This window comes from Cheilinus undulatus, linkage group 6 (assembly GCF_018320785.1).
Source record: "Cheilinus undulatus linkage group 6, ASM1832078v1, whole genome shotgun sequence".
NCBI lineage: Eukaryota > Metazoa > Chordata > Actinopteri > Labriformes > Labridae > Cheilinus > Cheilinus undulatus.
In genome coordinates, this window is record NC_054870.1 from 39918510 (window position 1) to 39978013 (window position 59504).

Genomic DNA, 59504 nt, shown 5'->3' on the forward strand with positions numbered 1-59504 from the left:
AAAAACATGGACAGGGGAAATCCAGTGGGACTAACCAGGGGCAAAACAACTTACTTGACAACACATTAATGACGAATAGGTGAAAGAGCACAAATAATATATAGCTGAAGTTACCCTTTGGGTTAAATTAGGGTTTATTTTAAGATACGGCATTTATGAGATGTTGTCTGGGATTGATCATATTCAAACAGCTGTCATATAATCATACAAACCTATTTATATAAACAACTTTTGGCAACTGTTATCATTTAACTGCCTTATTATTTATCAGCAACAGAAAAATCAAACAGATAGGTCTAGTGAAAATTCAGATGAACTCTGGGCCATATTTTGCAGCCATAAACAACATATTTGACAACCCTCTGGGACTAATTACACAAACTGACACAAAAGCTCAGTATTTCTCAATAGTGTGGCGAGGCACACTGATGTGCCTTAGAGAAAATCAGATGGGAGGTTGTATAACCATGAAATAAGATCAAGACAACTGTACAACAACTAACAGTATCTTTAATAGTCTTTTGCAATGTAGATGAAGGAGGCTTTTAGCATTGATACAAGTATGGTGTGCCTTGAGATTTTGGCTTGATCCTAGGTGTGCCTTGGGAAAATAAAGTTTGAAATCTGCTGCTCTATACTCCAAATGTATTGTAACAGTGAGGCCAATTCCTTTATTTTTGCTGTAGACCAAGAACATTCCAGTTTGACATCAAAAGCTGAATATGAGACAAGAGATCAACATTTCAGCTTTTACTTCCACGTATGTAGATCTGGATCTGCTACAAAAGTTAGAAGATTGCATTATTTGAAACAGAACAACACATTTTTAGGCGAGCAGAAGTATAGGAACAGATAGACATAAAGTAGATTAAAGTGAAGTCTTAATATTTGATCGCGAATTTTTAGCTTTGAAGAACTGCATCAAGCCTTTGACCCACTGACATCACAAAACTTTTGCATTCTTCCTTTGTGATGCTTTTCAAGGCTTACCCCTTGACTGTGTCTCACAGATGAACTTGTATGTTTAGGATCTTTCTCCAAACTTTAGCCTTTCCATCACTTTGGTAATAAATTTTTCTCTCAACAGTCCATAAAACTTCGTCCCAGAATTTTTAAGGCTTGTCTATGTACTGTTTGGAAAATTCTAGCCTGGCCTTCCTATTCTTCTTGCAAAAGAGTGGTCTGCATATTCTGGTGTAGCCTCTGTACTTGTGTTCATGAAGTCTTCTGTGCACAGTAGATTGTAATACCTTCACACCTGCCCTCTGGAGGTTGTTGCTGATGTCACTAACAGTTGTTTTAAGGTCTTTCTTTACAGCTTTCACAATGTTTTTGTTGTCAACTGCTGCTGTTTTCCTTGGTCTGCCTGTTAGACGTTTGTTACTTGCTAAATGGTTATACTCCATCTCCTCTCAGCTTCACAATCGCTTGTCTTTCACCCATAGGCAGCTCACTGGTTTTCATGTTGGTCACACCTCTAACTAGAAATGCAGTCTGCACAGGCAGAACCCAGATCTGAAACTGAATGTAGATGTTCAGCACTATTTATTTATTGAATAATCAATGTAATAGGAAACATGCCTGTCACTCACATGTTCCAATACTTGCTCCCATGAAAAAAATGTGTGGGTTTAAACTAAATGTGTTATCTTCCAAGTTGTGTATCAGATGCAGGTGTATATACCCAGAAACAAAAGGTGAAATGTTGATCTCCTGTCTCATATTCATCTTTTGATGTCAAACCCAATTGTTTCCAGTCTACAGCTAAAATGAAGGAATTTACCTCACTGTGCCAATACTTCTGAGGGGAGTGTGGCTAATAGATAGCATTACATACTTGAAATGACGTGATTTAACAATAATATTTAAATTTTAGATTAATTAAACCCTGCTTCTGTAAGACACCATCAGTTTAGTTTCCTTATGGCTAATATAATCTTTGGGAAGTGTTACACATTAGAATCTCACTGTCTCAGTTCATCGACAGCTGCGCCGTTTGTCAACGGCTTATATTAGCATTCGCTGTTAAAATATACAATACCATATGTAAAGTTTCGACTCTTAAAAGAAAACAAAAGTGTATTAATTACATAAAACCTGCCTTATATTGCCTTTAAAAATTATTAAATAAAAGGAAACGTAAAGAAACTCAAATACCAATGCAGTCTTTTACCCTCCACCCTACAACCGTTACATGTAAAGGAGCTAGCATTAGCATTTAGCTATATCTATGTAACCTTACCTTTGGAGATCCTTAAACAATGGAGGAGAAATTAACTGAAAATCCAGGACGCACTAAAGTTCAGCAAAGAATAAACACCGTTGCTATTGTGTCATGTAGTTTAACAACTTTCCTCCTGTCGTTGCTAAAAATGTAGAAGCCGAGAAATTATAATGTTTTGTCCCAGGCTATCATTTGTTCATTTTTCAGTCTGACTAGACACCATTGAGATTGGAGTCTGCGCTGAGAGAGCATACAGTTGGTTTGTTCTCAGATATATTTTTAGATACAGTTAATAAAAGAAACTTGCAATAACCGGTGATTTAAAGGTCCGCTAGGGATTTACCCTATTCCGGTACTGCAGTGTAAGTTTCACTTCCCCTTTAACCCAATAGTTTCAGGTAGAACTGAAATAGGGACTCTGAGCTTGGCTCATATCCTCAATCCTGCTCTTCTTTCATCAGTTATCTGTTACAGTGGCCACCTATTACAAACACAGCCATTGTCACAGCCTGTGTATTAGTTTTTTCTTGCCAGCCATCATATCTGCCATCTTTACCAGCTCTGGCCTGCCAAGAAGAGATGAATAACTTGCTGGAAGCACTGGCAGATAGAAGGTCACTCTGTAGATTGCATACTCGATTCCTTACAAATATACACCACTACATTTAGGCATGTCAAAATGATCTGCTGAAGTCCAAACTGAGCATCAAAACGAGGAAAAAGCGGTGGTTTAAGTGACTTTGGGCATGCCATTGTTCCATATAAAACAAGTGCTCCTCATTCTCAAACTTTACTGCTTTAATTAAAAAATCTGTACAACTGTGCTGTGCATGGCTAATTCTTCCCATTCTCTTGCCAAAAAAACTTGTCTTCATATTTGTGAACAGCTTCCTTTGCTGAGTTGTTGGTTTTTCAAAAGCTTTAACTCACAAAATGAAGTAATTGTTTCCCCATGGTGACTACAGAAAAGTGATTTGTTCCTTCAGTTTGGAGTCACTGGAATGCTTTTCTAGAGGATTTTGTGTGGAAAGTGCAAACATTCATGAAATTTTAAAACAATAAGACAGTCTTCAGTGAAAATTCATCTTTATTGATACCATACATGAATTATCAGACAGAAACCTGGCAAAAAATATAGATATAAAATCACCCCTATGGTGAGGTGCTACAGGAGCCAGCGATGGGTGCATTGCCATTTCAGCTCTGTCTCACATATCACAAACCCTCATTCCCTGTATACCTTCTACTTAGGAAACAAAAGTGTTGAAAACCGCCCCTAGATTCAATTCTGTCGACCTGCTGAGTTGGTACACCACAAAAAGGATACTAGAGGTTCTAGAGACAATTAAGGGTTTTAACACAACAGCCTGCAGCTCAGTGTGGATTTACAGACATCATTTCTGCCAGAAATAATGATTGAGGAATTTTTAACACTCTCTCCCACTCGGTATGGTTGCTCTGAGAGACCCCTGCTGGGGGACTGTGTTAATCACCATCCAAGAACTGTGAGGCTGTTGAAAAATGGCTCACAGATAAAGCAAAATCCCCCAAAATATCAATAAAAACAGCAAGTCTTGACTAATTTCTCAAGGGTAAGGTGTTGTTTATGATCAGCATATCCTCATTCTGGATGTATATACTTTTACTTTTCAGTAACAGCTCTGAGGTGTATTAGAAAATCCTCAATCAAATCTATTAAAAAAAATTTTTTTTTTAAGGTTTCAGTGAATTTGAACAAATTTCAACAAATGTTGTGCGCCACTGTGGCACATTTCCAGTATCTGGGGCTCTTCATCACAGGATGACTCACCCCAAGCAACTTCACAAAAAAGATGACTAATACTTTGTCTGAAAGTGGACATCTTTCGGTCGATCTATTTTTTTAGTAAGAGCAGAAGCCTACAAAGGCAGAGAATGGCATAAATGTCAAATACTGAACCACTCTAAAAACAAGGCCAGATATCTCATAGCTGCATGTGAAATAAAAACAAGTAATGGAATGACCTCTATTAGCATTTTGCCACTCTGCAGTCCCACAAACTCCTCCATATATTATCATGAGTATTGTACAGGTGGGTTGGACCTAACAGAATGTCAGTACATAGAAAAATAAATACAGTTTGCTAACATGAGGGCAAAATTCTTTTATCAGTGATTGTACCATTAAAAATCACGTTTAAAAAAACTTTTAAGAGGCTTTTCATCTCTTTACATTAGATTGAGTTTCTCATAGTTCTAGGGAGGAATACATAGAATAACTTTTACAGAAATTACTACCTAAAAATATACAAGCACAGACACAAACATGAGGAGTAAAGCCAACAAAATGATTCTTCATAAAACATAAAACACCACAGTGTAATCAATATCTAAAGAGTCTTTACATGTAGCTCCTTGGTCTGCAGCTTTCTTAATTGTGATTAAAAACATTTCTGGGAAACTTAAGTTAATACAAAAGTCTTTTTTACTTATTTTACAATCCTGTCAAAACTTGTTTTTAAAATATTTTTTGAGTAGCAAATTTGAGAAGTTTTCTTTTATTGTGTTCTCTGTAGAGGACCCCAGATAGAGATTTCAAGACAAAGCAAACAGTTCTGCGATGACAAGTCAACAGATCCAAACAGGTGCTTGATGGAAATTCAGTGAGGACAGAGGTTTTCAGTGTGCTGCTTTAAAGATGTACAACAGTATTAAAACAATAATCTGGCTCTCCAGAACTTGTTTTGTATCACTGAAGCCAATGCACCTGGTGACAGTGTGGTGTCTGACACAGATGGATGACGTTATATCAAGCACAGACTTACATGAAAGTTATTACCATCACAAGAAGAATGATCTAACAGCAAGAAATACTTATACATTAATATACTGTTGGTTTCTGGTGTTTTACAGTTCTTACATTAGCAATAATAGAAAAGAAAAAAATACACCGTTAATTCATAAGAAAAATAGATTGGAGTTAAGAGTGGAAAACAGTGCAAAGAATATTCTGGGGTGTTTTTGTTTGCTTGGTTGCTTGTCTGTTTTATTTTTTAGAAATTGTTTACAAAAATAAAAAAAATTCAAAACAAGTCTAAAACATAGAAAATGAAAACACACTTCTGTAGAGTCTGGTGCTCTGGTCCAGACACGCTGCGTACCACCTGTCTCCAGTACCTCAATGTTTAATGCTGTGGGTGTGGCTGGGAGTGTTGGTGTGTGCACTCTTCTGGGTGGTTGTCATTGTGTGTATGGGTGTATGTATGGTGTGTGTATAGGATTTAGCGTAGTGGTTCTCAACTCCGGTCCTCAAGCTCCGGCACTGTACAGGTTTTTGTTCCAACCAGGTCCTACAAAAACAAATGATTGAGTTTTTAAAAACCGAAAGTTGAATTTTAGATACTAAGAGTGCACACAGATTTCTGCAGCCTGCAAAAAATAATAAGTTAAATAAAAGCTAAGCATTTCTTCCCTTTGACATGAGCACAACAGAAACAACGAGGTGTGTTGTAAAGGGACAACACACGCCTGCGAGACCCGAGGTTGGAACAAGAACCCACTGACATGGTCGCCATTGCGAGCACTTGGACAACAGGTCATGCCGACTTTGGCTCAATCTCTGTGGTGAGTGATGATGGGGGGGTCAAAACACATGCATACACCCCGCCAGACCCACCACTCCTCTAGGAGGACTAACTGGAGCTGAGCAGCTAGGGGCCAGACTGAGCACCACTGAGCATGTGCAACAATGTGAGGGAACTAGTGGGAATTTGCTGACTCCGTTCTTTAGGTGACAGCTCTATCAGTCCACGAGCTTTTGTCTCTTTCCCTGACCATTCTCTTTCTGTCTTTAAAAAAACTGAACGGAACAAAAGAAATAAACGGAACACAAGAGCTCAAGGCCATCCTCCTGACTCCTCTTGCTAATGTGTCGGCTCAGTTGGATCCAAGTATTTTTAAGCTTTAAAAAAGGGACTGTCTATCCCTCTGTGCTCTACTGAGACGACTGGGAGTTGTCATTCTTGCTCTCCTGACTGGAGGGAGCCTTGTTGTTCCAGGGCGAGTGAGCCCCCAGTGCAGGCGAGCTGTTGAAACTGTCCTCATCGTCCAGGCCATTCGCCCCATCGAACTGCGTGTTCTCCAGCCGTGTGATCAGACGCTCGTCCTCGTCACCAAACTCCCCTCCCATCAGAGTGGGCTCTCCCACCATCATCACGTCCTAAAGGGGACAGCAAGGGCCGGTACATATTATCCCCATAATAAAGGGGGTTGCGCGGAATGATTGGCTGCACGGACGAGTTGTAACTGTAGCAATTTTGCTCATGGTCTAGGTGTGATCTAACTTTGCCCAATTCCATCTTACAAATGAATATGAGCAAATGGAAACTGAAACGTCATGCTAGATGTTAGGGACCAAAGTATTCCAATTTTTAAGCCTGAGGTTTTTGTGTCCCTTCATTCTTAATCTTATCACATCAGGACAATGTTTCAGGGCAGCTACAATTCAGAAGTCCATGTGGCCCTGACTTCCTGCCCCTGTTCCAAGGACCAGGGTCTAGGCGCCCTCCCTACTGGCCAGCAGTGGGCATCCCTGATCCTTGAGTGCTGCATCAGGGGGTTTCATTCCACCTCGGGTCTCGTTCACTCAATCAACCAACCATGTAAGCAAAGACAGCAGTGCTGTATGAACCATGTGCTCTGATAAACTTATCAGTAACCCTTTAACCAAGTTTAGTTTGAGAGAGAAGCAGACTGTCCCGCTGGAGATCAGAGCAACCCTAACCCATGGCCCCAAAATTTATAAGCAATAGAGAAGGAGTTCACCTGAACCTCCTCTATAAAAACCCTTAAACCTGTGGCCCCGGGGGACCAGGGACTGCCCATCACTGGTTCACATCAGGGGGTACACTTACTAAATCTAAATAATATAAGTGATATTCAAGAAATATACCCCTGATCTCCCACCACATCTGAATCAAAACCCCATTTGAAGAAGACTCATCTCTCCCGGTCCAAAACCTAGTGCTAAAGCTACTCCTAAACACATCAACAATCCCAGTTAGAATCCCCTACACCCATTAATAACTATCTCCCATCCTCTGTCTAACCCCACAAGCCCGCCCTGCTGACCGAGGAGGTTCAGAGAGAGGTCAAGTAGATGTAATGCTTACAGGTACCTGGCTGGAGAGTGAAAAGCTGTTTGCTGGACTCTTCTTTTTGCTGTTGTTGTTGTTATTGCTGCCTCCACCGGAGCTCACGGTGCTTCCACCTGACACCTTCCTTTTCCGTCGCTTGTTTGGAGCTTGTCTGGCTGGCTCGGCTACAAAAAGACAAAAAATACACAAAGATACATTTTCAGAATCTTGTTTTCATATCGGTTATCCACTAGCCTGTTGCAGATAAGGGACTTGCATGAAATTGCAACTGGATCTGCTTCTGTAAGCAACACTCAAATAAGAGCGACAGTTTTGAAAGTGTTTCTGTGTGTGTTACCTGGCGGTGCTACCATTCTTTGCCACTTCTGGAAGAGGCAGGTCTTCAGGCAGTCTCTGGGGCTCAAACTGTAGGTCTTATGTCTGGACATCAACTCCTGCATGGGCTCCAATATCACACATAGCTTTGAGAAAGACAAATAAAAAGGGAGATGCTAGAGGACTGGTCTTGTATGGTATGTTTGTAAAATAAAGAAATGTTCCAAACAACAATAAAGCAATCATGATAGAAACTGCTTACACGGAGGTAGTTGAGCGTGGAGTTTGACAGCCCACATCTGGTGATATTTTTAGCCAGCTGATCGAGCATCTGGGGATCCTGAGTAAACAGATTTAATAGGTAAGATGTCCAAAGAGAGATTGAATGTGTCTGTGTGTGCTTTTTAGGTCTAAAACTCACATGCATAGCCAAAATGCTCCTGGGTAGGACCTCTCTGTGTTGTCTGATGCTAAAATGCCACGTCTTGATCCTCATCATGTCATCAAACATGAACTCTAGGTACAGGCGACCCTCCACACATACCTTACCCATACAAGATATCAGAATAAAAAGTTGTTAACAGCAGAAAATAACTGAGTCTGAACTTTTAAATCAGGTATGGCATTAACTGTACCTGTGTGAACATGGGTTTGCCATTCTGGGTCACCATGGTGCACTGGTCACAGTCCAGAGACACAAAGTTACTGTGGAAGGACTCCTTTGGATGCTTCAAAACATAGAACAGCTCTGTGGCACCCCCCTCAAAAATACTCCGAAAGTATCTTGGTATTAACGTCCTGCCGATAGCTGCAGAAGAATAAAAAATTTTGTGAATTTAATCAGCACAAACAATATTTCTACAGTGACACCTGATCCATGCAAGAGAAGTGTATACATAACCATTCCATACTTGGATGCCAATAAAAATCTTATATCAACATCCCTCTAAAAAATATTCTTACTATATCGTTTGGGTCCATCTTCCAGACAAAAAGTGATTGTGAGCATGGCGTCATCCTCAAAAAACTCTGTGGTGAACGCATCCCACCAGAGATTGTCACAGTCCTGAAAACAAGGAAAGAACAACAGTTTTCACACCATAATACCATAAAGCATGACTTAAAGTAGGCATGAGGCAGTTTAATCTATGAAATAAAACATATGATTGATTTTGAATTAGTAATGAAAAACTGTGAATTAATATTGTGCTTATTTTGACTCATACTGCAAATGCTACGTGAATTTGTGAGTTGATGGGGGTATTAGTTTTATATCACTTATTTTTAATAAAAATATACAAAAATTAAGTCAGATTTCTGCAAACTATTCAAGACCAAAAACTGACACTTGAACGTTTGCATGATGTGTAGAGACTATCTCTGCCAAAAAATGTATTAAACTGGTATTCTGACACGTTATGTTAAAGAAAAAATGCAGTTTGAAAATTGCATTAAGCCATACTGAAGTGTATTCTAAATTTTAATGAATTGCTCAGCTGTTTTCTAATCCAACAGAGTTCATTTGTTTAGCATGGAATACCTGATCCAAAAATAACAGCTGCTCATTTGCCTTGAAATGGCAGAGTTACAAAATTCTGAAAAAACAAACAAATTAAACATACTGAAACCATTTAAAGCAAAGAAGCAGAAATTCTGGTTCTCCAGTGTGCTAACTCATATGCTGTACTTTCTAAAACCTGGTCAATAGAAGTCTCAGTACCAACCACAAGACATCTCCAAGTCTTGAGTGCTTCATGAAAGTCGAACACAAAACACATTCCAAATATCAGTGTATGAGCAGAATTGCATTTCTGTTGGTTCACATTGGAAGTTAAAACATAACTGAATTAAAGGGGAGGGTAACACTGCAACTAAGACATCATGTTTACCGCAACTCTTACAATTAAAAGCTTGTAGTCTGCACACTACTGTGCACTGTGTACATGCTAACACATGCAGACAATCACATAAAAGCTAGCTTAATATATGTATTAAGTCTCAAGCTTTTGTCAATAAACAGTTGGCACTTATATCAGGTTGATCAGATAATCCCATTAGAGCCTGAATGCAAATTCAGTCAGTGAATTCTCTGGATTAATTTCCATCAAAATCCTTAGCATGGCTAGCTACAAATAAACAGCAGCTGGGAGGGAAAAATCAAACAACACTACAATAGAAAACACTTGAGGTTGTAGCACCATAGACTGCAATTAAGACCATCTAATTCAGTGTTTCTGTAAAGCAGCTGTTTTTTTTTTTTTTGCGATGCTCTTGTTTTTTTTTATGTGAGTGATAAAAAGATTCTCACCTCTGTCCAATTCTGTAGCCTTTTGTTCAGCTCATATATCCTGTAATCTGTCTGGTTCCCGTACGGTGTGGGTCTCCTGAAACAGAAACAAAGTAACTTGTTGTCAACCCAGCTTTCTACACCCATAGTGCAAACAAATGGTTGCACAGACTAACCCTTTTGGTTCTGATGCAACACTTTTAACATGTATGCAGCACAACACCAAGAATGAAAGCTTTGAAAATAACATGTAAGCTGACACTCATTTTACTTACCCCATTCCAGGCTCCATGTATGATGGTGGGTACATGGGTGTAGGCCTACAAGAAAAAATAATTGTAAACATTAGCAACATCATCAGAAACATGGTGCGCTTGACACATCATATAGAAACTGTAACAAACCAGAGAAGCATTGCCTTTTAGGATGAAAATCCACAGCACAACTCAGCAGGGAGGCCAGGATAAGGTTTAGAAGTAGTCAGCAGCACTTGCAAAAAGAATTACTGCTAACATTTACAATAGCATTGCTGCATGCTTTCTGTGACATTTTACTTTTACACTTACTTCAATAAAGCTGAAAATTATTGCTTTGCTATTTTGCAATTTCAAGCCATAGTCAAAATAACTTTGCTTCTGTGTGATCAGCTTTAATTTTAATTTTTTCACTAAAACTATGACAGACGGGTTGATTAAAGAGTTACACATGTAAAATGTGCTTTGTCTCAAAAATAAAAAGCGTTTATAAGTCAAGGCAAATCTTTCTTTAAACAAAAAAAATATTGCAAATAAAAATAAATACATCCCTTCCAAGAAAAATAAATGCAAGGAGAGACATAAGAGGAGACTATTTGAACTGATTTAATGACTGAATAACTGCAAAAAAGTCTCTCTTTTAACATTATAGCTTCACACCTACCCCACATCTCTGTCCAGCATAGCGCCTGGGTGGAAGGGGGGAAAGCTGCCGCCGTTTGGGGGCTCCTTAGGAGAGTACAGCTTGAATGACTTTGACGAACAGCCTGCGCACAAGCACGCAGCAGAGGAGGAGAGGAAAAACAGAGCAGAGATTTAGAGGAGATTTAGATTACTTTAGATTTAGCTCATTCAAATCACAGCATCATCTAAGCAATCTAATGTTGGATGATTTTGTTGAGATTTACTCCAATAAAAGTACGTTGCCAAAACAATTTCCTGCTGCTTTCATTATCTAATGCATCTTCAATCTGGTAAATGGACAAGGAAACAAATCATCACTACAGGGAAAAAAAAACCCAGGAATATTTATTAGCCTGCAGCAATAACAGAACATAATCAGTGAAATGGGGGGGATACTAGCAGAGATGTTCTAGCATGCTCTGTCAACCATACCCATCATTACAGGGAACCCTCTTCTCTGCATATAGCCCCATGTAATCCTAACCATACTCTGCACCGTGTATCCCCCTCTAGTTTGCCTCTACTACCCATCCCCCCACTCGCTACTCCGGCTGTTGTTAACCCTTGTCTGTCTGGATAAAGCATTCATGCTCAAACAATTCCGGCCCCTAAGAAAAAACATCTATTCTACATCTCTACTAAAGGAGACCTCACACAGACAGCGGCTGCATGCAATTAGGTCTGACCAAAAATATTTTGTACCCTGGCAAGCAGGCAAGGGCAGGCTAGGATGCTTGAAGAAAAGCAACTTCTGGGATTCTGACCCAGAATTGACCATCACAACAAGTGTAGCTAGTATGTTACCCTACTTCATAGTGACAAGTCAAGTCAACTGGAGGAATTTAATATATGTAGTTAATTCTTCATTGTAAAAACCAGATACTAATACTGAGATAAAAGCACTACACTTTTTTGTATTTTAACAATGATGCTTATGTGCAATCTGCTTAATCTGTTATTTTCGAGAGGCACCAGAAGGCAGCATTTAGAATTAGTCAAAAATTTATGAAAAACAGACAATCCCCGTTAGCTTGTTGAGCGCTGGACAGGCAAAAATGTGGTGATACAATATGCAACATTTTACATGATTTAAGACACAACATGCTGCAAGTAACTGTGATCCTTAAAGCAATACAGTTATATTTCTACATGCAATATGACTGAAATTTTTACTACTTTAATGCAATCAGTTCTGTCACACTAAACATCATGTCATAGCTTTTTGTGCCACTTTTGCAGCATCAACAGCAGTATGCTGCTTTACTCAATTTCTACTGATTCTTAAGTATAGACAAATTCACAAATTGTGTTGGTTAGAGTCAAGAAAAAGACTTTGAGTTAAGTTTGCCTGCATGAACTCCGATCTGTCTGTCCTCCTTCACAGCTCAGTCTCTGCTCCCTGAACAACTACGGCTCCTCCTTCATTTACTCTGACCCTTTTCTTTCTCACTTCAGTATATGCAAGGGAGTCATGGCAGGTCATATTCTCCTCCCCATTACTATGGGGGTGAACCTGCTACAGGGCACTTAACAATGGTTCTCTAAGCATTTACCTCTGACCTACAGCCCAACCTCTCTAGCAGCACCAGCCATTAGCTCCAGACAGCATTCAGCCCCATGTGTAGCCCTTGATAACACAATACAACATAAACCTCCTTACCACATATTGGAGTAAATGAGTCATTTTCTGTAATATGGAAAAGCACCAGCTTCTGCAGATATAACCCCAGATTATTGCTGACAGAAATAATCCATACTTTAGATAAACACCACCATGCATCCTCTTAAAAAAAGGTAGCAACTAGCATTTAACCTTTTTACACATCTACAGATAAAATGATCCACTCCCATTGATGCATACAATGAACACTTTACAGGCCAGACACAAGTAAAATACATCAATAGGGAAGCACCCTCATCACCCATTAGTCTTCAGGCGCACAACTAGGGGCTGATAAGAACTCAAGGTGTACATCATCACAATAAACATCAATTTAAACGATTTAACACAGTGGGACTTGGGTGATGTTTATCCGCCCAAAATATTCACAGCAAACAATGGACTTGCATCCAGAGGTTGGCCCTAATCCAATAAAACATCAAAAGCAATGTGAAGTGACACATATGTACAGTGCATACTTGTTTCAAGCCTTTTTTCCCCTTTTGGGATGCACCGTGGACATTTTAAAATAAGACCGTCTTCCCTTTAAAGCACAGCATCAGGCGTAAACTGAACGGCAGGGCCGCATTCATTAACCGTTTGCAGAGGACGGTTGCCATTGCTAAAATATGCACCTAGCTAGCTGTTATAGTAGCGTCCGCCTTAACATCGACTTAAACACACCAGTGCTTAATTATGGCCGGTTGAAGTAATTTGTTGTGAAGCTGTGTCGTTGCTAAAGTTTGGTGTTTCTAAGTTAGAGTTACCTGCAGAGAAAGGTCCACCGAAACGCGGTGTTGCTCAACACCTCCGCTCGGTGTTTTAGCCTCCTAGCCTCGCAGCTAGCCTCAACGGCTGGATGGGGAAAGCTCCAGCTTTGACCGTTGATAATGCAGTCCGGCGATATCAAACAAGGCGACAAAGGGCGGAAAGTAGGAAACTCCAGCTAGGTTTTTACGGTCCTGTCAATTTGCAACCCGCTATTATATGTTTTAAATGTCACTTGAAGCAGGGGAAAGCGCTACCTACCCACTACTACTACCGGACCCTTTGTTCCTGCCAGCCGAGACACGAACAAACAAAGGCCCGCCTCCTTCAGGCTCCTCCGCCCATCCCAGCTCACAGACCGGGACAAACACAGGCCGGCCTCCCTGTCAGGGGCCCCCAATTTGTCCTGTCCTGGACCTGTTCCTGCACCAGTGGCCCCAAGGGTGGTACACAGTGGATCCCCACTGAGAGGAGCACTTATTAGCCTCTTTCGACTCTTCACACTGGGCAAATGAATGGACAAAACGATCTTATTCATCAGTCTGAAAACATAATTTAACTTCTGTTACAACTAGTTCAAACTCCCTGTAGCTCGGACTTTTCAGCTAGCCCACATTATGCCAAGAAGCAAAACAAATATTGGCTTTATGTTTTATAATTTCATTATTTTATCAAGTGGCATGCGTATGTTTTTATTTTATAACAACAGCTACTTTACCCAGTAACCCACCAGTTAAAGCTGCAGTGTTGAGTTTTTGGTTGGTTATGAAATAGACTAAATTTAAGTGTTGCTTTTGTGAGCTACAAACGCAATCAAGGCCATCTACATAAATATTCACTATTTCTGTTGTTATTTCTAATGTCTAAAATTGTTTGCAAGAGGGGTAGGAGTCAGACAAATTGAGTTACAGTATTCTGCAGAAAGAAGATTTGTAATGTTTACATTTTCCATACCCAAACTTCTAGATAAGTGATATTAAAAGGAAGCAGTTTGGGAGTTTTTGTTAAAACACTCTTCAGATGTAGACTGACATGATAAAATCATTTAAGACATTCCACTTTATCCACAGGGTTTGCCTAAAAACGACAAACAGAACATTCTGCTCATGAGCGTTAAGAAGTAAAGCTACTTTCAGAATACTGTGAAATGATAACACTGATGCTTTTCTGTACCAAAGATTAATGACCCAACTGCTGAAGTTGTGCCTAAATTTTGCCGCACAGTACAGTTGCTGGATGCTGGGGTATTTCTTGTTTTATTCGATAATGCTACCTTAAAAATATTATTTTGTCCAATACTGTGTTTAGTGTTGTTCCTATTAATCTGCTGAGTACCTGTAATGTAAGGAATTAAATGTAGCGGGACTGAAAAGGTACAATATTTACCATTGCACAGCACTGGAGTACAAAAACTAAAAGTCAATACAAAGTATGCTAGTACCTAAGATTATACTTTGCTATACTGAAAGAGTTCATATGATCAGTAACTTTCTATCACTGTAGATAAAATGCCATTCAATACAACCAATTACTCTGCCCTCACAATGATAGCTTGTGATTTAAATGTCATTGTAATTAATAAAAGTCAGAAGCCACCCATGTCTGCTAGAGGATTAAGACTGTTATAAATTAAAACAAGATACATATTTAAGGATTTTACCATTTAATCCAAAATTAATGAACTAATGTCCTAGCAGCACAGTAGGACATCAAAGTCTAAAAACATCACTGACAATTAAATAAATGAAGGACATTTTAGATCTGCACACAAAGACATTTGAGGTATTATGTAACACTGACTTTTTTTCTGCACTTGTTTCTCTTGCTTTGACTTTGTCTTTAGCATATGTGTGATGTAGATGTAGTTTATTTGCTTTTCCAATCTGCAGTGGTCAAGGCTTTGTTGAATTGTAGCTCATTTCTTTGGATAATCTCAAGGTAGCATGGTGTTCGACTTTTGGGATCACTTTCCATTGTTATGCGGATGATTTACACTGTTATATGCCAGTAGTCCTTCAAAGCAGGTCCAGTACAAATAAACTCGAGGCTTGTGTGGCTGCTGGTAGGAGCTGGTCAGCATATTTCCTCCTACTCACCTCAGCTAAGACAGAAATGATGGTTATTGCGCCGTTGTACTTGTCTGATTTGGTGAACCTGTATATACCTACACCTCCTTTGTGTTTCCAAGGGGACTTGGCTTTTGAGTGTCCCAAAGATCAGAAAAAGACAGATGGCCTTCTCTTTTCATGCACTAACATTGTGGAACAGTCTACTTGTTGACATCAGGCAGGCTTGTTGTTTTTTTAATTATTATTTAATTAGATGTAACTCACTGATGTGGATTTATCGATGTCTTTAACTGGTTAAAATGATGAGATACTATCCCAAGGACTCTTATGTTCCTGTCAGTTAAACTTATTGTGTTGTGGAGCTTTAAAACTTTATTAAATCATAAACATTATGCATAATAAAGCGCTGTTAGTCTTTCACGGTTCAAAGTTAGGAAATAAAGTATAAAGTTACTACCCAATATTTTTCAGACATGGACTATGCATACTAACACAAGGCATCCGATGCTGTCCTGACCTTAAGAATCCCGAGCTAAGTAAGAAAAAAGCTCTGATTTGCATTCCCTTCATTAAATTCATGGATTAGAATCAGATATGCTGTTCCAACCAATAACCAGTTACTTAAATAGGCCGCTGAATTCAAGCAAAATTTGTAAAGGCTTATAAAAAAGGATCGCCTTGGCCGATGACTCAAATCCTTCAAGCTGGAGTCCTGAGCCTGCCATTGACTCAGATTATGTAAGGGTATAATCTGCTGCCTCACTTTTAATCAATAACCACTCTAATGTTTACATGCAATGTATTAGAAGACCGGAAAACCCTTTGTGGTCTCAGAGTGCATTTAAAACTCAATTTGTTGAGGCTTTTACTTGAGCTGCCAGTCAGTTTGTAGAATTATACGAGCCAGGAGAGCAGATGAGACACAGCGCATTTCATTTAGAGAGTAAACACATCTGACCCACAACAGTCATTCTTACTGCATAAGACTGGAAACTGGAGCAGGATGGCACAAAGACATGTATACAGAGCTAAATCTTTGATACTTAGCAAAACTTAGCACTCCTGCTTTGAAAGGGATTCTTACGCCATAACAAAAACTGGAGTATATTTCTTTCAATTATTTCCACTCCCACAGCAGAAGCCTATCTTGTCACCAGGATGTTGCTAGGCTAATTTGGATATCCTACAAAGCATACCTCAGTTATATCTAGGTCAAAGATGCAACACTAAATCTTTTTATTGTTACTATGTTTCAGTCTAAACTGTAGTTTCCTAGAAAGTTTAAATCAAGAAATAAAGAAAGTTAGAGCTTCATAATTTTTTAAGAGCAGGCACATAATGAGGTCTATGCTTCTTCTGTCTGCTGTCGGTACAGTGTTGATGGGCTGACACAAGGAGAGTTGTGACAGAGCATCATCTCCCTCTGCTGGCAATTGCTGCAAACATACTACTGATAGTGTCTGAGAGAAGATAGAGAACACAATCCAGGAGCTTTCAGAAATCATAATGCATACACAAAGCTTGATCTTACATCACAAATCCAAGTTTTACCATAGACCAGGTGTGTCATGGTAAACATTAGCGCCTTGTGTGTATTTCATGATGGGCTGCATAGTGGTGAAGTGGGTTGTGCTGTCATTCCACAGCAAGGAGATTCCTGGCTTGAGTCACAAGCAGACAGGGTTTTTCTGTGTGGAGTTTGCATGTTATTCCTATTCATATGTGGGTTATCTACAGCTCCACAGTTCAAACATGCTTAATGGGCTAACTGGTAAATTGTCTGTAGGTGTGAATCTGTCTCAGCCCCGGGACTGACTGGCTACTAGTCCAGGTTAAACCCCGCCTCTCATCCAATGACAGCAGAAATCTGCTGCAGCCCCAAGAAACCCAAAACTGGGCAAACAGTATTGATAATGAACAAGGATGCCTCAGTGTAACAACAGTATCAGCCAATAGTGGCCCTGTTAGCAAACTTAGGTCAACTAATGTGGCATGAAAAGATATCAGCAGCCAATGCTTATCTGTTGGGTCAAATCAGTTTAATCTGGGGATCAAGTAGTCCTTATTAATAAATCAAAAAGAGATTTTTGCCGGGCATTAATAGTCATCCATTGGACCATTTTTTTAAATTCAATTTTGATGTTCATGTACAATTCAAGACCTAAAATTACCATTCTGTAAAGTCTTCTTCAATCTAATCAGGTCATTTTACTCTCTACAGGCTTGGGTGTTCATGGTAGTCAGTCTGCTGTTGTCAAAGACTAAAACTAAGGAGATTTTTCTCTAATTTAATTCTATGTCAGTTAGTATATTCAGTTTTAGTGATTTTCTTTTGTAAAGCTCAGTTTTTTATTTAGTGTTGGATAACTAAAACAATTTTAACATTTTAGTTATTCAGTTAGTTTTAGTTAACTTTAACCTTGCATTAGGCACTCTTTTTTTCCTTTATTTTGATAGGACAGCTAAAGAGAGACAAGAAATATGGGGAGAGAGAGTGGGGGGCATGCAGAAAATAGCAACCAATGCATCGCGGACTGCAGCCTTTGTCTATGGGTACCAACTGAGCTAAATCTGCATCCTGCTGAACAAACTTTGATCTGTTTTCATCGTCAAACACGAGAGCAAATTTTTGAAACTACAAGGCTTAAACTAAATGAAGTAATGAAAAAAACATCTGTACAGGAAATCTGCTAAACTGCTATTTCAGGACTGTGAAATGATGACCAATCTGCAAACCATACGTTTTTTTTTTGTTTTGGTTTGGTTTTTTTGCACTCTTTCATGATCCTTTTGTCTTACATGATGCGCTTTGTATTGCCTTGTTGCTGAAATGTGCACAGGAAAGTAAACATACAAATCTTGCCTTATCATTTCGAACAAATGCCAGGACAGGTTAAATGAAGGCCCACCCACAGAAATGGCTGGGTCCTTGAAAGACTAAGTCCCCTCCCAGATGTGATTAAATAGTGCAAACCCATACATCACACGCTTGGCTCTGACCAACTTTTGCAGTTTCTTAACAGGTTATCACTGACTGGGGTTTTAAGTCCTAACAAGCTTTCTCTTTTTGCTCCCCTATTTTCTGCCCTTCTAACTTTTGTGAAGGTCCTGGAAAGGAATTTAACACATTTAAGGCCTCGCAGTTAAGCTCAACTGGCCTCCACACAAAAATGACCAATGATTTTGGCTCGTACCATTTTAAGAAAATGGGGGTTAACAATTACAAACAGGCTTCACGTTACTGAAGCAAGCATAAATAAACATGTATTTTGTTATTTAATTAGTATATAAGAGGTATTTAGGCTAACAGTAAACTATTATTGCTCATCAGTTTTCTTAACTGCCATTGGCCCCTACATGGGACAGAGCTCCAGAAAGCTTTCCCCTTTCTCCCTTGTGGGCATCTTCGGTTAAGTGGCACAAAATGTATATGAAATATCACATGTGTCTTTGTGGAAGAGAGGGAGCCTATTTCATCTGTATTCAGTAACAGGTACTCAGTATAAACACACTCTGAGTACCTGGCAAGTAGAGCTGTCAGACGGTGTTAACACCAAGTGTGGTACAAGAATATGGCAGTGTTACACATGAGATCTTAGCACTATTTTAGTCACTGGAAAACTGGTCTTGTTCTACAGTAGATCTAATGCTGCCTCTAGTATTTTTAGACCTCAAACTCCTACAAAGAGACCACTTAACATGCTCTGTTTTTAGGTAGAAACAGTGCATGGTTTTCACACTGAAATGTCCATGCATGGTAATGGGATCAAATTCTGTGGTCTGCAATACAGTGAAAGTGTAATAGATCAGATTTGATTATTTGATTTGCTAGTCCTTCTATTTTTCCTCCAATGGATTATGTTCTCATCTAAGCTTTTGACCCCTTTGTTCAACGGCACCCACTCCTAAATTTAATTTCCTTAATTCCATCACTCTTAATCATTTCCCTCCTTCACTTTCATTTGTTTGCACCTGCCCTACTATCAGGTATAATGCTTTTAAAACAGAGAAAGCTAACAACATGTACTATTACCATTTTTGGGTTATTTTTGCTTCTTTAAACAACAAAAAATAAGGAAAAAAATCTGATAAAGCTCTTGAAATCATAATGAATTAAACATTTTTTTCTGGCTGCTTCTTCTCTCCTCTTTCATCATTCTGTAAAATCAGAAGCTTTTGTATGAATGTGATCTGCCTTTTGAGAACCGAATTTGTCATTTGGTATGCAAACAGGTTAAACCAAAACAAGTTTAATGTTTCTGGAAAGTATTCAGATGTGATGTTTCTGAAGCTATGACAGTCGGTAAAGCAGTTGAAATCTAAGGAGAGCGCCGTCTAACAACCAGTTCCACTTCCTGTTGCAGCTTTTCTAGACGCCACAGTGGAAACAGAAACTGTGAGGGAAACTGTTGTGACACCTGCCTGGCTGTGATAGCAACAAGACTGAACCCAGAGGATGCTACTGTGGCCTGACAGCAGGAAGTTTAAGTGCGTGTGTTCAAGATAAATGGACGGATGATGAGGGGAAGCTGGTGAACGTTGCTGTCATGGACGATGACTGGGGCCACTGATCTGCATCAGGGCAGAACAAGCAAATCACTGGACGTTTTTGAATGACTATTTTAATGAAAATATGCTTGAAATATTGGGAGTATGTAAAGATAAAATACAGAAAGAGGCCAGGGGCTACAATCAAACCTATGGACATAAGCCTGAGTACATGGGATGTGCACTCTAACAACTGAACCCAAAAAGGGGCCACAGATTTAGATCGCTTTACAACATCAAGTGAAATAAGTGACTTTGTCCTGACCTAACTCTCTTTGTTTTATAGCCCAGTGCAACTCAGTTGTAAACTGAACAACAAAGACACTGTCTGCAGTCATAATAGTATTTAAAGACTATTCTTGGAGCCACTCCACAGATGGTGAATAATGAAACAACTATGACAAAGCACTTGATTTTACAGGAGAATGAATGCTATCAAAGTTCTAAGTTTAAATAACACAAATTAATATGCCATAGGCAACAGTGTAGGCCTGATGAATCATAATCTAATAATTAATAAATGAACCAAATCCACCAACCAACTCCACCTCAACCTGCTGCTGGCCTCATCGATTTAAATCCTAATGCTCTAATTTTGCGCTGATTAGGGAGATGACTTTATTTTCCAAATTAAAACATGAATCTTGTTTAACAATAGCAATTTGTTTTAAAAAGTTGCTTTAACTTTCTTATACTTTATCAGATAGCCCTTTAGTTGGTTTACAAAAGCCATCCTGGACCCCAAACAGAAGCTCCAACAGGCTCTTATGACAATCAAATTTATTCTGGCTTTTTTAAAAATCTGGTTGACAATTTTTTAAGCAATACTCACTTAAAAACTGTATTTGTTTAGTTGCAGGTTCTTAGCCATTTAAAGTAACATCAACTAAATTCTACTCGTACATTTATGCTGGGTTAACTTAACTTGTTTGAAGGTAAACTACACCATAGAAACTTTCCTACACCTACAAAGTTAAATCCAACTCCAAACAAGTTTAAGTTGTTTTCATTAAGCTGCATGTTCTTCATCTGTTACACTTTGTGGTCAGCCCCCACAGGCAGGACTTCTCCAACTGAGTCAGCAACTTCACTCATGGTGCATAAGTGTCTAATGCCCAAAGGCATTCTGGGAAAACTGTTCAGATTACCTTATGACTGAAATACTTTGAGTGCAATTAGGGATGCATGATATTATCGGTCTGATAGCGGTATCGGCAGATATTAGCTTAAAAAGGCAAATATTGGTATCGGCAGATATCAAAATTTCTGCTGATATTTACATCCGATATTTTGTCTGTGTATTTCAGTATAGATTGACTGTAAATTCTGTCCATATATACTAATAAATTAGTGGAATTTTAGGCTGAACTAACAGACCTGTCAGTATAGGTCTATTTCTTTATTTATCCTCATTCTTCAAATTTTCAAGTGTTTTTAACCCTTTTACTCCTAGCACGTCATCGACAACGCGCTGTTGAAGTACATTTCACATGACCATAATTGCATGACCGTTTGTGCTATCGGAAAAATTCAAACAGTTTCTGAAAGCTAAGGAACTGTGCTTTACAGCCAGCATGCTGTTATTTCTGTAATTTCCCCTTTTCCCACTAAGATTCAAGCATTAAGTTCCCCTGTTTTCGTGTTTCTTCATTTTAAACTGTTAAAACACTTAACATGCAGTAATATGTAAATAACTGCCATATATTAAAAGTTCTAAATATTGTGGAAAAATGGGCAAAAGCACATACTCACAAGACAATTTCTGGGCCTTTTACGGTTATAATAAGAAAAGAGCCCAGAAACTCAGTTTTAATTTAAACAGTAAAAAAAAAAAACACTTTTTAAACATGCAGTACATTGAACACAACTGCCAGATATTAAAGTACTATAAAATAATGGGCAAAAGCACTTACAAGACACTTTCTGTGCCATTTATAGTTAAAATAAGAGGCTCAGGAATTAAAGGGTTAAGGACTAAAGTTTGTTTTCTTGGTCATCCTCAAACCTTAAAGTGTGTCCAAAGGACTGAAATTTCTTTCCGAAGGGCATATCTAAATATCGGTATTGATATTCGTATCAGCTAAAATGAATCTGTAAATATCGGCATATCGGATATCGGCAAAAATCCAATATCGTGCATCCCTAAGTGCAATGGCAAAAAAACTAAGTGAATCATTATTTTTTTACTCAAAAAAAAAAAAGAAAATTTGTTATTTCACCTTAAAGGAATAAAGCTGAAAAAGCTGTTTTGGATTTATGAGTTAACATCTTTAAATCATTCAGTCTTACAGCAAAGGGCTGGAAGGTGCACTTTTACCTAGAAAGTGCTCTTCCACTGGATTGAGTTAATGGGACTTGTCTAGCTGAGTCAGTAACTTCCCTCATGGTGCAAAAGTGTCTAATGCCAAAAGACATTTAGGAAAACTACAGATTAACGGAGGACTGTCAAATAGTTTGAGCAAAATTACAAAAAATAGTAAAAATGATTGAGTTCGGCTTACTTAAAACAAAAAATGTGTTCCATTAACTTAGAAAAATAGACCTGAAAATACTGTTTTGGATTTTTATGTTAACACAACTCATTTTTTTAAAAGCCTTCATCCGGTAAGTCTTACAGTGTTTTTTGAATAGAGTCAAAAAGACCCAAAAAACTCACTAGTACCTTGTTCCAGATGGTCATTTCCTTTTGAAAGTCTTAAAAATGCATTACTATTGCCATTTTGTTTCACAACCAACTTCCAGTCCTCCTCACAGTTTTTTTTAAAGTCTGATCAATTTTAGTTTCAAGTTTCTGCTGTCTTGAGGCTCTTTGGTCTTGGATTTTAATAGGGCTCTATAAATACGTTATTATCATTTACACAGCAAACCTGAGCCAGAAATATCGTTATTCTCACACTGTTGCACATACACAGGTGGTAATGGGATACAGCAGCGTGCTTTTTAACAACTCTGCGTCTCTCCTCACACCTTTTGTTTCCAGCACAGCTCCCTGTTATCACCGTCTATCTAAGCATCACCTCGCTTTCATGTTTAAAAGACTCCTCTGCTTCTACATCTCTCACATAGAAAGGTGCGCTTTGATAGAAAATCATTTTTTCCATCCCACACATTTAGTTCCCTCCCTCCTCTTCTCCTCTGGGCTGTGTGGCACATGGCAGCTTTTCCTCTGCCATCGTGTCGGCCTGCAGCAGATGTGACATCACTACACCCCCCCCTCCACCCCACCTTCATCTCTCTGACTCCCTAGCATCTCTGTCTCCCACGCATTCCTTCTCTCTCTCTGCTTCTGCACACACACAGCCATTTTGATCTTGCAAACAAGATCTGAGAGACTCACTCGGGTGGAGAGAGAGAGAGAGAGGAGGGGACGAGGAGATGGGAAGGAGTGAAGGAAAGAGGAAGAAAGGAAGAGAGACGCAGGCTTTCAGCGCAGCGAGATAAAGCTGAGGCAGTCGTGTTGTTGTGTAATGGTAATCAAAAAAAATGCTGGCTGTTTGGCTGCCATCTTGGCTCTGCTTTAAGTCACTTCTCTCCAATCAGGAGCCATGTGACTTTCTGCATGAGGTAACAGCAGTGTGACTGCAAAAAAGGCGAGTGAGGGATGAAGGAGTGACAGGGAGGCTGAAAAAAGGAGAAGGATATGAGGAAGGCAGGGGAGGGAGGGATGAGAAGAGAGGAAAGCATGCTTGAGTGGGTGCATGGGAGAATGAGGGGAGGGGGGGTATCTTCAGCTCACAGGCAATCTATTTTTACCATTTAGTTAGAACAAAGGATGTGATTGGCTCTGATGTGTGAGGACGGATCTCCTTCATGCGGGGAACAAAAGCCCTAAAAAGGCTGATTCACAGCAAAGGCACAACAACAGCAGGATGACACAGTGTTGTCAACCAAACCAGACAGACAGGAGAAGTCTGTTCTTCATTATGGCCCACATTCTGCCACATGCAAATACGCTGCTCACTCTCAAATTCCTTCATTTCTCAAACGCTCTGACCCAAAAACAACACAAAGACTGGGAGCAGATGAAAAGAGAAAGTGATGTTAGAAGAAGAGAGGATTTGTTTTTCTGATGCAGCTTCACACACAAAGGGGATTGGGAGGATCTTCCATCCACCATCATGCAGGAATGTAAACAAACCGGCCTTCAAATATAATGATTTACAGCACACGCAGAGAGGGAGAGAGCTCGACTGTAACCTGGTGTTGATCAATGTCGTTATCTGAGAGATCCACCAGCCATAACTTGTCCTAACAGGGCTCCTTGTGAAGGTGTAACTGCAAGTGTAAACCTGCGAGTGTTTGTGCCCTTTTTTTTTCGATCGCTTTCCTTGCTGCATCCTTCAAAAACATGTGGCTGCCATTAAAAGTTTCTGCTCTAACAGAGGGAGCAAAAGGAAGCAGAGATACTGGAAAACTACAGGAGGCAGCGAGGAAGTAAGAGAAAAGATCTGAGAGAAAGAACATCAAGCAAAAGCACATCTCTCTAATTTTATTCCATCTGATAGCCGACTACCGATGAATCAGAAGAGCGCCATTAAAATGAAACTGACACTCTAATTCAATCTGAGATCCCCCTGAGCCGATGCTACAATTCAATTTCTGTCTGTTACTCGCTCCCTCGTGCTGCACGGAGCCCATCCCCTGGCACTGTGAGGGTTTCTCTGTACACAAGGCAGCCCGTCTCTATAGCCTGTCTGCTCTCGCTAGGGCACTATTAGAGAGAAATTGTTTCTAAGTCAAACAGGAGAGCAAAGATTACAAGATTTTCTTGATAAAAATTGCCAAAACATGCTGCCCTCCAGATACGGATGTGCAGACAGACTCAGACCCTGGATTGTATTGCTCCTCCTCTGATATAGCAGTACTGGAGAAATGTGTGGATATTCAGCACCAATAAAAACAATGTTACAACAGCAGTAAACAGTTTTTTATGTGACCTTTATTAAATACTCAAAAGAGGGGCATCTACTTGGCCAAGCAAGAAACAATTATGGCTGAATGCTTATGACAACAGCCTTTGTTTGGTTTCTTCTTTGCTGCATCCACTCTCTTTTATACCTAACATACTGAGTCTTTTCAGCTGTTGTATCTTCAACAAAGCAAATATTGAGAATAGATAGTCCTCTTCCCACCTGTTCTGTCTTATAAAAACATAAATTGGCAAAAAAGAGAGTAAAACTCAGAGACTGAGTGTTTGGCCATGCATACTTAGTCAGAAAGATGTCCAGACAGCAGTTTAACAACAACACAGCCAGAACTCAAATCTCAGCAAGTTTTTGTTTACTTTGGAGTCAACAAAAAACCTCATTTCACTCAGAGTTAACCACTTAACAAGTCTCAAATAAACATCTTTTTTTTAGGATATTACAACTAAAAATAACAACTGTATTCCTTGTAATGATTTTAAATATATTCATACCAGTGCTTTAAAATGTACTAGTGTTACTTTAATGAGACATTTAAGTAACTTCAAGCAGCTAAAGTCAATTTTGCTCACATTTTAACATTTGTGATGAATTTGGCGTATTTTACGTGTAATGAGATATTTCTGATGAAAATTAGACAAATCAGGTTTGAGATTTTGCAGTAAAGACAATTAAAATAGTAGTTTATCTTATCATCGGTAACCAAACATATTTTATATTCAACCTTATTAAATGCTCAGCGCTCACTGGTGAAATGCTCAAGGGGAAAGTGACCAGTTCTCCTGGTAGACTGTTACAGCCTTGTCCTTACTCAGTCCCAGGTTTGATTTACTACCCTGGACTATTTGCTGCATCAACTATCTTTTCTGTCTATGTTTACATGTCCTTTCTTTAATAATGCAAAATTTAGGAAAATTATTCATTTTCTCCACCTATCCAAGCTTTAAAAAACACATGACAAAAAAGCCTTGAAAAACTCACAAGGTAAGGTACTGATCAAAGTGCTTTACACAGACAGCAACACTAAATAAGAAATAAAAACATCAAATAGGCAGGGGGTCGACCACAAGCAAAGGGAAGATTAAGAAATACAAATTTAAGACATGAAATTATAAAACAAATTCTTTAAATGAATTCAATTGAACCCTATCGCATCGTATTGTACTGCATCCCATCCCATCATATCCAGTCCTCCCCCATCGCATCACACTGTGAAGTATTATAACAGATCATGTTATATTACATCCTATCATATCGCATTATATTGTATCATATCAAATCATATCATATTAATGGTTGATACTGCATTGTATCAAATAAACGGTAACAAATAATCTCATATTGTATTGTACTATGTACCTTATCATATCATAGTGTTGAGTATCATATCGTAATAATCATTTCATTTTCTATCATAGTGTGCAACCAATCAAACCCTATTGTATGATGTCATCCTGTATCATATCAGACCATACCGCATCATATACATTCCTATGCTGTCCTATCATATCATACTGTGTTGTATTGTAACGTATTGTATCACATCATAAAAAATCGATCACTGATTGCATCATATATTATGTACTTTGTACTATACTGTACCATATCCCATCTTATCATACTGTGTGGTCACATATCATTTGTATCATATTGATCTTATCATATTGTATTTTATTGTGAACCATGTGGTACCAGACTATACTCTAATATATCGGTATTTTTATGTATTGTTTCATTTAATACTGTTATCATATCATATTAGTGTTTAGTATTATATAGTGATGTATTGATTATGTCATATTGTACCATTGTGTGTAACCTACCAAACCCGATTGCATGGGTTCCAAACCTGGGGTCCGGGACCCCCTAGGGGGACACCAGAGATCTCAGGGGGTGCGTGAGGCTTTGTCTGCACTAAGGTTTTAGAGATTAAATTGGCATATATTAACTAAGATCATGGCAAACCTTTACTTAAATAGATTATACAAAGGTCTTTTGGTATAATAATCATATATTAACCTGTTTTCTTTGGGTTTTGTCTATGAAACAATTAAAATTGATGTTTATTTTTGGAAGTTATCGATCACTTTTAAATTTGTGTGGGTCTTGTGGGGTAGGCTTTCCTTAGATCAGTGGTTCTAAAGTGGCAGGTCTGGACCCAAAGTTGGGTCACGGAGCATTTTTCAGTGGGTCGCGACAAGGTGTCTGAAAAAATGGTGGCAAAAGTCCAGAAGTCCTTATTGGACATGCATCGATACCTTTTATTTTTTTCCTGTTTTACTGTGATATTGGGTAAGTTTAAATGTTTGATCAAAATTTCAACTTATTTATCTCCTCTTCTTGCAATAAATGGCTACTTTTCCCATAGTAATGAAGTGATTTCACACATTCTATGAAAAACTGGCAAAAATTGACACAGTAATGGGAAAGAGGGTATGAAATTTCTCAGTTTTGTCCCTTTTTTTGTTCATATCAGCTGTTTTGATCCAGTCATGCTCCAATACTATATCATACTGTACCATGCCGTATCATATCATAGTATTTAGTATTGTACTCACTTAGTGTGAAACCTACCATACCATATCTTATCATATCATATTGTATCATATCCTATCATATTACACTATCATGATAACCTTTTTGATACTCAGAGAGCTGCAAAAAAACATCACTGAAAAAGTGTATTTGCCCTGTTTCTAGTTGAAAGTTTCTTGTAGCACTAACAATAAGTCACATTCACCAGGCAAGTCTAAATAAAAATCAAAGTACTGCAAACAAAAACTTAATCCTGAATTGCTTTTAATATTGTCAAGTTTCTGAAAATGAGATCTTTACCTCAGTTTAAGAAATCTACAGATTTTCCTTGCTGCACTGGCAGTTATTTTCACTTATTAGAAGCAATTTGGGGCTTAATTCTTCTTGTTATATCTTTAAATGTTTATCAGGACTTGCTGAGTGAAAGTGGCTTATATTAATAGCAATTAGATATTGCTGAGACAAATACACTTTGTAAGAGTTAAGCTTTTGCTGTGAGGATAATTAAACTCTTAGGCTGTCTTGTTAAGTACCCTTGTTTAAGCCTATTATGAGAGACAAGCTTCAAAGCTTTAGCAGTGAGTAAATTAAAGTACTTTTGCCACATTCTGCACTGCAATAAATGTGAAAATCAAGTCATCTGACAGTAAAATGTGAATTCAAGCAATTCGTGTAGTCATTAAAGAGCAGAAACAATCAAAGAGAAAACCTACATGGGCCAGATTAAGTGAAGTGAAAGAGTGAAAGAGTCTGCAAGTGAAGTACTTATTGATACCTCAGTGTCTGTGTGTGTGGTGAGACTGAAAGAGCCATTGATCTGCTGCACAGCAAGCTAGCGTGACTGAGAGGCTCTGCTGAACAACTCAATCCCAGAGTGTGGTAGCCTCAGTCCATAACCTTGTTTTAGGACATGTGTGGCGATTGCTTCACCAACACAGTCATGCATCCACTCACACATACACAAAACCCACACTCACACAGCTTGACACTGGCCCTGGGCAGCTTTGCAGCACTTTTTTTTACATAAGTCATCTTTCTGACAGCGCCACTGAGCACTGAGACAGAGGAGGAAAGAGGAAGAAGAAGACACAAGAGAAAGAGTAGACACTCACCGGGACAAGCACAACCTCCAACAGACATCTTCTCACATGTTGGGCTCTGCTCGGAACGAAACAGCTGCACTCAGTCCACACGCTGCTGCTGCTCGCATGGGCTAACTCTGAGGGAAAACAAGACAAGCAGAGGGGTGGAGAGATTAGAGGGAGTGGTACAAAGCAGGGCATGTACAGCACAACTACACTCCTCGCTCTCTGTCAGAGGCAGGAAGTTGGCAGTGGTTTCTCTAGCTGCATCATTAATAGGCATATTGCAACACAAGTGGGAGGGAAAATGAGCGAGGAAGAAAGAAGTCAGTACAGTATGTGAGACTGGAGTAAGTAATAAGGAGCCGAGTGAGGATTTGTGTGCGTGTGAAAGGCGGGGAATGCAGGAGGGAGGCAATTAGAGCAAAGGAAAAAATGTACAAGGTGTGTGTTTGTGTGTGGCAGTGATGCATCGTCCATTTTTGCCCGCTGCTGCTGTGGGAGATAAACATACTCAGTAGGAGCCCAGAGGCAGAGGGTCATTACTGCCAAACAAACACATACACCAAGAACACGTACACAGCCTCATGTGTGACAGATTTCCATCTCTCTTTCTGTCTCTCTTTCTCTCTGGCTCTTTTCTGCTGCTGAGAGAAGACTGGTGTTAATCACTACAGACAGTATCGATTAAAAATGCAAAGCCCACCTGGAGCGCAGGGACACAGAAGACCCATGGGAGGCAGGAAGAGCGTGCATGTTCAACCGTGCACACGCTCTAACCCAACAGGAGCGGCGCGTAAACAATTTGACTCGGCTGCAGACTGTTCTACCCGACAGCCTCTGCCTCTTTTTCCTCCCTTTTTAATCTCACTTCACTCTGTCAATTTAATCTCCTCGTCCTGTTGATATTACCTTGACCTTTCTGCAGCTCATTGTTGCCTGATGTGATTTTGTTTCATTTCCTCTCCCTCCTCCCCCGGCTTTGGTTTCCCTTTTCCCCGTTCATCCCATAACTTCTCTTGGCTCGAGCCAGCCTGTTCTCCCGGCCAATAATCTCATAATCTCACACTTCACTACACAAACACACGAGCACAGAACTGACACCCATGAGCTGGATGTCTTTGTTGCTCATGTGCCTGATCCTGTCAAATGGATAACTGCCTGAGCCTAAGCACTGAGCAAGTGAGACTCACTGCAAGACAAAGTGACATAAAAAGAAATACAACTTACAGAAGGGAGTACAAGCAGTGGGATTTCCCAAAAATAGGTACATGTACCTCAAGGGAAACACCTGAAGTCGTACTTGGAAGAACTGTAGAGTAGCATAACTTGTGTACAAAATAAAATAACTGCAATTTAAGAGTGTGTAAGGACAAGTTAAGGACCAGACCAAGGAGTCTAATGAGCAAATAATTCAAATTCTGGACTAAAATAGTTTACGATAACAGTTAAAATAAACACAGCTTAACGGGAGGAACATGTGGAAAAAGCTGGTTGGGGATCTGCAGTCTGTTTTCACCTTCCAGTAAAGAATGAACGTCCATCTCTTTCAAGAACAACTCACACCTTATGATATTGACACTATTGATGATATTGGTATTGAGGATGTTGTGAATGACGATTAGAATCTATATAATGATGATGTTATCAGACAGCAGCTGTTGATGATAAGAGAATATAAACTCTGATACAGCCTGTATGCTGCATCCGTGCACTGCCTGTCAGCACTTGTGTCTGATCAGCCTTGAAACTGTGATCTTTGGACAAAAGCTTTTCTATGTGAAATTTTAACAGTAAAGGGAAACTGATCTTTATGACTGATTTAAAAGCCTTAATTTTCCATGAATAATTTTTTGCATAAAGCCATTTGTCAGTCCTCTAAATCAGCAGTTTTTAAAGTGGGGGTCAGGGCCCCTGGTGGGGTCATGAGACACTAAGGAGGGGTTCCAGGACGCTTTTCATAAAAAAGAGAAATTAAAATGTTTTAAAGTCATATTTCTTATTTGTAATTGTAAAAAAAAACAGTTTATTTTGAAATAAAGCCATAGAAAATAAACTAGATTTGTGCTTAAATGTGTACAAAAATATGGAAAAATGCTTTAACTATCTCCAGGATGGTGGGGGTCCCAGGTCCCTGGCACTGTTATTTTAGGGCTCACAGGCTAAAAAGTTTGGAAACCCCTGCCCTAAATCAGGGGTGTCCAAACTATAACATGTGAGGTACCTTTAGCCTGTGAACATTCATAATTGTCCCACAGCAAATTCGAGAAATAAAATGCTATATGGCCCAAGGTGGAAAAAGTACACAACCATTGGACTCAAGTAAAAGTACAGTTACTCTAGTTAAAAATTACTTAAGTAAAAATAAAAAGTATCTAACTTATAGTTAAATTACTGAGTATTGAGTAGATACTGAGGAGTTGGGCAGTAAATCTGATCCATAACCAGAGAGCAGATCTCCAGCCAGGTTGTTTAGGTAAAGTCACACCCCTATAATTAGTAAAAGTGAAATAATATGTAAAATACACGGCAAAATTGATAGTGATAAATTTAATGTTTTATAATGACTATGTTGGCCCACACTACATATGGTTAAACTACTCTTTTAAAGTGTTAAATTTTTTACAGTATGACAGAGTTGCAGTTACTCTCGATAATCTTATTGGCAAGGCGAGTCTTCTCTGGCATAAACAAAGCACAGAGTCAACATAATACTAACTCAGTGGATAACTTCACTCAGACTCTAGTTTTTGCTGTGTAGTACAGCTGTTTTAGGATGTGATGCGGAATCATTCTCTTACTATGTGCTTCTGTGTAGCCCACAGAGGTGGAAAAAGTACAAGAGTATTGTACTCAAGCAAAAGTGTAGTTACTCTGGTTAAAACTTACTTAAGAAGAAGTAAAAGTTCTAATTTTAAAATGTACTCAAAGAAAAATGCAAGTATACAAAAAACTACTTAATTACTTTTACTTGAGTAAATGTAGTTACTTTCTACCTTTGAATATGGCCCATATTAGAACATGAATCTTGTACATCTCTCTTGTAGCAGCGATTTGCCTTTTGTCAGTAAAAAAAAAAAAACATTCTAAATGAAGAAGGGGTCTCTTGCACTTCAACCCTTCGACAGGTGGAGGTTGTGGTCAGAAAGGACCAGTATAGTACAAAGATTGTTTCAAGCAAATTCAAAGAAGAAACTGGAGCACATAAGTAACTTTTTATAATTAAATCAGGTGCAGAGGACTGATGTTTCACTGACTGGTTGAAAAAATCCATTGAAACAAACTTAAACTGACCACTGTGGCACGGTTGATCTTACACAGGATCAAAAAATGTCAATGTCCATTCAAAAGTACAATCTTTTTTGTGTTTATTCAACAAAGTTCTCTTAGAAACAATTGGTGAACTATTCAAATTCCCTAGTGCCTGCCAATCCTATCTTACCTTATGGAATCTATCAAAATAACAGCACCAATGAAATCTCAAATTCTCAATACAACAACAATAATAATATCATAAAGCTCTCCTCAAACAAAATGTCAATAAATAAATGCCAAAATCTCAAACTGATGGACTTAAAGACTGTACTGGTGGACCATTTTAGACCATACTGATGGACCATTTTAGACTGTACTGATGGACCATTTTAGACTGTACTGATGGACCATTTTAGACTGTACTGATGGACCGTTTTAGACTGTACTGATGGACCATTTTAGACTGTACTGATGGACCATTTTAGACTGTACTGATGGACCGTTTTAGACTGTACTGATGGACCATTTTAGACTGTACTGATGGACCATTTTAGACCATACTGATGGACCATTTTAGACTGTACTGATGGACCGTTTTGAGCGTACTGATGGACCGTTTTAGACTGTACTGATGGACCGTTTTAGACTGTACTGATGGACCATTTTAGACTGTACTGATGGACCGTTTTAGACCATACTGATGGACCATTTTAGACTGTACTGATGGACCGTTTTAGACTGTACTGATGGACCGTTTTAGACCATACTGATGGACCTTTTTAGACTGTACTGATGGACCGTTTTAGACTGTACTGATGGACCGTTTTAGACTGTACTGATGGACCGCTTTAGACTGTACTGATGGACCATTTTGGACCATAGCGATGTACCATTTTAGACTGTTCTGATGGACCGTTTTAGACTGTACTGATGGACCGTTTTAGACCATACTGATGGACCATTTTAGACTGTACTGATGGACCGTTTTAGACCATACTGATGGACCATTTTAGACTGTACTGATGGACCGTTTTAGACTGTACTGATGGACCGTTTAAGACTGTACTGATGGACCATTTTAGACCATACTGATGGACCGTTTTAGACCATAGCGATGGACCGTTTTGGACTGTACTGATGGACCGTTTTAGACTGTACTGATGGACCATTTTAGACTGTACTGATGGACCATTTTAGACTGTACTGATGGACCATTTTAGACTGTACTGATGGACCGTTTTAGACTGTACTGATGGACCGTTTTAGACTGTACTGATGGACCATTTTAGACTGTACTGATGGACCGTTTTAGACTGTACTGATGGACCATTTTAGACTGTACTGATGGACCGTTTTAGACTGTACTGATGGACCGTTTTAGACTGTACTGATGGACCATTTTAGACTGTACTGATGGACCATTTTAGACTGTACTGATGGACCGTTTTAGACTGTACTGATGGACCGTTTTAGACTGTACTGATGGACCATTTTAGACTGTACTGATGGACTGTTTTAGACCATAGCGATGGACCTCTTTAGACCATAATGAGGGACCATTTTAGACCATACTGATGGACCATTACTTTGGGCTATTTTGAAACGAAGTGTCTTTTCAATAAAAATCGATTTCACTAGATGTATTTACTAAACAGTAAACTAACATTTCTGTTTAATAGATGAATTTCACTCTTTAGGCTTTTGACTATTTTTTATTTTTTGGCTTTTAACCTTTATCTAATATGAAGAGGTACAGGAAATATAGGAGGAGAGAGTTCGGGAAGACACGCACCAAGCAGTGCCAAGACCAGGAACTGATCCCACCAACAGTGCGCTGAGGACTACAGCCTCTGGTTACGGGAACATGTTCGAACTGAGCTAAACTGGCGCCCTGAATGTCACATATTGAGGGAGAATAGCTGTTAGAAGGCAGCAAAGCTGTTAGAAAGAAGCAAGGACTTTTGTTTTCTTGCAACAAGTGCTTCCAAAAGGATTTGCATGTAACTTGCATCCACTTGGTTGAAAGCCAAAGTGCATCAATCACTTTTAAAACAGCTTTTCTATATCAGTTAGTAAAATTCACCCATGAAATGGCACAGGTGGTTAATAATTATTAGCAAATAAAAACTTTATCAAGTGCAGTTTAAATTGAGCAGAGTCGTTAGTTTAAGAAAACAAGTAAGCAATGGAGGTAAGAGCTTAGCAGTTTGACCATACCGTCTTCCTGACCTGGGATGGATCCAGCGGTCAACAGGACCAATCACGGCCCTTGTACAAATCTGATTGGCTATGCTTTAATCCCAAAAAATGATTGACTATTTGCCTTGTCAGTCATTGACAGAAAGCAGAGTTGTAGGCTGTTGTTCTTCTGTAAGCATATTCAGAAAAAAGCAAACTGAACCAAGTTTTGATTGTTTTTACTAACTTTAAATCCTTAAAGGTGAGCTATATTAAAGGGGGTCAGACATCCTTATATTCTGTATGTGAAACAAGTTTGGACACGCCTGCCTTAAAGTGTTTAAAAACTCACTGCATGTGTCTTCCTTTTCAAAAAGCACAACTAACTAATGGTTTCTTAATCAATGTTTTAAAGGAAATAATACATATAAAACTGGGGAATTATCTTAAAGCGATTGATTCAAAGATGCAATTATGCTTCTTTTTTTTGAGTCAGAAAGATATTTATGCAAACACATGCTTAATTTTTGTTTACCAGTATGAAATGATAATAATGATGCACACTTGGAGACAATGCATGCAGCCTTGTAAAGTTGTTCCTCTTGGTTTTCCTTTATTTGGCTGTCTCCTATTTCCATGCTGCTTGTTTGATTTTTTTAAGCTTTGCCCTATTAGTGCTACCTGAGGGAGTTCTGAGCTGTTTTCCCAAAGTTCCCCTGGGATAAATAAAGTATTTATGATCTCGACTCTAAAAAACAAAGCTTTTATAACATCCACTTTTCCATAATTTGTTGACTTCCTTATGGTTTAAAATGATTACAAGTGGACATGACAGATGGTTTGAATTTGTGTAGATAAAGAGCCACTTTGGTCTATTATAAGAAGGAAAACACTGGTCTTATCTCCATGTATCTCCTGCACTAAAGAATCCCCCCTCCTCCCAGTGTACGCTGAGGTCTAACAAACCTCTGATCTCTGCTGTCTGTCACTCACAACCAATCTACTAACAGCAGACAAACAACTGTCGTCTTTGAAACACAAGCTGACAGGCACATTCCCCACACACCCGTACGCAGGCGGCACAGCATCACAGCTAAATGTCATACACAGTGTCAGACACTGTTCTCAGGACCGAGACACAATGAAGAACCCTGCGGGCCTCCTCTTCTTTTTCCCCTTTTTACTTGTCTTCTCTCCTCTCTTTTTATCTCCTTCTTCTCTCACTTTGTCTATTTTCTGTTTCAGCAAGGTTCTCGCTCTGATCTCTCACTGCTTTTCTGTCGCTGTGTCAGTCCTTTGTGCGTGTGAAGGTTGTGGTCTGCAGGTTTGACATTTACAGAAAAATCCTACGACTGTAAAACAGAGAACTGTGAACAAAAGCGGATATGAAGGAGAGAGAAAGCAGACAAAGCCGGAGAGAGAAAAAGAAGTACAAGAGAGGAGGGGTGCATTGATGTGATTTGGGAAATGGCTTCTGTTTCCAGGAGCGATTAGGCTTTGAAGCCGAGCTCCTCACCACTGTCAGGCATGCTCTCCCACTCCTGCAGATGCAGAGAATCCCGCTCCGTCAACACATCCGCACATCGCTCACAAAAAAGCACTGGGAGAATAATGAAGTTCCCCCTCTGTTCGCCTCCTCTCCACTGTGGGAACATACAGCAGCAGCAGCAGCAGCATCATAACACTGTGTGACAGACAGCAAAGTGCCTGCACACAGACACACTAACTGCCTGTCATACTGAGGTGTACATCCTGCAAAAACACACTCTTATGCATGTTCACACTTCAGCACATGCACTGACAACCTTTTTCATCTCAGAATCCCAGAAAAATGTTTTTTTTAAAGCACCTGGTGGCACACTTGTTATCTCAGGTGAGTTCATGCCATTAAAGCTTACCTCTTCTGTCTTTTGTCTTGCAGCTGCTTCTGCAACCCCTCTTTTATTCTCCTTTTCTTTTTTCTCTTTTTCTCTCACAGACAAACACTCTTAAACATCCTCCATCTCTGTGCGCTTACCTTTTGTCTTCCCTCTGCGCCCACGCTCGATCAAAAAAGTCCGCCCGGGTCAGCCACGCAGAGGAAACCAAGCTGCGCCAACAGAGAGAGAGGGAGAGAGAGAGAGAGAGAGAGGGAGAGAGAGAGAGAGAGAGAGATGAGCAGATGCAGATAGGAGACACAAATGGAGAAGAGGAGGGGGGGCTAGCTGTGTGCAAATTGGATGATGAGAAGGAAGGAAGGAGGGAAGGAAGGGGGAAAAAGAGGGGGGGGCAGTTCTCAGCTGCACTGGTATGAATATGACGCAGAGGCAGCAGCCAGAGCCACTTCTCCTCTCCTCTCCATCCCTCCATACCCACTGAGAGAGCAAGAGAGAGAAAGAGGGGGAGAGAGGGCACTGTATCCATGGCAACGGCAGAGCAGCGGTAGGTAGGTAGCAGTTAGGAAGTGTGTAGGGGCATGGTGGTGTGTTTGTCTCTTTCACAGTCTAACAGAGACAGGATCATAAGTCTTTCAGATGTACAACACAACAAACCTCTGGTAGACTCAACCTGCTGAAACAACACAAGGCTCCAGAACTACACACTCTAGCACTAAGGCTGCCAAAACATTCAATACCTGGACGCTTTTTGATACCACACCTTTATAAATGATACAGTCTCAATTATTTAATTGTCTAAGGTCGTCTATTTAATTGGACAGGAGCATAGGAGAGGATACAGGGCTTTGATAAAGTATGTGCCCACTTCCTGGTTTCTTTTTTTTTTCCATGTATCACAGTGAAATGTTTCAGATCATTAAACACATTTCAAAATTAGATGAAGATAATGATGATTTCAATCTTAATTAGCCACATTTTTTGGAAAGCTGAGTTCAGTTTCACAAGCCACACTCAGGCCTGATTACTGCCAGACCTGTTGAATCAAGAAATCCCCTAAACAGAACCAGTCTGACAAATAGGCTTAAAGATCTCAAAAAGCAACACAACATGGCGCCATCTAAGAAAATTTATGTGAATTCATGTAAGTCATTGACATCTATCAGTCTGGAAAGGGGCACAAAGCCATTTCTAAGGCTTTGGGACTCCAGGGAACCATGTTGAGAGCCATTACCCACAATTAGGGAAAAATCTGACAACTCATCCAGGAGGTCACAAAAAAAACAGAATATCTAATGACCTGCAGGACCCACTTGACTCAGTTTAAGTCAGTGTTCATGATTCAACGATAAGAAGGAGACTGAAACAAACATGGCATCAATTGGAGTTCCAAGGCTAAAACCACTCCTGACGAAAAGGAACACAAAGGCTGGGCTCACATTTACCAAAAACATCTTGATGACCCTCAAGACATTTGGGAAAATTTTCTGTGGACTGACAAGACAAAAGATGAACTTTTTGGAAGGTGTGCAGCCCGTTACATCTGGCCTAAAACTAACAGCATTTCACAAGAAGTAGACATTGAAAACACACACATTGGGAAGCAGGTGGCCCAGTGGTTTGAGGCGCGCCCCTTGTACACGGTCCGGTTTGAATCCGGCCTGTGGCACTTTCCCGCATGTCTCTCCCCAGCTCTCTCATCCCTGTTTCCGGTTCTGTCCACTGTCCTCCTCTATTAATCAAGGCATAAAAAAGGCCAAAAAAATCTTTTTAAGAAACACATGCATTGATGCATTTGGCACACCTGCCAGGCCAAACTTAAAAATGATATTAATACTAATAAAAACTGTAAAATTCTTACACAGTGCCTTCTGACAAATCAATTACTGACTCCAAATCCAGCGGGATTTCAGGGAAAGGTCATATAAGACAATTTGATTATAAATGCCAGGATAGCTAATGATCTGCATATCCAAGGTTCAAGGTAATTCTTGGAAGAACTGAAAATATTTTGAAGGCAACTCTGATGATGCCAGAGGGCACCTTGATTGAGAAAGGCTGGCCTAGTGAAGTCTGGACTCTGCAAAGAAAAGTGGGCCAAAATTCCTCCACAGTGATGTGAGAGACTCACTGCCAGTTATTGCAAATGCTTGCTTGCAGTTGTTGCTGCAGTGGATGACACAACCAGTTATTAGAATTAGAGGGTAATTACTTTTTCATGTAGAAAAATCAAATTAAATTATCATCTAAAAACTGCATTTTGTATATACTCCAATTCTCTGTCTAATATTAAAGTATGTTTGATGATTGGAAACATTTAAGTGTGAAAATTTTAAGAAGAAATTAAGAAGTAAGCAAATACTTTTTCACAACAGTATAGCTAAACTGAGCATCGTCTCATTAAATCATAGCTTCTTGAAAGCACAGACAACCTATCCAAAATTTAAAATATGCCCATGCTGACATAGAAAGTATGTTTTCCATCCGCTCAATATATGTCTACGATAAACTTAAGATAAGCGATAAACTTCAGTTCCCTGTAAAAACAAATGGTGTGATAACAACTTCAGTGTTGAACCAAATACAGTCATGGATGAAAGTATTGGCACCCCTGTTTTGGGGTTATTTTGTTGCCTCTGGCACTGGGTGCAAGGAATCATGAAATCTGGAGACTATCAAAAAATTTTGGGCTGCAATGTAGGGCCTAGTGTCAGAAAGCTGGGTCTGCATAAGAGGTCATGGGTGTTCCAGCAGGACAATGACCCCAAACTAACCTCAAAAAGCACCGAGAAATGGTTGGAGACAAAGTGCTGGAGAGTTCTGAAGTGGCCAGCAATGAGTCCAGATCTAAATCCCACTGAACACCTATGAAGAGATCTTAAAACTGCTGTTGCAAGAAGCGCCCTTCAAATCTGAGAGACCTGGAGAAGTTTGCAAAAGAAGAGTGGTCCAAAAATCCAGTTGAGAGGTGTAAGAAGTTAGTCAATGGTTATAGGAAGCGATTGGTTTCAGTTACTTTTTTCCCAAAGGTGTGCAACCAAATATTAAGTTGAGGGTGCCAATAATTTTGTCCAGCCCATCTTTTGAGTTTTGTGTAAAATTATTTCAATTTTGTCTTTTTTTCTTCAGATTTTTTGTGTTGTTCCTATGCACATAAAGCAAATAAACATGTGAACACCAAAAACATTTGTAATTGTAACAATTTCTGGGAGAAATGGTGTATTTTCTAGAAAAATTCCAGGGATGCCAATACTTTCGACCATGACTGTATTTGTTTTAAAACCTATTCAAAAGAACATTTTTTCTCAGATAACTGATGCTTCAGTGAATTGTTGGTGAGGCAGTAATTGAGTTTTTAATAAGGGTTTATCAAACAAAAAAGGGTTTATCAAACTCTAAGATTTAACCTATCATTTAATATGCTATAAATAAGTGTAAAACTGTAAAGCTGTCTGTCAGGCATCTCTATGGTGATGCTTCTGACACTGTTGGAAGCTGGTTGAGCTTTTTAACCATCTGCTTTTCCTTCCCAAAAATGATGCATATTTCTACATACATCCACATTTATTAAATGCAATTCAGTACTTTTCTAAATGTTTCATTCCATGGCACATAACCAGAGTGCTTTTGTTCTTCATTGAGATTCATGTTCCTTCAACAAGGGACAAAACTGATCAGTCAGACTCACAGCTGTTGCCTGAGGGATCCCTGGGTTGATGCCAGAAAATCTACAGCAGCGAGTCTTTAACTACAAGTGTGTCTGATGTTTTGAAGATGCTGTGTAATAAGGATGGCTTTTAAAACTGCAATAAAGACATATAGAAACATTTTTCCACAAGAGAAATCTGATGGAGGTTATGGAAGCGTTTTAAATCTTAAACATTTCAGAGGGGAAATAAGAGTTTTACTCTGACAAGACAGGTGATAAATGTAATTTTAGAGACAGAGACACAGAGAAAGTAATAAAACACGGCTGAAGACCCCAGATTGTGTCTGTGTGAGGTTCTGAGCTCACCTGTAATCCGTGTCTGCAAGTGGGACTCAGGGAATTGCCTGTGGCTTCTCAGTACAAGGCAATACTGAACCTACAAAGAAATATTGTTCCACTTTTGCATTTGACCCAATTTGTTAAAAAACTCAATGTTTCACTGCCTATCTGCTTATTTACTCATATTATCTTTACTTCATGTGCTACACATGTTAACAGAAGACATACTAATAACTGATCCTCAGTTTTCCTCTCCAGATTGAGATGGTTTCCCCCTTAATAGTAATTTTCTTGTTAGTAGTCCTAATTGTCTCAGTGTTCATCTAGTTTGTGCAGATTTGTGTTTTTAATATACGCCCAAAAAGCTACTGGTAAGACAGAACTATAAAGTTAATTTTTACTGTCAAAGGAAACTTAATTTAAGTTCCACTTACTTCTTACTTGCATTTTCCTGCATCTCAATTCTTCTTCGGCTACAGCGCGGCCACTGGCTGACAACAGCTGGATATGAAGTAGGAAGATTGAAGCTTTCGATCAAATTTGGTCTTTCTGGATGAAAAACACCTCTGTTATTCTCCTCCACTGACTCCTGAAAAACAGAAAATGAAGTTCCACTGATAATAATGATGTTTCGTCAGCCTATTTCAAATTAAAATCGCTCAGAGTGTTAAAGGGAGCCCAAATGACTGTTGCTAAGCAGCACCCTCTGGTGGCCATTTTTGGTAATCACAGGAGAACAGTGAGCACAAAGTCATTTCAAAGTTAGAAAGTTGACTCAGGTAGTTGAACTCAGGGATATCCCTCTTAATTTTGCTTCATAGTTTAAATGAAATAATTAAGTAAATAAATCTTTAAACCTTAGAAAATAATGCCTCATAATTCAAAATTATCCCTAATCAAATGAATGCATGTTATTTCTAACTGAGGATGCCTTTACTTTTCTAATCATGAGGAATTCCTGTTTTTAAAGTCTAGTTAACTTTTTAATTCAACCTTTCCCAAACCCAATATGAAACTTTTCCACCAAAATACCCTCATACAACCATAGCATGAAACTCAAATCCTTGTCTTTTATCGATGACATTTTTCTTTCATAAACAGGAAATTCAATGCAAATGTTTTGGTTTCAGATCCATTAAAAGTGTTTGTTGATCACAATGACAGTTAATCAGCTGCTGCCATTTCTTTTAATCAGGCATCTGCAAAGTCACCTAAAGTTTAATTTCTAATATTCATTTCTGTAAATGTACGCTGTGGCCCTGCAAACTCCTGTAAAGTAGCATGAATGTCTCAGAAGACACTGATGAACTCTGAAAATCAGAAAGCGAGCAGGAGCAGAATGCTTAACAAAGTGTAAACAGTTAATCTAACACCAGTTAAACCGTGACACTGGCAGCAGGGATGAACAATGTTATTGGTATGATATCCGCAGATATTAGCTTAACCCTTAGAAGTTCAAGGGGCTATTCTTTATATTTTGACAATCTTTTTTTAAATATAAAACACCCCCAAAAAATGTTAACCATGCTCAGGTTTGGTATCATTTTATTCAGCACAACCTCAACTTTAAGAAATGATAACTATTTTTTAAATTAAGCTTACTTTTTAAGATATGGGACCTCAACACACAACAAAAAAAGATGAAATCAGCTTGTTGTTTTCTAAGCAAATATATATCTCAAAATATGTTATTTCAAGAAACAAATTTAGAAATTGTTGCAAACTTACAAATAAAATGGTAAAATTACATAAATCAAGCTAAAAATGAATATTTATTCCACTAAACAGTGCTTAAGTTTAAAATAACCTTTTTATTTTATTTTAGTGTACAGAGGGCAGCAGGGAGATCTTTGCATTTCAAGACTTAGGGATTCCTAAGCAGTGCAAATGAAACAAAGATGTGTAAGTGAGCCAAATGCAGAAAAATACAATTATATACAAGGTATTTTTTTCCATTTGATAAGCTGCCCACTGTACAATATTTTACATAAATATTAAAAGAAGGATAAAATAGCATGGACTGCATTTTTATGAAATGAATGATTAGCAGGTAGTTATAATATAAGGAGATTTTTTTTACTTTAAAAGAAAAATGATATAAAATGCTGACATTATGAAGAAATTATAATACCAGTCCTCTGTAGTATGATACACTTCATCCCATTTATAATATTAATTTTGATATCAAATTCAAACGATAGTATTTCCTGTTTTAACTGACTGGCATCAAACAAAACATATCATCAATTACAGCTGTGGTCCGCTAAGTTGCCTGAAATTTTGCCAATAGGCAACTGCCTGGGGCTCTGTGCTCCATGTAGTTATCATAGGTGTGCATCAATATGAGGTGTACAGTGTGCCTCAAATTACTTTCATGAAAATGAAACTCAAGATGTGTAATCTTTATTTAAATAAGGGGCCAAGAGTGATCATCCAAACAGAGTCCCTATGGCTCATGGCCTCAACAACATCCAAAATGTTAGGTAGATCTAGAAGTACTGAATCAGTGAATTGATGGATCATTTCATGGAAATGTGGTCAGTTTATTTTGTTTAACTGAAACCTATCTACATCAGGATGAATATATAATGAATCAACTACTCTCAGTCATATAAACACTCATACACCACAAGTTACTGGCTGTGGCAGAGGGGTTTCTGCTATCTTTAAATCCAATCTCTGAATCCTTAACCAAGGCTGAGTTATACTTCATATATCGTTTCAAATCCTTATTCTAAATCTTACTTATCCAGTCTCAGTGAGTTATTTTTGCTATAGTTCGCCCTCCAGGCCCTCATGCCTATTTTTTATCTGAATTCCTCCTAGTCCCTACCATGGTGATCAGTGCTGGTCTTTATTTACAGGCCGCATCAGAGGGTGCAGTCTAGACCTGCCCTCTTTGTAAAGTGTCTTGAGATAACTTTGGTTATGAGTTGGCACTAAACAAACAAGGGTTGGCTGATTAAAAAGATTTGTGGCAAATGTCACCCTAACAATGAGCATACACTTTTTATTTTTAAGTTACACTTAGCCCAGAGAGATCACTGGACATGGGCGGAGTGAGGGGGTGGCTTATGTGACTCAAGCCCTGAATGTTTTCTTAAAAGCCCTGAATCTTCCAGGTTGGTTAAAAGTATGTTGCTAATAGATAAATGCAAAAAGACATAAGTGATTAACAATGTGGGCTTGCTGATCACAACATGGAAAGTTGATTCTTAAAGCCAAACATTAGGCTATTTTAAAAAAATCAAACATATGATCTCACTGCTTTGAAATTTTAGTGTTCTGAAAAATACAGTTTTCAGCATTTTTGTGAATAAATCAATATTTCTAACCCCTATGCTTTGTTTGAAAATGCATGATTCCTGTTGTAAACTTTCACTCTAATTTTCTTAACCAACCTATGCAAAGTAACTTAAAAAATTATCAGACACTTGGGAGTCAGATGTGAGAGCTATCTAACTTTAACAATGTATTTCATTATTGTAGAATGATAATGACACTTTTAGCACAATTAGATTGAGGGAAAAACTATGCACTGGATATTTAACACCTCTGGGTCTGCAAATGAATAAAGCCGCCACTGAGCATCCACATGGCAAACATAAATAAAACAGTGACGTACAAACAACAACAAATTATAGCTAAATAAGAGCTAAAATATATAATAGGAACTTGACTTGATAAAGGGATAAAAAACCTACCTGCTTGTTCACAGTTTGTTTAATGTTTTCTTTCCACAGTTAAACGACGGAGTAAACTTTGTTTGTTATATTGAAGCTATTTTGTCTGCTGTTACGTTTTGTCTTTAACCATAAAACAAAACGAAGAAAGAAAATGATTAAGTGATTAAGAATTAGAACAAAACGCGGCTGCATACCCCCTGACCCCGAGCGTCATTTTACGTCATTTTGCCGGGAATGCTGCACCACGTGTCTGCCACCGGCGTGCTGCTCCCTCCTCTGATGCGGCGATTCATCACTTTTCATTCCGACACGAGACGGGGTAGGGAGTAGACTGGCAAGATGGCGGCGCGGTGGGGAGCAGGCGAGGAGACTTTAACTGCGTGCAATATGGATTTTTTCCCCATGGATGCTCTAGACGAGGTAAAGAATGTGTTCTTTAATGTATTTCCTATTATATCAGTCCGCTGTTACTTGTTTAGCTTGTATTTACAGAAGCAGAACAGAGCATGATGTTTGGACTGCGCATGGAAAAGTGACACGTGGATACAAACGTAGTAAAACTTATTCAAAAAGTTATTTTTGCGGTAAATTACAAAAACTGATAACTCTATGGTCTTTTATTCATTCCTAAATAGTGAATTCTTCCATATATATTTTCTGGCGTGTTTTAGTTTTAAGTTGATGCTAGCATGTGAGTCGGTGTCGCCGGTACGTTAACGTCGCATGTTTCCACACTCATATAATAAACAGTCATTTGAAAAATTCATTGACAGCTGTGTACTCTTATTGTTTATTTGTCGGACACGTGTGCATTTTATGTAAATACCATTAGCTGTGCGTACTAAAGCATCTTTAGTTGGTTTTTGTGAAAAGTACTTGGTGTACAGTCCATTACTGATTCACACACGTGGTGACAAACCCTGCAAGATGCTAATGAGATGGCGTTTCCACCATTATTATAAAGGTTTGTTCTCATTTTTATTTAACTCTGCAGTCGTTTAGATGCTGTGGGTTATTTTTTCCCCATGCTGTCGTGAGTTTGTAGGCTCACTGCCAGCTCAATGCAGTAATGTGTCATCAGGGATGATGCATACAACGGTGAAGCTCTTTTACGTTTGGACTATGCTTGTAATCAATGCAGATTGAAGACACCTGTGGTATTATTCATCCTGACAGGGTAGCAGCTAAACAAGTTTTCATTCAAAGCCTCTGTGTGTCGACATGTGGTTTGGTCGTGTTGAATCACATGTTGGACACTCGCACATGCGCAGAACGCACAACCAGTGAAGACTAATTACATATGCCTCTTTATAGTTAGTAAACGCCTCAACACAAATGTTAGCATTCAAAGTATGCATTTAATACAATAACTGGTAGATTTATTGTTGAAATAAACACCAGGAGCAGACGTGAGGCCTGTGCTGAGGTTTGTTGTAGTTCAACACGTGGGCGTCCTAAGGGAAGCTACCTGCCTACTACTGCCTCCCTTTGGACGGGGTGAGGCAAGGATCAAACATGTCTGCGCACTGTGCGTGCATGTGTAGATAGAAACACGTGGGTCTCAGAAGATACTACTGCGTTTTCAGATGAACGTGCACAACTTTATCAGTTGTGTTTGACCTTGCAGGGGGGCTATATACTGTACTTAATGTAGCAATGTCTATGATTCATATCTAAAAGTTAGATATCACATGGAAACATTAAAACAACTAGTTTGTATTAAATGAAACACCTCGTCAAAAACATGTTTAAAATGCACTGATTTATTTAGATACATATGGCATAAGTTACAAATGTTGGTGACTTAGTTTTACTTTTTTGGCAGAAATTATAGTGATCTATATATCCTTTTGAAGAAAACTTTAGTTAAACTTATACTGACAAGTGATTTACTATCACTTTTGTCAACATTTTCAATGTTATGTTTGAAATGATTAATTCTCTTATTAAATTAATGAATGATGCCATCAAAGTGTGAGGGCTGTTAAAAAATAAAGCTGTCATTAGACAGGAGGTGAATGGAGCCATCCAAAATTGCAAGCAAGCTTCGAGACCCTGTGTAAAATGCTTAAACATGTTGGCAATGTTTCTAGTTCTCAGAATTTGCCTGCCATTCTGTATAATAAAAAAAGATCACCCTGACTTGGTGCCTATTTGGCTTGTGTTTGTTGCCGTAGTGTTGAAACAGTTATCAGTACCTTTTGAAATTTACAGTCTTCAAAATAATAGCAGTAATGAAAAGCTTATTTGAAATTCTCGGGCCCTGTCTTATATTTTTTTTCCAGTGTTTCTATATATATAAATAATTGTAGCAAAGCACCTTGGGTGTTTGTTTTCCTCTTCTCGGAGCTGCAGCTAAAAACATGCACCCTATCCTGTCCTCTGGGGTTTCCTTTTCTGACTCTCAATTTCAAACGCCTGACTTAGTTCAGGCTTGCACTAAATCTAAACAACGAAATAAACCAGCATGACCTATTTCCCAGTTCAGGTTCGTCAAGTTGACATTTTCTGTTTATTGATACTTAAGGCTGATACTTATACTTCTGAGCTTTTTATGCCTTTGTTGATAATGGAAGGCAGTAACAGTGTATAGGATCAGAAACAGTGGGGGAAAGGAGCCACAGGCCATACTGGAACCCAGCGCAACTTAACCACTAGGCCGTCTGCGTCCCATGATACTAACCTTTTTAAAAGGAAATAAAACGAGCTGTAACTATTTTCTTTTTCTAGCTGAGGACTTAGGCTAACCTTTGTAAATACTAGAAAACAAGGTCTGGGATAGTTTTTGATGTTTTAGATTCAAGATCATGTAATTAGTAGTAAAATAAACAAGTCGGGCATCTTCTTACTCAAGAAAAAAAAACTTGCTCACTAAACCTTCTGGTAATGTAAATTTTCTGTGACAAATGGCAAAGTGTCAGTGTTAACGCATATAACACTATAGGTATGGCCTAGAAACTTTTATTGACATTTTAACTTTTGAACTTGTTTGCCTTTTCGTTTTCTCCTGTGAATTTGTTTTTATCTTGAGCACACTGAGTTTACATTTCTAAGAAACATCCTTTGTAAATATGAATTCACTTGAATATGCAACTAGTTCATATATTTGGGATTGTCTAATGCATTTTCTTTTATATAAAGATGAAACACTGCAGTTAAACTTCTAAATGTTGCTTAATTTAGAATTAAAAGAGGAATTTAAAAAGTTTAGAAAGCTGACAGATGCAGTATATGTATTGAAGTCCTGAGGATGTAAACCCTTGTTTCCGGTGTAAACTGTTTTTCCTCATCCATTTATCTTCTGTTTTTGTTTTTTTTATTCATAGATTCCTTGTGACACAACCTTGGGCAGTGTTTTCTGATTAAAAAAGAGTTTTTTCTTTCCATAGTTGAAGGCTTAGATGCTTATCTACTATTAGTATTTGTGCTACCTCTTTTATTCAGTTAATTGCTTTATTTTTTTCCTTGGATTTTTTTAAGTCTATCGCTTGGTTACTCTCGTCCTTTACTTTGAGTTGCTGTAACAACTTATTTATTCCCTATTTGGGTATCAGTTAAGACTCATCTTTTTTTTTTTTTACATTTATGCACTTGTTCATGGTGGTGTTTGCCTGAATGGTGAATCCATTTTTGTTCTGTCAAATAAATGAGGCCCGTTTTTCTCTCCAGACTGCCGTGCTGAGCTCTGGAGAAACCCTAGAAGCCCTTCAGAGTTGCTTGGACCCCTCTATACTTACAATGTTTGAGGACACACCAACAATAGAGGTAAGGCTCCATTAGAATGATGTTGGCAGAGACATCTGTAATGTATAAGCATTGTAATAGTTTGTTAGTACTCGCTCCTTTGACCTATTTTCAATGTGTTTATTTAGACTAAAGGACTAGATGAGGAGAGTGAAGCCACACTGCTAACCGCCCTGACTGAGATCCTTGACAATGTGGACGATGAGAATCTGTCCCCGTTTGACACACTGCCTGACTCGGACCTGCTGTCGGGTCAGAAGGGCAGGGAACACTCTCCGGTTAGTGGCCAGCTGTCACACATAACTCTCAAAGAGCTCCTCACCGATTACTGCTCCTGACGTCCTCCATCTGGTCTTTAAGCAGGAGGGAAAAAGGGGGAAAGGGAATGCTGGGGAAAAACCTGCTTACCTATGTGGATCTGAAACATCACTTTTTCTCAGTTAATCAAAAATCAACATTGTTTTCCAATTGAGAAAAATAACAGCACAGGTCTAAAAGTTATTGAAATACTTTGAATCCATGTTCAGTATGTTGACACAATGAGCTTTTCTAATTTTGCAGTGATAAATATCAGTAGCTAAAGCGATGCAGCCACCATGTCGCATTGCAAGCCATGGTGACGCTTCTGCTTCCTCCTCAGTTCCTTAGTTGATTCAGGCTTGCTGTTTAGTTTGGCACTTTGTTGCTTGTCTCATGCGTCATTGCTCTGCAGGTGAGCCAAGCAGATTTAAAAAAAAAAATAAAAACATGACCTGCTTTGCCTCAAAAACATTGGAAAAACATTACAAAGCTAATTTTAAACTCTATTGTCTTCTACATATGAAGAGAAATAAGTCCCGTATTTTGATAAGTATTTTACTTTTTTTTTGCAAAATTTCCATGTGCTTCAGAGTCCATAAATATTTTATAAAAGATGTTAATGTCATGCTTTTGTTTTTCTTCCACTCTTTAGCTCCGAAGATTGCTTTGTCTGTCTCGTTCCCCTCCAGAGAAGGACCCACTATTTAACGCAAGACCCTCATCAACTGGAAAGGTAGCTTTTCCCACTCAAATTTGTTCTGTATAATGGTTTATATTTAACAGATTTCTGAATTTAAATGTGCATTTGTTGGTCTATTTCCAGAGCATCCCCAGGATACTTGCAGACTCTTTGCAGAGAAGTGATGGAGAGGAAGAGGAAGAAAACTCCTTCACTCTGAGCCCAGTAAGCCATGATTCATCTCCTGACTGTGACCTGCTGGACTGGAAAGGTCTATCTCTCCCACTTCCTGTCACCTTTGAGCAGGAGGATGAAGATGGTGTTTCTGTGAGCCTGGGGGACTTGGTCAGGCACATGCACCCGTACTGTATGACCATTTGTGTGGAGAATGCCGATGGGGAGCAGATGTTGCCCGAAGGAGGAATCTTACTTGAAGTCGTAGACCAGGGGGAGAATGGAGAGCCTATCCTGGCCATCCCAGACATGAATCTCCCGGTCTCCGTTGCACTAAATCAGCAGAGGGATTCAGAGGAAGCAGAAGAAGCTGCCTCCGATAGCTCAGAGCAAATAGTAGTTGATGATGAAGATGTAACTGTCACTGAGTCTCCAGTGAAAGTTGCAACATCTGTGACAGCAGGCGTAAAAGATGAGATGATTGTAAAAAGACAGAAAGAAGAGATCAGAGAGAAAAGTCCCTCCAGGAGAAAAAAGAAAAAGAAATGTAAAGAGGAGCCTCAATCTGAACCTGTGGAAGGAAGAGTCCTCAGGAGTGGCAGGGTAAGAAACACAGCTCAGGAATCCCCAAAAAAGCCTGAAAAAAGGCCTGCAAAAGAAGAAAAACAAAAATCCCAAAAAGTTCCTCTTGCCTCAGCTCCAGCTTCTTCCCTTAAAAAGCCTGAGAAACTTGATCAGTGCCAAACCCAAACAAAACCAGAAATCGCCACTACACCATTGCCTGTAATGAAGAAACAAGATGCCGCAACTGTTTTAGCTAAACCTAAAGCAGCTCCATCAAATACCAGCACTGAGAAAAGTCAGCCTAACTCTCCTCCTGTAGTGTTGAGTCCAAAACAGCCTGAAGAAATAGCCAAACAGCCAGCAAACAACCCTGAAGAGCTTGAATTATCAGCAGCTCCCTCTGCTGACCTCCCTGAAGTGTCCTCAGAGGCTCCTGCAGCTGCTCCTGCTCCTTTAACACCACCTGTAAGTGGGTCCCTCCCTCCTGCAGCCTGTGCTGTCCCAGAGCAGAAGCCTAAATCCCTCAGTCTGGCAGAGTACCGGCGTCTCCGGCAGCAGAAGAAGCCAGCCCCGGTGGAGAAACAGGACAGCATCAGCACCAAGTGGCCGAGCCTCCCAGAGCTTCCTAAAGAGCTCCCCCCGATCCCCTGCCTCACCGACCCAAGCACCAAAGATCCCCGACGACAAAACTTACAAGCAGCAAAGAAGGAAGTGGAGGAGGTCAGACCTGCGTGGCAGCCAAGAGGTCCATGTGCTCCACCTACACCTGAAGCTCTTCTTGTGCCCCCTGCCTACATGGTGGCTTCTTCTAGAAAGACTTCAGCTGCTTCCTCTGAGTCTAAACCCCAGCAAACACCTGAAATACCAACATCTTCTTCACCCCAAGCTCCCCCAGCTGCTAATTCAGTGAAGAGTTTACCTGCACATCAACAAACCACTGCTCAGCATTCAGCACTGTGTGTGCAGCAGAGCTCAGAGTCTCCAGCTCCCTTGGCAGATGAAAAATGTTCTTCACTCTCAAAAGGGAACAAAGTAATTGAAAGACCCCAATCCCAGCCTGTGTCTCCAGAACTTACTACACCTTCTCCTAAAACCACTACAGAAGCGATCAAGTACATTGCTGCTACTGCGTTGACTCCCAGGAAGGTCACTGTTGTTTTCCCAAAGAGGCCTGAGGATGCTGTTACAGCTTCATTGAATAATAGCCCCTCATTGGATGGCATGTCCTCTAAACCTACAATCAATGGTGCAAAGACCATTTCTTCTCCAGCTGCTCATCCCCCAGACTCCCAGAGTCTAAAGGCAGAACCTGTTGTGCTTGAAAAGACAGAAAAAGCCACTACAGCTCTGAAACCTCAAAGAGCAAAGAGCCCCACACAGGAGCTGATTGAGGCCTTCACCAGTGAGATAGGTGAGTTTGAGTTGTTTTATTGCTTTACTGTTTGTTTAAATGCATGAAACATCTAACTGAATTAACAGTTGATGAAATAATTTGGCAGCTTGTTTTATAGACATGAAACTGGCATATGAGATGCACTTGCATCTCTAAAAGTAGGCTATGTCTTATATATTAAGGATGCCCAATATTACCTGCCTTATATCGGTATTGGCAGTTCTGAAAATGTATGCCTATTTTTACAGCCCATGTATTGGCTGTAAATATTGGCCATTTGTACAAAAAATTGAGTTTAGATCAAGACCAGCAGACCTACATCAGCTGAATTCTTTGTGTTTTGTATATTTTTATTCCTCTAACGTTTGAGTATGTTTTAAGAACTGAGGTGTTAGGCCTGAACTACGGGTACATGTATAAATATCATCAGTTTTGGGTAAAATCAATTTGCAAATGTCGGCATATCTGATACCTGCAAAATTCCAATATCATGCATGCCTCTGCCACCAGTTTAAAATCCTGAGACACATCCTATTGCGACCATTATCACACATTTTATGCAATCCGATGCTCTTGAAAACTCGCCCCCATTCATTGCGTATGCAAGCAGCTGCATTACTGCTGAAAACATCCCAGGCTGAAGAGCAATGAGGACTATGCTGGGAAGGACAGCTGCACCTCTTAATGTCTATTCTGCCCTATTAATTCATATCGCTGCATTTGAACATAACAGTGGTATATACTTTAAAGTAAACTGGCTTTGTTGAGCACTGGTTTCGTTAAAAGACCTCCTTAATTAAATACAAGTGACCAGCAGGCGATGCAAGAGTGCAAACTCAACAAGTGAGATCAGAATGTACACAGCTGCACAGAGACTGGGCATTGCAAACTTGCTAAATGTAAATCACAGCTCAGGATGATGATTTAAACCTTTTCTCCTCGGGAAGACCCTGAAATAGACAGTCTCTACTGTTTAACAGAAACATAGAAAATGCAGTGTTACATCTAAGTCTGTATCCAAAACTGAGCTGGCTGAATATTTGTGCTGAGTGACTACGTCACACAGAAGCAGTGAGAAACTGGTGTAGAGCATGCCCGTATGCATAAAATAATAATACTATAATTAAAGTCAAAGTAATGTAAACATATTCAAAAATCTGATAAAAAAGTCCCATTAGTCCCTAGATTGGGCCTAATCCTAAATCCTGTTTTTTTTCTGACTTGTTTAGAACCAGAATAACTTCTGTAGTTCAGTGTCGCTGTAAACAGAGCATTAATGTGTTGTAACATGCATGATAAGCCTGCTTATGAAATAGTTAAATTAGCACAGTCACTCTTTTTGTAATGACCCAGTTTTTGTTTTGTGCAGGAATTGAAGCCGCTGATCTGACAAGCTTGCTGGAGCAGTTTGAGGAAACCCAAGGTAATCAACACTGGCTGATTGCATTTCTTGTTTTTTTTTTTTTTTGTTTGTTTGTTTTTTTGTTTTTTATCCTTAAAAAGTTCTCTGATCATTCTTTGACCTTTTTCACTCACTCTTGAACTTCACATTTTACTCCAGCCCTGGCAGAAGGGTACTTTTACTCACTAGTGGGTAACTCATTCGAGCATCAAGCTAAATGTAGTCAGAGTGTCAGTTTTCCTGGTTTTGTAATGACAGGCATGCATTAGTGAAACACTATCTTAGTAGTAGTGGGCTGGAAGATACAAATCCAAAGTGGATCTAATGTAACTAGTAGTGTGAAGTGAAAACTCTGGCCATTAAAAATGAACTTCTCCGCAGAATAAACTCATTATCAGGCTTTGGTTTGACAGGTAAAAGAAGGCACAGGTAAGGTTTAAAGACAAAGATTTTAGCGGACTTCTGACAGTTAAATGGCTGTTTTATGTGCTGAAATATTTCCCTTTAAGAGATGTGTGCAGCGGGGGGCAGAGAAGCTGCTTTGTGCTCTCAGCTGCTGGAATTCTGCCCCGTCCGCAAATCTATTTAACTCTCAGCCTGCTGTCTTTGTTTGAGCGGATGTACAAGCTCCATCTGTAACAAGTGGCTGGGCTCTGTTTAAGCATTAGTAATATCAGTTGCCTTTTTATCGGAAATTCACAAAATCTACAGTTTGCTACCTGCAAAATGATGGCATTTTAAAATGCTACAAAAAGGGTGTGATCAATTGCAATTAACTACAAAAATTCCAAGATTAATTGTGATTAAAAATGTTAACTTTTGACAGCCCTGGTGCGAACACATGAAGCACTACTTTTCCACCCGCAGTTTATCCTCTATCAGGCCCAATATCTATATTTAAATTCTTATGTATTTATTTGTTTTGCTCTCCTTTGTGCTCATGCACTCATTTCCTTGTTCCTTCTCTCTTCAGCCAAAGAGGAGCAATGTGTGCCGGAGGTCTGTGGTAGAGCAGCAGCTGTAGGAAACTCCAGGTGAGTTACCCTACAGCCATGAAGCTGCTCAGAGCGAGTGATGGAAATCCCTGAGAGAGCTGAGCATATTTGCTGAGTGTCTGTGTGTGTGCGTGTTTGAAGGTGATATACACCTTTTGCCAAGACCTACCGCAAACCCTGCCTATTTGTTGCTGCAGTGATGGCCTTGTCCTGGTTTGAGTTTGTGCATCCTGGCATAACTAAGGATGGGGATCGTTAGTTTTTATTGATATTAATACCCTTATCGGTACTCCTTATTGTTCCAAGTCCTTATCGATACCACTATCAATACTTTTCTATAGTTGGGTGAAAAAACAAAATGGAGACAAATATTTACTGTCGAAATGGTCTTAACTGAGTAGAGCTAGAGTTATAAAGCTATGATTCAGTCTGTAACATCTATTTTATATCCCTCAAATATGAACACATTCTTCATATTCACAGCTGTATTTATTAAGGTTTCTCATCAAAAACTAAATTTTCCCCTTTTTTAGGTGACATTTGAACACATAACATAGTATACAGTCATCTAATTTATTGAGGTTACCTGAATGCATCATATTTTCCACCTTTCAGCTTGTTAAGTTTGCTAATTAACTTCAATGCTCCCGACTCCACCACAGATTTCTACACTGGATTACTACTTTTAACAGAGTTGCTATAACACTTTGGAGCACTTTTCAGCATTTATCTGAGCAGCTGAAGAAGAAATCTGTTCTGAAGCAGCTAAAGAGAGGGATAGGATAGCATGTTAATCCCAGCGCAGGCGGATATGATTGCATACAACTCACAGGCAGCATCTTTTTTCCTCAAGCAGACGGTTAAAGGCACAATTTTGATGTGCTTTTAGTTTATGTTCGCCTTGAAAGAACTGATGTATGTTTTTACAACAGTAATATCTTTAAAAGACGTTACGTCACAGAGCCTGTGAGACTCAGTAGCAGTATCGATAAGCTAAAACGTTATTGATTTTCAGGTATTTAAAAAACACAGAACCGGGTCCTTATGGACCTAGGTTTCAATCCCCATCCTCAGGCCTAACGTTCGTTTTATTCTTTTTTTTTTTTTTGGTCTGGACTGGCTGTGGCCTGTTCTAAAGACAAACTGAGCTAAAAGCTACAGGAGTTGCCTTTACTGACTAACTGATTCTTCTTTTCTCTTTTCAGTGTTGAGTTGGCTCCGGAGAAAACACCTGTGGAGCGTGTGAGAGCAAACGACCTCTCAAGTACAGCAGGTAAGTCAGCACTAGGTTTCCTGATGAATCCAATGAGTTAAATCATAAATAACAAAACTTGGATTTCCATTTCTTTATAGATTTCATACTAAGGTGCTATTTCTCTGTACATATAGCTTCTATGCATATTATATTAATTAAAACAATGGCATTGCCATCAGAATCAAAAACTACACTCTCACATAGGGCCCAGTTGCCCAAGTTGTACTGTGCCAAAGCATGACTGTCCCCCCTCCAGTCTCCTGCTGGCCTGCATTCACATTGCTCCTTGCACAACCAGGCCTGAGCAAGGTTACCACCTCATGCTCATACAAGCATGCACGTTTATAAAAAGTGTGGTCTCTGAGTCAGCACAGTGAAGAACAGCACAGAGAATATGACTTGGTTTGAATTCTTATGGTTGAGTACGGCCCTCTAAAGGTCAGCTCAGACTACAGGAATTCTGCCACATTTGGCCCGATTGCAACATTGCAGCTCACCATTAAACCTCAGGCCTGAATGAGTCGGGAAATGGCAATTTTGTAGTGTGACATAACTAATGACTTGTCCAAGACACCCCACTACCATGATTTGAGAAGACTAGCATTAACGAGAATCCTGACACCTACCAATAGGAGAGCATTTGCTCTTGTCTTTGTATCATTATTCAACAGAGTGACAACAAACAATCCCCCACTTTTTCTCCCTCCAGGGATTTATGTGGACATATAGGAATTTTCTTGACATGTTGGCTCATTCAGACCTCATGATCTATTTGAAGGGGAGATGGTCCACATCTCCTCTTGATACTTTGGAGAGAGTCCATAATTACTTTGGGGTTTTTTTTCATCTTGTCAGAGCAAAAGCCCGTCAGCATCACAGAGATCACTTCTATGATTCACTCTTTGACTTGACTACCTGTAAACTGTTGCAGAGACAGTGGTGGCGTCAGCATACAGTGAGAGTCAGGGTCAGTCTTGTAGTGTGTGGCCAGGCTGTTGGACAAGACAAGAGTCTTGTCGTGTAGTCTGACATTGTGCCGTTGTGAAAGGCCAAAAATATTTTTGTAGTCTGAGCTGGCCGTACGAATCTAGCATGCCTTGATTGTTCATGGCAGTGCATCACTCAGCATTGACAATACATAACATCCATGTTCTATACATGAGCTCATGAGCAACCCTACTGTCCTGAAACCCACCTCTTCCATCTGTGCTAGAGCCAAGGAAGTTAACCAAAAGTTTACCTTGAGCCCAGTATGACACACTCTTTGGTTAAACTGGGCTTTAGGGGTGAAACATGCTTGGGCACAGCACAGTGAGTGCACCCTTAATCCCCAGTGGGAACATTTGGGCATTAAAGGTTTTCCCACTCTGAATATAAACATAAAAATGTAAGATGTAAGGGGAACTGTGTCAGTTTTAGGCATGATGAAAAAATATAGTATATAAGAAATAAATAGTTGTTTTTGACTTCTTTTTTCTTGTTTTTTTATTAACTAATTGGTTGATAAATATTACAAATGGCATATTTGAAATGAATAAATAACTAACAAATCAGCCATATAGCACAAATGCCTCATCATACATAAGCATGCAAACAGACAAATTAACAGCTAAATGCTCGGTAGAAAAACACCAGTTATAAAAGAACTCAGTGTTTCCACAAACCTTAGGTCAGCAGGCAGTTTGTTTGACAAAACAGCCCCATACTGTCGAAATGCACCTTCACCCGATGTCTTAAAAGATAATTATGAACTTATCTCCCTTTCTCTTTCAGCTCTGACTCCTCCAGCCACTCCTCCCCATCAGATGTGGAAACCTCTGGCCCCTGTGGCCCTGCTGGGGAAGAGCAAGGCAGCAGAGGCCTCAAAGTCCACCCCCTCTAAGGTGATTCAGATAGAAGCCCGGCCTTTGCCCTCAGCCAAGTCCCGCAGCAGACCCACTCCTGCCGCTGCTACTGTAGCCCCAGAAGTGGCCTGCATGGACCATGACTACTGCCTTCCCAGCAAAGGCACTTCAAACAGTGAGGCAGGAAAGCGCTGGAATGTCAAACAGCAGTCATTTATCACCATTAAACCTATCACTACACAAACGGCTCCAGCTGCCCCAGTGCAATCTACCCACTGTAACCCAAACACTGCAGCCACAATCAAAACCCAGGCGTCTCCTTTGAGAGAGCCTCTGGATCACAGGACTGATGGGATAGGGAAGAGCTCAGTTCTGGAGACTCCTGATGCTTCGCCTTCTCGGCTGGACACCGATGCCTCTTTTAAAGAGGAGAGCCCCAGGAGAGGGCCTTTTGGGAGATCCTACCGCCGTCATGCTGCTTCTCGCACACCAAGCCCCAGATCGAGTAGCAAAGAGAGGACTGGAGGCCGTTCAAGAAAGAGAGGATCCCGCCGCTCTCCCAGCCCCATGTCGACTAGTTCAGACTCGGACTCCCATTCCTCTAGATCTCGCTCTAGATCACGTTCCCCTTTTAAGAAAAGGTGAGGCCTTCAGTCAAGATGATTTGTTGTTGGACCTTTCCATGTGTCCTTGATTATAACTGAATCTCCTTATTTCTTTAGGTATCGCTCCCACAGAGATAGAAGTTCTAGCTCTTCCTCCTGCTCCTCCTCCTCCCACTCCGTGTCCCGCTCCCCACCTAGAAGGAGAAGAAAGTACTCCTATTCCTCCTCTCGATCTGGCTCTTGGAGTCGCTCAAGGTCCCGTTCTCAATCCCCTCATAGGCGGGCACAGTGGAATAGGAGCAGAAGAATGCACAGGTAGAGTACAGTGAAGTAGGGTTGTCACTTAAACAGATTTTTAAACTTTGATATGACTCTGGTGAAAATGAGTTGGTATCAACACTCATTGTGATACCACTGCAGCAAAAATAGAAGTCCCAAGCACCCAATTTTGGGTAGTTTACTCCTGCAGACACTATGTTGGCAGCATTTGGTAGTGAAACGTTGCCCATGTATTCGTGCAGTTATTGACACCATTATCTTGACTAATCGGCAGCTTTTGATTGAAATATGACTGAGGATTTTAAGGCTTTTTTTAGCTTTGGTAATTTTGATGTTGATGGATCTTTTAAAGAACACTTTGACTCTGGTCAACTTTTTTAACTATACAAAGTATTTACAGTTTATTGCATGCTTGCATAATGCCAGAACTTTTAGAGAATTTTGAATGTTAAACTTGCACTAATTAAATACTTGGACTGTAAATAAATTAAGGATTCTTGTTTTCTTCAGTCCCTTGCATAGGCCCCGCTATGTTGCAAAACAAAGTGAAGAAGAGGTGAAGAGAAGCAAGGAGAAAGCCATTGTAAGTCCATTTCCTCAAAGTATATGGGTCTTTAGGTGAAAAGTTGGAAGTATTGTGACTGATTTTCCTTTTTTTCTCTCAGGAGGAGCGCCGGGTTGTTTACGTTGGGCGAATTCGGGGAACAATGACTCAAAGAGAACTTAGAGATCGCTTCTCTTTATTTGGTGAGATTGAGGACTGCACCCTGCACTTTAGAGACCATGGGTAAGACAGCTAGATTAATCCATGCATATTTTAGTAAGTCTGTGTTTGATGTGAGCAAACTGCACTGTCTTTGAACCTTTTTGGTCTTGGTGTGACCTCTTAGGCCAAGCTACAGTGCTAAAGTAAATTTGACTTGTTCATAACTGGGGCCTCCTGGCAACCCTCCCAGGTCGCTCTTTTAAATGCAAGTCACAGCTCAAAACTAAGTACGAGAATTTTGACTTCAGATGTATTGAAAATGAATTCAGGCTGATGTTTTGTTTCCTATTGCAGGGACAACTACGGCTTTGTCACTTACTATGACACAAAGGATGCTTTCACGGCCATCGAGAACGGAAGCAAACTGCGTAAACCTGACGAGCTGCCATTTGATCTCTGCTTTGGGGGAAGGAGACAGTTCTGCCAGACCAGCTATGCTGACCTGGGTAAGCATAAAACCAAACATCTCCTAAGTATGACTTAACTAGTTCTTGGAAGATGTGAGATGTTTGCTGAACTGTTACTGTGTGCATACATAAGATAAATATGCAACTTTGAGACACTTTACTAGAACCACAGCAGTTATCTCAGAAACTGGGCAAAATACATAGCAACTATTCAGAGGAATAGACTAACTCCACTTAGTTGTGCTGTTGGCTTGAAAAAAGGGATTTTCTGTTTTCAAAAGTGCGCAGTAAGATATTCAGTCCAAACTAGAACAATTTTCTTTAATTTTTCCTGTACACAAGTCCATTTAAAGGGCAACTAAAACCCAGAGTTTGAAAGGGAGGGGCCAGACTGATTTCACTGTTGGCAGCTACCAACAAAGTTAAGAATAGTTTATGTAGCGCGGGTATATTCAGACATATGCTAGTTATGCTAGTTTTCCTGGAGCTACATGAACAGGCATACTTACAGGCATATCGAAAGAACATTCAAAACATAATTATGTACTGCTGTCTGCACAAACCATCACATGTAGGAGAGGGAGATGCACATAGTTCTTTACCTCCAGAAATTAGTCATGGGTTTTGGTTACTCTTTAAAGTTTTGCTAGTTGGCTGTAGCGACTGTAGAGATATATCATGCCCTCAGTATTTAATTTTTGGCTGCCCCCCCCCCATGTAAATGTCAGCATTAGTTTTCATATAATGTCCATTTTATTGTGCATCCCAACCCAAAATACTCAAAATGCCCTCTCTGTCCTTTTTTTGTCAGTTCTGTGTGGACTCTTTCTGACCTTATTTTTTATTTTTTACAGATTCAAGTAAAGAGTACGATCCACTGCCGGGGAAAGGCAAGTTTCATACACTAGACTTCGACACTTTACTGAAGCAAGCCCAGCAGAGTCTGAAGAGGTAACAGGAGGCCTGCAGCAGGGAGCAGATGACACTTACCTCAGAGCCAACGCTTTGGCTCCCTACCTGCAACACTGTCTTTATGTTTTAGTTGTTGCATATATTTTGCATATGTTTTTATTTGTTATTTTGTTTCTGCAAGCTAACACCTTCTATTGAAGTGAAGATTTGTAATGAAAGTAGTAAAAGAAAAAAAATTGAATAATGGAAATAAATAATTTTTTAAAATTTTATTTAAATGTAAAATTCAATTTGAATTGTATGAAGAGAATCATTTTTAAAAAGGGGAAAGCATGTGGAATGAAACTCCCTAATGACTGGGAGAGGTTGTAATACATTATACAAATGTACTACAGACCTAAATAAACGGAAAAATATGGCCATGTGTTATGTGTTTTTTTTTTTATGAATTTTGTTTTATTACTTAGTAATATTTTTAGTTATTTGACAGAGAAATAGACCATTTTCACACAAGATATTTGGGAGGTGCCTTTAAAAAGTGTTGGGAGTAAAATAATAATAGTAAACATACATCCATTTTCTTCTGCTTATCTGGGGCGGGCTCACAGAGGCAGCAGTCTAGGCTAGTCAAGCCCAGACATCTCTCCAGCTTTTCTTTGGGGATTCTGAGGCAGGCCAAATGAGAGATGCAGATGCATCTCAAAAAATTTGAGTGCAG

The 59504-nt window shown here is 39.4% G+C and overlaps 2 protein-coding genes and 1 non-coding gene across 7 annotated transcripts; 2 read left to right on the top strand and 1 right to left on the bottom strand.

Annotated features, from left to right (window-relative positions):
• Positions 1-4353: 4353 nt before the first annotated feature.
• ldb1a (LIM domain binding 1a) lies at positions 4354-43647 on the bottom strand. Of its 5 annotated transcripts, none has more exons than XM_041790384.1 (14): positions 43486-43639; positions 40216-40370; positions 35937-36008; positions 28517-28623; positions 10880-10982; positions 10237-10281; positions 9983-10058; positions 8638-8740; positions 8310-8482; positions 8096-8218; positions 7937-8014; positions 7697-7820; positions 7375-7523; positions 4354-5553 (listed from the first exon to the last, which is right to left on the bottom strand). In XM_041790384.1, exons 4-14 carry the CDS (start codon positions 28542-28544, stop codon positions 5500-5502), a joined length of 1056 nt encoding a protein of 351 aa, XP_041646318.1. In that variant the 5' UTR covers positions 28545-28623; positions 35937-36008; positions 40216-40370; positions 43486-43639; the 3' UTR covers positions 4354-5499. The 5 variants fall into 5 exon arrangements, with proteins under 5 accessions (XP_041646318.1, XP_041646319.1, XP_041646316.1 ...); XM_041790382.1 differs by lacking the exon at positions 4354-5553 and adding an exon at positions 5567-6422 and having other exon boundaries at positions 7381-7523; positions 43486-43647; XM_041790381.1 differs by lacking the exon at positions 4354-5553 and adding an exon at positions 5567-6422 and having other exon boundaries at positions 43486-43647.
• Positions 43648-43731: 84 nt separating this feature from the next.
• pprc1 (PPARG related coactivator 1) lies at positions 43732-59204 on the top strand. The gene is made up of 14 exons (XM_041790380.1): positions 43732-43887; positions 47137-47232; positions 47340-47489; positions 48164-48244; positions 48335-50339; positions 51691-51744; positions 52697-52757; positions 53924-53991; positions 55747-56458; positions 56540-56737; positions 57212-57284; positions 57367-57488; positions 57762-57913; positions 58729-59204. The coding sequence occupies exons 1-14, from the start codon at positions 43807-43809 to the stop codon at positions 58827-58829; spliced, it is 3954 nt and encodes a 1317-aa protein (XP_041646314.1). The 5' UTR covers positions 43732-43806; the 3' UTR covers positions 58830-59204.
• On the top strand, positions 57548-57685 carry LOC121511604. Its single transcript, XR_005992061.1, has one exon. It is a non-coding gene; the product is annotated as a small nucleolar RNA SNORA50 (small nucleolar RNA).
• Positions 59205-59504: the final 300 nt, after the last annotated feature.

Coding starts and splice junctions, on each gene's coding strand:
- pprc1 (XM_041790380.1), top strand. CDS start 43,807: ATGGCGGCGCGGTGGGGAGCAGGCGAGGAGACTTTAACTGCGTGCAAT. Junction 47,490..48,163: donor AGGGCAGGGAACACTCTCCG/GTTAGTGGCCAG, acceptor TCCACTCTTTAG/CTCCGAAGATTGCTTTGTCT. Junction 53,992..55,746: donor CGACCTCTCAAGTACAGCAG/GTAAGTCAGCAC, acceptor TTTCTCTTTCAG/CTCTGACTCCTCCAGCCACT.
- ldb1a (XM_041790381.1), bottom strand. CDS start 28,544: ATGTCTGTTGGAGGTTGTGCTTGTCCCG. Junction 8,015..8,095: donor GGAGCATTTTGGCTATGCAT/GTGAGTTTTAGA, acceptor CTGTTTACTCAG/GATCCCCAGATGCTCGATCA. Junction 7,821..7,936: donor CCACGCTCAACTACCTCCGT/GTAAGCAGTTTC, acceptor TCTTTCTCAAAG/CTATGTGTGATATTGGAGCC.